This window comes from Pithys albifrons, chromosome 19 (genome assembly GCF_047495875.1).
Source record: "Pithys albifrons albifrons isolate INPA30051 chromosome 19, PitAlb_v1, whole genome shotgun sequence".
NCBI classification, from domain to species: Eukaryota; Metazoa; Chordata; class Aves; order Passeriformes; family Thamnophilidae; genus Pithys; species Pithys albifrons.
In genome coordinates this window covers 2227919-2299033 of record NC_092476.1, presented here as the reverse complement: position 1 = coordinate 2299033, position 71115 = coordinate 2227919, and the positions used below count along the sequence as shown (strand labels likewise).

At 45.7% G+C, this 71115-nt stretch overlaps 2 protein-coding genes across 5 annotated transcripts; both read right to left on the bottom strand.

Annotated features, from left to right (window-relative positions):
• Window positions 1-8137: 8137 nt before the first annotated feature.
• KCNJ2 (potassium inwardly rectifying channel subfamily J member 2) lies at window positions 8138-18453 on the bottom strand. Its single transcript, XM_071573715.1, has 2 exons — window positions 18348-18453; window positions 8138-13394 (listed from the first exon to the last, which is right to left on the bottom strand). Exon 2 carries the CDS (start codon window positions 13176-13178, stop codon window positions 11895-11897), a length of 1284 nt encoding a protein of 427 aa, XP_071429816.1. The 5' UTR covers window positions 13179-13394; window positions 18348-18453; the 3' UTR covers window positions 8138-11894.
• Window positions 18454-31113: 12660 nt separating this feature from the next.
• KCNJ16 (potassium inwardly rectifying channel subfamily J member 16) lies at window positions 31114-62556 on the bottom strand. Of its 4 annotated transcripts, XM_071573759.1 has the most exons (4): window positions 62475-62538; window positions 51856-51923; window positions 50549-50654; window positions 31114-35492 (listed from the first exon to the last, which is right to left on the bottom strand). In XM_071573759.1, the coding sequence occupies exon 4, from the start codon at window positions 35423-35425 to the stop codon at window positions 34136-34138; it is 1290 nt and encodes a 429-aa protein (XP_071429860.1). In that variant the 5' UTR covers window positions 35426-35492; window positions 50549-50654; window positions 51856-51923; window positions 62475-62538; the 3' UTR covers window positions 31114-34135. The 4 variants fall into 4 exon arrangements, with proteins under 4 accessions (XP_071429860.1, XP_071429863.1, XP_071429861.1 ...); XM_071573762.1 differs by lacking the exon at window positions 50549-50654; XM_071573760.1 differs by lacking the exon at window positions 51856-51923 and having other exon boundaries at window positions 62475-62537.
• Between the last annotated feature and the right edge of the window lie 8559 nt (window positions 62557-71115).

The following is a 71115-nucleotide window of genomic DNA, read 5'->3' as shown; positions in this document are numbered from 1 at the left end:
ATGAGTGGAATTATGGCTGTGAGTCCCTCCAGGGGACAGGTACAGTGTATATGAAAGGGTCCCTCTGTCAGGGTTTCCCTGTCTCCCCGAAGGCAGATTTGCAGTGTTCTTTAAGGTATGGAGTGTCCTGGGTTTGCTCCTCTCCCATCTGAGTTCTGCCCACCTGCCCCTGAGCTTGGGTGCCAATGGCATGGCTGTAGAAGCCAATCCAATCTGCTTTCTTAGACCACAGATGTGGAACAAACCTCGTGCTGATGGACATTATTGATGATGCATCCAGGCATTTGAATAACTGCAAATCAACCCAGCACTGAGGAGCTTCACAAAACGAGCTTGGTTTCGGTGTGTTTTCAGTAACCTGGTGCTCCTTTAAACATTAACCAAGCCCTGCTGGCTCCACCAGGGATGCTGAGGGAGCAGAGCACTCCTTGCAGGGCATTCCTTGCCCTCAGTTTTTCACTCAGTATTTTGAAGTGCTCCCAAGTGCTGGGCACTCCTCTCCAGGCAGCAGCTGAGCAGGCCTGTTTATTTATAAGAATCAAGCAGAGCCACACAAAAGGTTATGGCCACAGGCCAAATGTCTTTGACATCATAGCCTGTCATTAATGGCATAAATCCTCTGTGATTTCATTTCCCAGTAAGCTAACCAGCATCTATCACAGATTATTTTAAAGGAAAAAAATGTCTAAACATTTACCTTCAAACCCCAAACAGATCATATCGTTCCATTTTGCCTTCCTAATATTAAATATATTCTCTTGCATATGGCATTTTTATTGCAGGTTGTGACCAGTCACAGAGCTTGCTTCAGAAAGAGATGTGCTCAGAAAAAGAAATTCTCACATTGTTCCCTAAGGGAAAAAGCAAAAAGGACATTTCATTTAACAAAACCTTTCCTAACCACTGTACTTTGCTGTTCTAATGTGTTTTTGTCTGCCAGATCTCTGTCTGGCCATTCGTTTTGAGGGAAAGAAAAATTTAAAAGGTTGTTCTCTGTGCCACAGCCTCTTCTGTGTGAGAATATTTAATGTGGACAGGCTAGAAAAGTTTTCCTTCAGACCATTCTTGTCCTTTTTTCTCCATAAAATGATCATGGTTATGTGGAAAACATTAGGAAATGACACTGAGGATAAAAGGACCACATATACATGTAATACCTGAATATCATAATCTAAAATACCTTGTTGTTTAAAGTCTTCCTAATCACAGTATATTTACTGGTGGACAATGCACTGCTTGATAATAAGCCAGATAAAATATATTTGATAATAATATTAGAGAATATTTGAGCAGTCATTGATGGTTACCTTAGATTGGGCCTAAAATGCCAAAGAAAACTTCTTCAAACCACCCAATAACCCTGCAGGGCTAAATGAGGAATTCTCTTACATTTATATGGAAAAACAGTCAGAGAGTTGGGTTTGATCTCCCTTTTCTGAATATAAACTGAAATTGCTCCAGATTGCAGCATTTGAGATCAAAAGACCCTGACAGGACTTCTGCCTCCAGGAGCAAATGTCCACAAAGTGGTGTGAACTCTCACTTATCAGCTCCCATCTCAAAGCCCCGAGAGGAGAAGTTAATTACACGCAATTAGAGATGAATCCTGAGATCCTGATGAATTCAGAGGAGGCAGCCTTAGGATCAGCCCGAGTCCATGTCAGGGCTGCTGCCCAGAGGATTCCACAGGCAGTTTGCAGCTGGGCAGAGGCAGGAGCAGGAGCCTCCCAGTGCCAGGGGCAGCTCCTGGAGGCTGTGCTGGCTCCATCCCTGGGGCTGTGGGGCATGGGAGGGCACACGGAGCAGCACCGTGCAGGGGGCAGTGCCAAGGGGCAATGCAGCCTGAGGAGATCAGGAAATCACACACAGGAGCTCACAAGTGAGACCATCTGGGCAAACAGTGACTGAGAAGAGAAAGGACAGGGCTGGAGCTGGACTTCACAGCACAATCCCGTAAGTTCCCATCTGGGTCATCACTCCTGCCTTCATCCCACCATAACCCCATACCCAGCAGGCCTCACCACCACCAAAGAATAACAGAAGGACCTCACACATACCTTGGCAAATATAAATGAGACGTTTCCTTTTTCTGAGTGCTCTGGAACCTCAGGAGGCATCCCCAGGCAAACGCTACCCAGACGTGCAGACAGCACGGATGTGTCAGAGCTCTCATGTGAGAGCCAAAGTTAAAATATGCCTGCAAAGCACCAGTAGCTTCATTCTTATGACTAACACATCCCAAAGGTGCCATAACATGCACTGATGCAATGAATTCTGGGGCTCTGGAAGCAGTACAGCGAGAGGAGGAGCTGCAGAGGAGAGTTTCTTAGGAAAGTCAGCAAGTTCTTTTTCCACAATTTATCATACTACTTTTACACTGCGAGCTGGGCTGTTCCTCCAGCTGCAGAGATGAAAAGTCATACAACTCCAGCACGAATTAAGCCAGCCAAGAAAAAGAAAAGCAGCTTTCTCTGCTCCCCAGGGCATATATTATGCCTATTTGTTAAGGTTTTTTGATGTGTGGAGGAGACAAACTTGAAGGAAGGAATGTGGTCATCTCCTATCTGAACCAAGATCTCCCATGCTGGAACGGGCTGAGCGTGTCTCGTTGGCAGATGTGCCAGGGTGGGCAGGGACTGGAGTGCCAATGCTCACAGTTTTCAGAGCAAATCCCACAGTGCAGAGCTGCCCTTGTGAGGAACACTCAGACTATGAACTCTCACAGCACTGCTGGAAACTGTCACAGAATGGGTTGTGTTGGGAGAGACCTTAAAGATCATCTCAATCCACCCCCTGCCATGGGCAGGGACACCTTCCACCAGCCCAGCTTGCTCCAAGCTCTGTCCAACCTGGCCTTGGACACTTCCAGGGATGGGGCAGCCACAGCTACTCTGGGCAACTCGTGACAGTGTGCCACCACCCTCACAGGGAAGAATTTCTTCCTAATATCTCATTTAAATCTGCTCCTTGTCAGTGTGAAGCCATTCCCCCTTTTTCTGTCACTCCAGGCCCTTGTCCAAAGTCCCTCTCTCAGACCCTCCAGGTACTGAAAGGCTTCAATAAGGTAACTTGGAGCCTTCTCTTCTCCAGGTTGAACAATCCCAATTCTTTCAGTCTTTCCTCATAGAAGAGATGCCCCATCCCTCTAATCATCTTTGTGGCCTCAATCCAACAGGTCTATGTCCCTCCCATGCTGGGGACAGAGCAGGAGGAAGGTCAGCAGCAAAAGGCCGATCCTGATCCCTCTGCTGGCAGATGGTCTGAGGGTTTACGTGTCCCATGGATGATGACCTGGGTGTCAGCAAAACTCCTTGAGCCTTTGGAGTAGACAAAGTCACCTGTGAAAATGCTGGGGAGGTTCCTCTTGAACACCCATCAGAAATAACCCCCATCCAAATCAATCTTTCCAGCAACATGAAAACATCCGTGGAAGCAAACCTGCAAGATTTGAAGAGCGTGTCATGAGGCTTTCAAGCAATACATAATTAATCATATCTCAAATAGATGCAAATCATTTACATGTGTAACAAAACCTCCAAGTGTGAAAACCCAGAATGCAACAAGCTGGGACTGTTTAATCATTCTCTGTAACAGTGACATTGTCATGGAAGAGGTGCCACGATATAATTCCTGCAGCCAATGAAAGAGAGGGACAATCCATGCAAATGCTGCTCACATTCCTTTTTCCTGCTCCCTCCCAGTGGTTTAATTTATATCTGATGAGACTACACTTTTAAGGAGAATGGCACATTAGGCTCCCTGGTAATACCACTGGGATGAAAGTGCTCTCATTATTCGCACTGAAGGATCCAGATTTGCTTAAACAAGAACTGTCACAACATGCTGAGGTCCAGGGATTCCTGGGGGAGCTGGGCTGACATTTTTGATTCTGATTTGCATTAATTTATGAATCTTACGCAGTCTGTTTGTCCAAAGGTTCTGAAGATGTTTAGTCAATGCATACCTTGAGTTAATTCAATAGAAAAGCTGTCAGATACCACGCCAAGGGACAATTCTGGCAGCCCCAACTCATTAAATACCAAGCACAGGAGCTGCAGCAGGATTTCATCAAGGAGTTAATGAGCTATAAATATTGAAAATACTAACACGCTCCAACTGCATTAAAATGTTGCAACTGTAAAGGTAAATACCAAACCCACAACGGTCCTTGAGATCAAAGCCTGGTGAAGAGCATCACTGGGAGGAGAGAGGGAAGAAGGGAGGAAGAATGAGAAGGGCAGAAATAAACCTCAGAGACCCTTGGGAGAAAGCTTGGGAGTACTTGAGATATAAGATCTAATAGAGCTCCAGTATTGGCTCTAATTAGGGTAAGTCAGGGCTTCCCTAATTGCTTTTAATCCCTTGGCTTCCTTGCCAACACGAGTGGCCGTGCCCAGGGTGTGGAGGAGAGCCCTGGGGGGATCCACAGCCTCTGTACCCACTGCCTCCCACCGAGCCCAGTTCCCACATGGGATCAGAGCTGGGGCTGGACAGGCACAGAGGGGAGAAGGGGCCAAGGACTGTGGGAGCCCTCAGAGCACCATTCTCCATCAGCACAGCCTGTGTGACATTCAGTGACATTCTGCCTTCCTGCATTGAATGAATTGCTTCCCCTCTCCAGAAGTGTCACTGCAATCACCCCAAATCTGCAGTCAGGTGTCCTTCAGGGCAGCAGTTTTGAAATGCAGAGCTGCTCCATACCTTTATTCACTTTATTTTTTCTTTAAAGCTTTCTTCTTCTTCAGTTAGTTGCTGGGCTTTTTATTAGAGGACTGGTATCTCTTGCCAAACCCTCTTGCAAAAGGAAGGATGGAATTCCCTGTGTTTTCATCACAGATCCTGAGTCACCTGCAGTCAGCCAAAGCTCTCTTGCCTTAGGTGTAAACAGAGAAAAATACCAACTTTTGATCTGCTTCTGCCTTTGCAGCAGAACTGAAGTCAGTGCAAGTATCAACATGGGGAAAAGGAAAAAAAAAAAAAGCAGCTTTTCTGGGTTGTCTTGCATTCTGTGTGTGCATGCAAAGGATCCCACAGGAATCCAGGGGCAAGGATGGAACTGCTTTGGGTAAAGGGGACGTCCAACCTTCCCAGAGCAACAGCCACTGCACTGTTTGAGAGTACTGAAAGACTTCAAAAACCAGAGCTAAAGCAGCATTATTTCTCTGGGCAATCTCTCTGCCCTGGGGTGAGATGCAGCCCTGCTCATAAAGATCCTCTGCTATTAAACTATAGAAATCCATCCCTTCCTGTGGAGAGCCCATGACACATCAATTAAAGTCCAGTAATGAGTTCAGTGGAAGCAGCACCTTGGAGTTTATTCATCTTGGGCAACACCAGCAGCCAGGTCTTTCTCAAAGCCTGATAAGCAAGATATTTCTGAGGTGGTGGCCTCAGAGTGCTCTGGTTTGGTTTGCTCTTTATTTAGAGCTGAGTGTTGGTGTTTCCAGGCTGGAGCAGCAGCTCCAGTGAGCCCCAGGCTGCATCCCTGCTGCTCCTGGATGAGACACAGGCACTGCCAGGAGGCACCTTGCATGCCATGCAATGCTTCATAATTGAGTTGATTTGCATAGCAAATATACTTTGTGCACAGCAGGATATTTTGCCTTTACAAAAATTTAGGAAAATATCAGTCCTGGAAAAGCAAGAAGCCATGGATTCCTACCTGTTCCCAAGGAGCCAACATTCCTCTTGCAGCAGAAGGGAGAAGGGTTTGCCTGGGGAGTCCTTCCTCCCACTTCTGGTAACAAGGAACCACCAGAAAAGGGCCAAGTTAGGGCAAATGAGACCTAAGACTTGGGTTTCACCTTGATTCCTGAGTTATCCTGGAATCTGTTACAGCTGGGAGGTGGGAGGAGGAGGGTATTCAACAAGGGTAGTTGGACTAGGAGATCTCCAGAGGTCCCTTCTCACCCATCCTATGATATGGCCACAGCTTCCCAACCAGAAGGATTCAGCAGGGATTTCACAGTTCAATGAAAATGTCATTTATCTGAGTCTCAACGCAGATTTTTTTAAAATAAAATCTGTGACCAGTACCTGTGGGTTTAAATCCAAGCCAATAAGGAAGGATAAGGCAAGAGCAGAAGTTTTATTTTTAAAGAATAATATAAAATGTATAAACTACTGGAACAGGTGTGTTCATAACCCCTTCCGGTCTTTCCATCCAAAACTATAAAATGCATTGGCTTGTGTGTGACAGCCTGGATTTGCACACTCAAACAAGCTGAAAATATTGGTGCTGGATTACAGACTGTAAATATATTTTTTCAAGACTTGCATTTCATTTTTACATTCTTGACCTTTCTATAACTTTCATTGTTCCCATCTTCTGTCCTGTTGAGTGAGAAAAGAGGGTTCAGTTGGTTCCTCTGACATGCCTTGCTGTGCATGAGCACCAGCAGCAGTGGCAGTGCCTGAGTCCTGCTGCTGCTCCTCCTCTCCTGGGACATTGTGCTCGCCCTGCCTGGATTCAGGCAGCACATTCCCAGAGCCTGCAGTGCATCCTTGGGGCTGGGATTCAGGCAGCACATTCCCAGAGCCTGCAGTGCATCCCTGGTGCTGGGATTCAGGCAGCACATTCCCAGAGCCTGCAGTGCATCCTTGGTGCTGGGATTCAGGCAGCACATTCCCAGAGCCTGCAGTGCATCCCTGGTGCTGGGATTCAGGCAGCACATTCCCAGAGCCTGCAGTGCATCCTTGGTGCTGGGATTCAGGCAGCACATTCCCAGAGCCTGCAGTGCATCCTTGGGGCTGGGATTCAGGCAGCACATTCCCAGAGCCTGCAGTGCATCCTTGGGGCTGGGATTCAGGCAGCACATTCCCAGAGCCTGCAGTGCATCCTTGGTGCTGGCTGGATGCATCCAGCTTGTTTGGGAAGGAGAAGAGATGAGCTATTGCCTTGCAAGGTCCCAAAAGCATCTGTGCTCTGCTGCTGTATTTGTGCTGACTCCCCTCAGCTGGACCAGCACGAGGAGGGAGAGGCACTGACAGGAGAGGGTGCTAATGATTTAGGGAATGGGAACCCAAGCTGAGAGTGGTCCTTGACCACTGTCCCTGCAGGAACATCAGGGCCAGGAGCAGAGCTGTGAGCAGCTCTCTCAGGGGATGCTTTTCAGCACAGAGAATAAGCAGATCCAGGCTATGACAGCTAATCTGTATCTCTAAATCCAGCTCTGTAATTATTATTATAAGCTTTCCAAGAGACCATTAGATTTGAAAAGTAAATTTGAATTTATAAATGGAGTGCTGCTAGCCAGGTCAGGCCTCCATCTCTGGCACCATTTAATGGCCTTACAGCCTGATACAAAGGTTGGAAGATCAGCAGAGAGGTCAGCACTGCCCTGAGATGCTCCCTGGCCACCCCCAGCCCCGGTAGGGCATTTGATTCCCGTTGGATCAGCACTTTGGAGCTGAGTCACAGTTCTGCAGCTTCAATATCTGCCCTGGAAGCCACACACAAACAGGGAAGGAGCTTTCCAAGCCACGCCAATAAGGGCATCATGGCTCTTTTTGGTTCCTCAAGGCCTGTCCCTGCCACACTTCCCTGTCCCATTCCACAAAGCCCCGTGCTGGTGACACTGGGCTCAGGACTCCAGGGAAATGAGGCCTGGAGGGAGATTACAGAGTTTGGAATTGAGCTGAGCTGAGGAACATCATTTCAATAAGGGGATGTTCCAGGCAGACATGAAACACGAGGATTTCAAGATGAGTTTCCTGCTTAATTTTTTAATCCCTTGCCCAATCTTGCACTGTGCTTGCTGATGCTCTGAGCTCTCATTCCCCACCCCCCCTTTCCCTGCTTTGCAGTTTATAGACTTTGAGCATTTTTTCATTTCATGCAACTTGTAGCTGATGACCTGGAGCTCTGCTGTCCCAGGTATGACCTTAAGAAAGTCCCTTGATCTGTCTAGGGAAGATCTTCCCTCAGTACAAGTTGCCTTACACTGTGTTTGTGTTCTCATCTGGGAAGTAACAGTGGTATCACCTTTCCTCCTGCCTTTTGTCAAGGCAGAGAACAATCTGTCTCTTCCTAAAGTGCTTCAGACAATGCCTGTGCTGAGACAACCACAAACCCAGCTCCATAACCCCCTCCAGACCCATATCCCCTCTCTTTTACACACATGCTGCACACACCAGCTCATTCTCAATTTTTTTTTATTTATTTAGAAATAATAAAATAAGACATAATATATAAAAATCTGTACAATCCACAATTTGTGCAGTACATTAGGAAGACTTTGATACAAAAAGGCTGCAAACAGGAAAATAGTCATGGACAACTGTCAGATGCCGAGATTGTTCACCTTGCAACAGCTGCAGGCCAAAAAGTCCTTACAAAATCAGCTTCTTGTTGGCTGTGGAGTGGCAACTATGCAGCACCTTCTCCTTCACAATGGTGGTGAGCAGCCATAATTTAAAGACATTACAGTACTTCTCAGTAATCCATTATGAAAAAGAAGACCTAAGAGAACAAATTAAATATCTGAACCCTTTGTCTTTTTGGAGACGAGCAAGCGCTGAACTGACACCACAGGAGTGTCTCATGGCCAGGAGAGTGTCACCAAAAGAGCTGCTAAGTCAGGATTCCCACCCTTGCTGCTTCCCCAAGGCCAACCCGCACGGAAGAGATGGAGGAAGGAAGAGGAGCATCCCCACCTGCCTCCGGAACGCTTTTGTCACTGTACACAATATTATGGTTTAGACAATGTGTCTCATTCAAGTATTTTCAGGGAAGGGCAGAAATAACATATTCCCCCCCAGCCCCTAAGCGGAATACAGTAAAAACCTTCTGTGCGAGCCAGTCCTGCTCCTGCAAAACCCAGAGCCTGGTGGAGTCTGTGGGCAGAGCTCAGTCAGTTTAGAGGGCCCCAAAGCAGCATCAGCAATGGGGACTGAAGAAATGCTGCCAGTCACTGTCTAGTCCTTAAAAATAATACCGTGTTTTAAAATGACCAACCCAATTTGCTGCTGAAGTGCTACAATAGCCTGACCTACAGCAGGCTGAGAAACACAGAACTGCTGGAGAAGGGGGAAGGGTACCATGGAGTCTACATTGCAGGTCTCTGTCTAGCAGCTTCCCCGAGGGCAGCCCTGCAATGGGAGGTTCAGTCAGCAAAGACAAAGGGTCGTGATAAAAAAGAACAGGGCAGAGAGTCATGGATTACCCCAACACACACCCTCGACAGGAGGAGCACTCAGGAGGTGGGAGCTTTGAGAAATGCCAGTAACTAAAACGTGTTTTCAAATGAAAAGTCCATGCTTGAAAATAAATAAAGAGAAGTTCAGAGCAGTAGAAATCCTATAAGGCTTGCAAGTATTTGCTAAAAATCATGCTAACCTGTAGCATCTAGTACTAGTGAGCCAAGACTGCTGAGCTGAAGTGATACTTTTTGTGGCCTTTTCGTTGTCTTCTCCTTGTCCTCCTTTACAGACTTCTATTTACATTTGGCTTTAAATATGAAAATACTTGATAAACTTTATAAAATGTACATTTTAAAAATATTTCTGAAAAACTGACTTGAAAAACAAAACAAAACAGAAGGAAAAAAGAAAAAAAAAACAACAAACCCAAAACCTCTGCACCAGAAATGTTAAGGGGGAGGGATTTTTTTTTTCTCTCTGAATTTCTTGTGTTTCAAAGAAACAAGACAAATGCTGTATTTCCTATCCCCCAACTCTCATCCCTCCCTCAAATATCTCAAGTATCACTTAGTGGGAGCACTGTGCACCTGGGGGATGCTGACCTGAGAACAGGTCCCCTTTCTCCCACTCTGCCTCCCTTCCCCACGGTGTTTCCATGCACCCTCTGTTTCACTGAATACTCTTTGGTTTAGTGTTTTTCCTTTAACAAGAACATCACAATTAGCAGCACTAGCAGCACCCCATTGACTTCACCACTGTTGACCCAGAAACTCCAATCAAATCACCTTTTTACGTTCACCCTTCTCCTCCTTTTACATCCTCCCACCCCAGTAACAGCCTTAGAACTTGCACCTCATCATCTGCCCTCTCCAGTAGCCAAATCCATGTTCACAATGTTGAATTTCCACAGTTCTGAACCCACACACTGCAGATACCATCTTATCAGAAACCATTTCATTGCAGGCATTTCTTTCAGGCAGGGCTGGAAGGGGCCAGAGGCCTTCACAGATATCCATTTGCAGAAGACATCAGACCTAGAACAAGCTGTTTTTTAATGGCATACAGTGATCCAATACTGCAAGAGTTGACTGGGAGTCTTGTCCCCACCACGCCCCTCTGCGCCCGCTCCCCAAGGAGCAGGTGCCAAGCACAGCTTTGCTGTCTCCTTGATCTTAGAGGCACAGAGAATTTAAAGCCTTCTGGGTGAAGCAGCCAAAATACCACTAGAGCCAGAGCTTGGCTGAAGGTGACAATATCAGCTCAGAGCTGAGTGACTTGTCTCATCCACTGACCACTCGGTGTTTGCCAGGGACAGGAGGCAGGGGATGGAACTCCCTTTGCAGCCTCATCCTCCCCAAATAATCCCTCTCTCCATGAAATGGAAACACACTTTTTTGACACCCTTGCCCTGCCAAAGAGAAGCATTTTGTACAAAATGCTGCAATCCCTCCTCCCTTCCCAACTGCTGTGCTGTCAAAGCTGTTTTCTCCTCTTCCTTCCTCCTCAGAAACCTCTCCCTGGGGCTTTCTCCTGCTTGGCTCATCCATGCCCAAACACCTGCCCCAGCAGCCTCAGCCCATGGCATCGAGCAGCAGCTCCACACCATGGCACAGTTTCCTGCTCAGAGCTGAGGAGCTCGAGGTCCAGCTCCAGGCTGCTGAGTTTCTTCTCCCAAGAAAAGAGGGAATTTTTTCCCCCATCGAAGAGGAGGAGGAAAGAGAGGAGCCCCAGCTCACTTTAGATCCAAGTCTTAAGTTTTTAGAATAAGGTGCAAAATAAAGGTCTTAGGAAAAAAAGAAAAAAAAGAAAAAGAAAAAAGTCAAAACCAAAAAAAGTGTCTGAGGTTTGAAATTCTTTTGTTTAAAGCAGCCTGTTCCTTTTTTTTTCTTTTTTTTTTTAAATAAACTCCACTGTGCAAAACTGTGCATTTTCTTTGGTATCCATTTAGGTAGTTTTCACTTAATACTTTTTCCTATGTGTATGTATGTTTTGTTTCATTTTTCCTTTAGACAGAGAATGAAATTCTCCCCCCAAAAATCATAATTTTGCTGGAGGCTACTGATTGGCCTGATATTACATAATGCCCCTTATGTAATTGGAAAGAGAGAAATTGATTCTAGCTATCAAACTACTGGCCTCAAAAGGAGTTTAGACTTTCTGGCAACATCGGCCTCTCTGAACTGATCACGAGCTTTTCAACCCAAAAAGTTCAACACTGACTTTTTTTTCTTTTTTTTTTTTTAAATTACACAAGAGAAAATAAAAACTACACTGCAACAAAAATAACCATTTGTGTTCATGTAGTTAGCAGCAGCTTTTTAAAAAATAATTATAATAATAATAATAAGGCAGATCCTTGCCTTTGTTATGCCATTAAAAACATTCTTGTTCCCTAGAGAGAAGCATTCTGGAAAAAGTTGAAAAAAAAATAATAATAACCCAACCAAAGCTTGCCTGCAAGTTCAAGTTTTGTAAAAAAATATATACATAATTTATTCTACAACATATGTGCCTTCTGTTCATACTTAGACATGTTTAGTGCTTTGTGTTTAGAGTTCATTTTCTGTCATCCCTCCTCTGAGGACAGCCCTAAAACCAGCCTGGGTTTCTCAGGTCTGCTGCCTTCACACCACTCTTCAACAGTACCGTTGTCTGCAAACTATTCTGGGCCAACTTCTCAGGTCAACGTGCCTTTGACCGATAGATGTGGTTTTTTTAACTTTCAACCAAAAGAGAGAGGCAGAGTCTGTCAGTCATATTTCCGACTCCCTCCGGAGCGGCCGTGGCTCTAGAGGCACCCCTGCCTGGTTGTGGTGGTCCATGTCAGGGTGGGTGTCTGTGCTCATGCTCTCAGGCACCCCCGTGTCAATCTCGTCCTCCTCTTTGCTGGTGAGGGCGACTTCGTTCTCGTAGCAAAAGGAGTTTGCGTTCGAGAGGATGTATTTCTTTTCTGCTAAGTCTCTGGCACTACAGATGGGTGTGTTGGGCACTTCGTATGTTTTGTGGAACCTCGAGTAGTCCACTTTGTAGTAGTTTTTCTCTTCAAAGAGCACAGGCTCGTAGCGGTGGCCCCAGAGGATTTCGTTTGCCAGGTAGGAGCTACGGCACTGGGTTGTCATGGCGGTGGCTTCCACCATGCCCTCTAATATTACTACAATTTCAAAGTCAGCATTGTCCATGTCCTGTTTGCTCAAGTCATACAAAGGACTGTCCTCATCTATTTCATGGACTATGGTGATTGGGGAGACCAGGAATATGCGGTCTATGCCGCTGTCGAACCCTACGTTGATGTCTATTTGATCCAAGGGGATGTACTCCCCTTCTGACGTGATCCTGGATTTGAGGAGCTGTGCTCGCACGTGTGCCTCCACCAAGTGGCTTTTCCTCAGGTTCCCAACACGCCACATCAGGCACAGCTTTCCATCTCTCATGGCCACCACAGCGTTGTGGCTGAAGACTAGAGTTTCATTTCTCTTTTTCGGCTTAGCCATCTTTGCCATGACGGCACCAATGATGAAGGCATCAATGATGCAGCCTACTATAGACTGGAAAACCACCATGAACACTGCGATGGGGCACTCGTCTGTGACACACCTGAAGCCATAGCCAATCGTGGTCTGGGTCTCGATGGAGAACAGAAAGGCTGCAGTGAAGCTGCTCACTTGAGAGACACAAGGTTTGCTGTTCTCTTGATTCTCCAGATCCCCATGCAACAGCGCAATCAACCAAAACACACAGCCAAAAAAAAGCCAGGAGAGGATGAAAGTCAGGCAGAAGATAACTAGCATCCACCTCCAGCGGATGTCCACGCAAGTGGTGAAGATATCTGCCAGGTATCGCTGTCCCTTCTCCCCCACGTTAATAAACTGGACATTGCAGTGGCCATCTTTCTTGACAAAGCGGCTCCTGCACTGCTGCCTGGTGTGTACCTTACTCTTCCCGTTGCCAAAGCCGTTGGCCACGGCCATGGTGGACAGCTTCATGCCGTCCTCCTCCGAAGACACGATGCTGTAGCGGTTGGTTCGCACGCTGCCCATCACTACTGCTGTGGACTGAGGTGCTTCTGCTTTAGAAAACAGTCTGAGTTTCTGCAAAACCCTTTGGAGAAACAGTTTTGAAAGTTCTAGAGGAACACACACACACAGAAAAACCGAGGAGAGGCCGGAGTCCCCAAAAGCCCCTGGATCAACCAAGGACAGTCTTCTGGCATGCAGAGTTAGCTCAGCAAGCAACCGTCATAGACAGGGCATGGTCTGCAAGAGAAAGAGAAACACCGTATTAGATCCTGGAGGAACAGGATAAGGAATCAAACCTGAAAGTGTCAAGGAAAATTACTCCTGCAGACCTGCAGGAAGCTTCCTTTTTCTCCACAACCCTTTCAGCAATGCTCAGTGTTCACAATAGTGTCTGAACAGGAGGGACACCATCACTGCAAGGAAGGCATTGCTCTTCCCGAGGGAAAGCGAGGAAGTGATCCTGTCACACAAGTCTCTGAGCAATATTCTCTTTAAAGCTGGATGTGCAAAGAATTTCCCTGCTATTTACAACGGGCCTTTCTGTGTATTTTGAAACAAACAACTCACTGTAACATCCATCTGTTCAAACACAAATACAGAAGCTCTTTGCAGTGACACACAACGTCTCCTGGACTGTTTGTCCAGGACAAACCAGGGAGTGTGCAAAAGGGAAGGTGGAGTGTGTGGGGAAAAGCAATAAACTTGGAAAGTGCAAATGGCAGTGATTTCCATGAAATTATATCACGTGTAATTTTTTTAATTAAGCTGAAAGAATGAGTTGTGTACTCTCTGCAAATGGCAGGAATAAGGGCAGCATTAATTCCTCTTTAACTCCAGAAATACATCAGGATCTCCACGGTTTATACACTCACATTAGGCATAAGTTGTATGAAGCAAATTAAACCTTGTAATGATCCTCATCTGTTCCTTACATTACAACTACCAACAGACTACAGTGGAGTAGAACCAGCTGAGTGTGTTCATAACACCTTTAGCAGCAAGAACCAGCACCTTCCCCCCAGGAGCCCGAGGCAGCCAATTCCATCTCCAACAGGTAACGGCTCTGAGTGTCCCGTGGGTCTTTAACATCACCAATTAAGACTCAGCTGAGAGGCTACAAAACCTTCTTCCTGAGGGTAGAAGCCACCAAACTTGTTTCAGGGAGGTCTGGCTTTGGCCCAGGTTTAGCTTTTAAGGAGTGCGTCATCCATTAAGTCATGTTCTGTGTATCAGGAAATGGAATTGAAATGCTGCAGAGGAGATGCATTAATGCCACTGCTCCATCCACACATGCCCCATGGAGGACACAAAGCTAAACTCCAGCGGTGGGGAATGTCTGCCGTCCCTTTGTCATGGGAGAGGAGACTTCAGAACTGTTTACCATAACAGAGGATTAAATCACAATGCTCTTCCTAAATTAATGCCATCAAAACTCCTCTGACTTTGTCCAAATCCCAAGAGAACTGCAGCCACTGTGCTGCACAACCCCTGCCCACCAGGACCTCTGCCCACCAGCGGCTTCAGTGCTGTCTCTTCCTCTGACTCGGATCTGAAAACAGCTGTAGACAAGCCACCTTCTCCTTTCCCAGCAGCAGCCCCTAAAGCCCTGCAGAGGTGTTCCAAAAACTTCAGTGATTTCAAACAGTTCCTCAGCCTTCCCACATCCTTCAACCACATTACAAAGGCTTTAGCTCAGCAAACACTTGTTAGGAAAAGAGCAGGTGACAACCAGCAACATCATCGTGCTCACAGTTGCGTGCAGGCTGCTTTTCCCTCCAGGGTCTCTTTAGGCTTCACTTTTACCTCCTCTTTTTCCCCTCACTCCTGTTTGTTGTGCAAGAATGCATCCCGATGCCTACTTGCCAAGATTAGTCATCTGTGACTTCAGCTCCTACAAGACATTTTGGCAGCTTTCAATAGGTTCAGTAATGCCCAGTTTGAGTGCAGCTTTCAGCAGGAGAGCTTATGGTGTAGCTGCCCTATTATTCTGTACATTCACTCTTACTTATACAACAGTCTTGCCTACACTGTCTAAGGATCCACTTTTTTCTCCCCTCACACTTTTTCTTCATGAGGTTTCTCATTACCATCAGGTTATCATTCTCAAAAATACAAAAGAATTCTTTTAATGCTCCCTTAAATGATTTTTGTTTTGGCTGAAAAATGCTTTTATTAGAAACGTGAACACAGAGGGGAAGGGAAATTACTGTTAATACATTACACAAATTAAAAAAAACTTCTTGAAAAGCCATTGCATTGGTCTGCAAATCGATCACTTTTATAAACCACATCCTATAATCATAGTCATGTTCGACTTCCACGGTCAAAGTCTGTTTTGTTCCAAGTTGATGGAAACACACAGCCTAGGAAACATAATTATTTTGAAGTCTGGGGTTTTTTTCCCCTGCATTGTCTCCTGGATTTTAGAGGAAAACTTGTGCCAGAGGGAAAGATAAGCTGTAAAGTCTCAAGTGACTGAATATGCAGCTTCCCCCACAAAAGTCTTGACCTGAGGACATTTGTTTGAATTCCACAAATCACTGGAATCCTAATGGAGCTTCCTATGGTGAGGTGGCTGCATTTAGAAGTTTGGGACCCAAATTAGGTATCATACATTGTCACATTCCTCTCCTGAAGGGCTGAGCACCTTCTGCCTCCTGCACCTTGCACAGCATTTCTCCTCCCTGGCTGCTCTGTGGGTGCTGCACCCGTGGGAGTGGACCTGCACCCATTTGGCTCTAAGGGGTCCTAAATTCAGGGGTGTGCCTGAGGACACCTCTGCAGACTGCTAGAAGTTTATCTCTCACAAGATCTGGCATGTTCCAGCTCAGCATAGCTGTCAACTTGCTCTCCAGCACAAATTGCCTCTCATCCTTGCAAGTGCATGGAATGAGGAGGATGCTGGGATGGGTGGGATTGGAGCAGGACTGGCCCCATGCACAGGGACCAGCCAGTGGCTCTGAGCTCACTCCTGCTCATGGCAGCATGAGAGCTCCTGAGAAATACCCCGTGAATTCACTGGCTGTCCCACCACACACTTGACCAGTGTTCACCCTGACCTTCACAAGTGGTTTCACCAGAGGTCCCCCTGAAAATCCCAGAAGCAAATTTGCATGAAAATCTAATGGTACTTCTCATTTTGCTAATCCACCTGCTGCTCCAAGGCAGAACAAGTCTGCTGACCCCACCCCATCAGCTGCTGGTGGCACCAAAAATGTCAGGCTGGTGTGGGACCAGCCCTGCAAACCTCTCTGGACAGAAAGAGCCAACCCAGTACCCACCAACCCACCCCAGTACCTGTAAAAATGGGCCCTGTGCAGCGCAGCCAGACACACACGCAGCTGTAAATTCAATCATCACTAGGTGTATTATTATTATTATTATTATTATTATTATTATTATTATTATTACTAATTCAGGTTACTTTTCCTCCTGAAGGGAGTACAAGCCATACAGCTTGTAATTACCAGCACTGGCACTGACAGCATTACTGGGAAGGGATGAGATGGGAGGGGATGGGAGAGCCCTGACTTGCTGTGCTGCGAGGGGATGCTTGGAGGAACAGGGAAAACGGGGCTGTGCTGCATCTGCAGCGTTTCTGAGCCAGGATTTGGGGAAATGCCACGATGAGGAGCCCAAACCCTTGCTTTGCCCTCAGCAAGCATCCCATATCCCCCTGCAGACCTTTCCTGGGCAAAGAGCTCACACTGCATGTCTAAACTCTGCAACGAGCAGCTCAAAGAGAATTTCTGCAGATGGGTAAAGACCGAGAGAAAACTCTGAAGTGCACGGAAAGCAGGGGGTGGGTAGAGAGGAGCACTAACGAGCGCTTGGAGCGCTTATTCCCAGGCTGACGCCACACAGCCCTGAGGAGCGAGCCGGGCACATGTTGCCAAGAGAGCACCAGCACCATCTCAGCCAAGCGCCTTCCCTGCTGCCCTCGAAAAACAGAACAAAGGAGCTTCTCGCCCCAGAGAAGCCTGTTGGCACATTCCTGCTCCCTCGCTGCTGGGCACGGCCATCCCTGTAACCTTTCTCCTTAAAAGTCATTCCCCAGGGCTTCTCCGCTGCCTTGGGCAGGACTCAAGTTACACGGAGTGGCGAGATGCCTTCAGGCGAAGGGTTTGTCCTTCACGGACAGGCAGCGGGGGGAAAAAAAATTAAAAAAAAAATTTAAAGATCAGATTATGTAGGGAAATTGGTGCGAAGAAATAGAAGAAAGAGGACAAGTGGCGATTGCATCTGCTGTCCTGCAAAGGAGAGGGGCTCGGGGTATTTGTAACCGATGACAAAATAACTACGAGTGGAACAGCCATCACCAGGGGGTGTACGCGGTGCACCGGCTGCGAGAATGGAAAAGCAAACAAGTGTAAAGGTAAGGCTCAGACACGGAGACAAGTGCGGGTAGCCCGCAGGGCGGGGAGGTGGCGAGGGCAGAGCCGCGGGTTCGACTCAGCCCGGACACCTGCGGGTCCCCACCTGCCCCTGGCCCGGGCACCGAACCCCAAATCCATCTGCCTTTGTTTATCAGTATTTTTTCCTGTCATGAGCGAAGCTGAAACAATACGGCTCTTCAGAGGCGGCATTTTTTATCCCCTTCTTCCTATTTTGTTTTAGCAGGATGATCAAAAATAAAGAATCCCCGCCGTTTCCATAATGCCAATGAATGAAGCCACAGGTTCGTTTCATACCCTTCTAAACCATTCCGGACACCCAAACCCACGCAACTGAGCGCTGAGACTCGCTGCTTCTGACCTCTCTCTTGTGCAGGGACAACAGGCGAGACGAAGGGAAAGGGATGGAGCGGTGCGCCTTGCGCGACACGGAGTTGTCATGCGAACTTCCAGCCCTTCCCAGGATAAAATATCCCGGGGAGGGTGGAGGGGAGCAGCTGGTGCATGGAAAGTTATGAGCATAAACAGATGCTGGAAGCAGATGCTCGAGCGCTCCAGCCATACCTATCGAATTATTCTAAGCGCTGAGAATAGCTCGTGGATGGGGCGCGAGAAATGCAGGAGTTCCCCGCTCCAAACCGCGGACGCAGCCACTGGCAAGGGGAGCTTTATCCCGGGGGTGTCGCGACACGGCGCGCGCACCCACATCAGCCGCGCATCTTCTCCCCTTGGAGGGGGCTGCGCTCCAGGGGGTGCCGGGTGGGCGTCTCGAAGGGATGGAGAAGGCGCTTCTTACCTGCCGCGGCCGCGAGGGAGGTGCCTGTGGAGCGCAGCGGTGTAAGATCCAGCAGCTGCGGGACGCAGAAGCCAGCCCGGTGCCCGCCGCCCGCTCTGCGCTCCCGCCCGCCCGCGGCCCCTTTTTGCGGGCGGCCATGGGATGTTTAATAGCGGCCCCCGCGGGCACGCCCCGCTCGCCACAGGGGCCAATGGTAGCCCGAGGGCGTGGCCGGGGGGGCGGGACCGGGAGGGAACCGGGGAGCGGGATGCGAGACCGGGAGCGGCGCGAGCGGAGCGGGGATGCTCCACTGGAGCGGGGAGACCCCGGGTTCCCGGTGCGGAGGGTACCGGGAGAAGGCAGAGAGATGCCAGAGCTCCGGGGTCCCGGTTCCAAGGGTCCCGGGAGAAAGTCGCCGGTCTCGTGGTCCCCATGTCTCCGGTGCGGAGGGTCCCGGGAGAAGGTGGCCCGTCTCCTGGTCCTCGGGTCTCCGGTGCAGAGGGTCCCGGGAGAAGGCAGCGAGACCTCTGCAACCCGGTGCGGATGGCCCCGGGAGAAGACAGCCCGTCTCCTGCTCCTCGGGTCTCCGGTGCGGAGAATCCCCGTGTCCTGGTCCCCTGGCTCCCGGTACGGAGGGTCCCGGGAGAAGGCGGCCGGTGTCCTGGTCCCGGGGAGGCAGCGCTGGTGCGCCTTTCCCCGGCACCGGGACGCTCCGAGTGCGCCCGCGGGCACCCAGCACCTGCCGCGGGTACCCCCACACCCTCCCTCCGCCGCGGTAGAGGTTTTTCAGGACTCCACAGGCAACTTGGGAAGGTCCCGTGTGGGATCTGCGTGCCTGCTTTCTCCCGTTCCCGTGTCTCAGGTTGGTGTCCGAGGCCCCGTGTAGTGAGAAAAAAATACTGGAGACAGAATAGTTTCGTCCCTTGGTTCCTTTCTTTATTTTAGCGAAGGGAAATGCGGAGATACAAGGTGTCCCATCCCAAACTCCTGACCCTAACAGGCACGCGAAGCCAGGCAAGAACAGCACAGCCTCTAAGCTGAAAATCCTTCTCTTTAACTCAAATCAAACGTCCCTTCCAAAACAAGAGCTTTGATGTCTGAGCTAAGAGCTTTTGGAGCACGGCTGGAAGCAAGAGCAGTTTTAGCCTGACTGCAGTGCGTGAGATCCATGTCTTTGTTCCCTGGATCACCTGTGGCAGCTCAGTCAGGCTGTCCAGGCTTGAAATACGTAGAAATCGAGATGATTTTTAATAGCTTGTCCTCCCGACAGTGAACGTGGCCTAAGACAAAGAAAAATAAGGATGAAATGTCTGGCTGGGAGCCTTGCAGGAACAAAACCAGCCTTGTAAGCACAGCCTGAAGTTTGCCAAGCTCTGATGGACAGTGCAGGGGTGTTAGTTTCCGAGGCAGGTGTCCACTGCAGAGCACTCCTGCTGCCCCCGGAATGCCGAGTTCCCAAGTGCCAACAGCTGAAATCCAGCGGGGAGCCCTGTCATGTGCTGGGAAACTCAGAGCCAAGGTGACTGCTGAGTGCACAGGGGGCAGAGCACTCAAGGCTTTAGACATTGGCACAAACACCTTGATTTGCACCCAGGGCTGCGACGGCAGCCTCTGCAACACCCAGAAAACGGGTGCTGGGGATGCTTCTGGGACAAGGCAGTGGGAATCAGCAGGGAGGTCTGCCTGGAGATGCTGAGGGATGAACGGGTCCAAGTGGGTTGGCCACTCTCCTCCGAGGAGCTTCTTACAATGTCCAGAACAGGCTGTAAATATGATTCCTTACTTTCCACAGCAATGCTGGTGCCTGCAGTCGCTCCTCATTGCTTAAACTCTCCTCCTCCTCCTCCTCTTCCTCCTCCTCCTCCTCCTTCTGCTCCTCCTCCTCCTCCTCACTTGTTTCCTAAGCTTACAGCTCTGACATGAGCTGTCTCTAAGCACTCAGTGGTTGTGCTCTGCCCAAACGCTCTCTCCTGGCGCAGAGCTTTGGAGAACACGCTCCCCGTGCAGCTGAGCCGTCCCCCCAAGCGCAGGTCCCGGCACTGACAGGTTTTGCGAGTTCCCCTCGCCCCGAATGAGGAAGTGCCGCGTCGTTGCCGCAATAAACACAATGGCCAAGAGCAGCTGCCTCCGAAGTGCCCCGAGTGTGTGCTCGGGATGCGCAAACTTTGCGCGAAAGGGAGGGGGAAGGAGAGACAAGTGTTTCTGTGTATTGAGCAATCTGGCACGTTGGGCAATCATACTGTTTATTAGTTGTTCTTGGGTGGTTCTGTTCATTTTGAAGTGGAAGTCCTGCAACAGTCTTTTGAATGATGAAACTGAGAAAAAAATCTATAAGAGGCAATGAATGCAATTATCTTGTTCATTCAGTAAAGCAAAGATCATTTAATCCACTGGTTTTGAAAGACAGGCACAAACACTGCACTGCTTGTGTACCTATATCAGAGAAAAACACATCCCTTGTTACTCTGAGTATTTGTGTGCTTCCTCAGAACAGCTAAACTAGTGACAATTTGACCCACCTTGAAGAAGAATGTGCCTATCTATATGGAAATGAAATAAAGTAGAGCTGCAATCCACTCTTGGGAAGAGATGCTCTGCTGAGAACTCACACTGTGAGCCGGGGAGTGAGTCCAGCAATTCTCTGTACAATACCCACAAGATATTTACAGATTGCAGCCTGACTTGGTCGACTCTTACTCAGCCTTTACTCATGCAAACTGAGTGATAAAGAGGACAGATGTGCTGCTCCCAGACATCCCAGCCCCACTGCTGTGAGTTAAGGCTTATTCACTGCCATTCAGCATTTCACACCGAAGAAGGGCAGAGCATACACATCACCACTGTTTTACATCTTTCTCAAAGGCAGAGCAGCTCTGCCCAGAAAGCCCTTCTTAGAATGAAATATCGATTCTAATCTATTATACAGCCAGTGAAAACCAGAACAGAACCACCTGCATGGACTTCAGCAAGAGAAGTCCTTCCAAACACCCAAACAGGGAAGTTCAAGTTGCAAGAAAAGTCTAAAAAACCCTTTCCTGTTGCAACAAGGCAGGACAAAGAGGGTGAGAGGCAGCTGAAAACTTAACCCTCAAGACTGTGTGAGGGTTTGTTTTCCTTCTCTCGATGACTGGTTTTCTAATTTGATGTAGCCCTGCCTCAGAAATCTCTCGCTGCCTCCTGACTGAAACGTTAGAAGAGCAACATGAAATAGTCATGGGCTGAGGAGTTTTCAAGACAAGACTCTCTGTGTGCAGAAGAAATGGTAGAAAGGGATAGGAAGGGCTCTGAGAAGGCAGAACATTCCTTTTCATACCAGTGTAGGAGGTGTAAGAAAAGGATGCTTTCCATAGAGAGATTCCAGGCTGTATCAGTGAAAGAAGGGGCTTTTTCTGGCCTGGTTCTCTCCTCAGTTCTCAGCACAGCAGAGATCTGCAGATGCCCTGTGGAAGCAAACTGGGAGTTGTGTTGCAGGCACAGCCCCTGCCAGCTGGGACCAGAGGCTTTAGCCCCTGTCTCGCTCCACAGGAGATGTTATTAAATTGCTTTTTCTGTCTTGGCGGTGAAATGGCCTAATTATCAGATTGCATTAGTCTTCATCTCTTAAAGTGGCCAGATCTGCTTTGGTTCTCAAGGATTTTATTGCCAGCTGAAAATAGCTTAATTGTATTGTACTTGCAAAGAAAACATGGTCTGGTGGAATCAAAGCAGTCGGTTTCCACAAGATGAGAAGAAATGCCATAAATAACACGTTGGGCTCTTTCTTCTGGTCTCACCATTTCCATGCATGTAAACTGGCATAAGTTTGCCTTTCTTCTCTAACCATTAAGTCAACTGGAAAATATTCCTCAGGAAAAGGTGGTTTCCCCATTCACAGCAAACCCCTGGGGTTTGGACATTAACTGGGTCTTTATAGGTCTAATGCTGGGATCTCCAAGGAGAAATGAACCACACTGGTAAGAGAAGGAACGGGTAAATCCTGTGAAAATTCCACAGAGAGACGGTTACATGTTTGATAAGGCTTCAGAGAGCAAATAAATATATTTTGTACTTTTCAAGCAAATGGGATATACAGATGTGCAGCCAGTGAGACAGTTATATTGGATAAAAATATGTTTGTTCATAGGAGGGATGAAATATGACTTAGGAAATTGAATTGCTTTATATATCTGAGAAGAGTGGAACTCACACCCCGTTCACATTATTTTTTTTAACCATATATTTTGTGTCCAAAATCTCTGCTTAAGATTTCAGACTGTCTCATTTGGTCTTATTCTAAGGACAAGTCACTGGGCAGTGGCTGCATTTGAAAAAAAAACTCCAAAAAAGAATATACTTTAAGTCTTTGCTACTGCAGATGGGGGATGTGGGAAGGAAGGTGAGGAAATCTTGAAATACTGAATTGCAAACAGTAATCCAGTGCTAGCAGGAACTGTATCTAACTATGAATCCAACAGCAACCCAAAGAGTTCTGCCAAAGAAAACCTCTTTCCAACACTATATTCCATGTGGCTCAATTCTCAACAAATTAAGGTGCCTAATTTAAAGGATCTTTAATTTCCCCCTAAACTTTCAGACCCAATAAAATATGATAGAGACCTGTTGGTAATAAAATTGAGTTCTCAGCTCTCAACACCTGCAGGGTCTAAGGCCTAAAAATGATTAAGAAATGTTAATCTGATATTTAATGTACAACTTGCCCATTCCGTGTTTTCTCGAAGCTTTGCTGTATCCAGACAATTCCAGGACCATTTAGTAATGGTTTTCACAGTTGAGGATTGTGAACAGTCTTCCAGAAATGCAATAAATGTCAGGGACATCTGGCATTGTTTGTGACATGGCAATATTCTATATTTTGCCTTGTCCAGCCAGCAATCAGCTGTGGCAATTTGTCCTCAGAGGCAGAGGTGGGGAATGTATATTTGGATTAATGATTTTAATGGAAGTGATAAAACTGACCAAGCAATTACATATTCATAAAGTTAATGCTTTTCTATTAATCTCAAAGTTATCTAAAGAACTTCCAGAGCTCCCATTCTTTGAATATCTCAGGGGAAAGGGAGTTAATGGTTAATACAACTTGCCAGAGTGGTGAGAACATGCTCATGGAGCTGACATAGGGAGCCTGACAATTCCTGGAAGGAAAAGGGTTAAGAGCCAGCAGCTTCCACACACAAAACTGTGTGACTGCACTTTATTCTCCTCCTCACAGCTTCAGTTCTGTGTGATTGGCAGAGTTTGGGGAGTTGATGCCTATAAGGGTTTGTTCAAGGTGTGAGAGTGGGGAGAGCTGCAAGGGGGAAAGGCTTCTCTGTCCCTTCAGGGTCCTGCCACCAACCTCCCTGGCACAACAACACCTGGTTAGCAAGAACAGGTGGTAACTGCCCTCAGGAGTTCTGTGCAGCAGGAGGAAAGGGGAATGGGCACTGGCTTGTGTTTCCTCTGCTCTGTGGCTGTAAGAGGAAGGAGAAAGCAGAGACCTGTGTGTGCCACCATGGCAGAAACATGGAAAGTTTCCAGTGGGAAAGGGAGTGGTGAGAAAGAATAAAATGTCAGCTGCAACAGAAAGAGCTACAAAGCTTTTGTCTTTTCCAAGCAAAACTATGGCATGTCTTCTCTGCATCTCTCCTACTGACCTGTTTGTGTTCACAACTTGGTTCACCAAAGGGATTCAAGCTGGGCAGATTCAGTTTCTCGGATGTTGTTTGGTAGTTCCTGGGAGAGAGAGATGATGTGGAAAATGTGGGTACACAGTGAAACCTCCTTCCAACAGCAGAACACCACCCAGCAGGGACTCAGAGGGCCCCTGTTAAACCCCTGCCTGCTTTTCCTGCATTGCAGTGAGCATCTTGCATTTCTGCTGCTGATCATTTGTTATCACTGCAATTTATTACCCATCAGTGTATCCACTCCAGTGAAAACTGCATTTATAAACTTGAAAGCATCTGATTTGTGTTAACATCACATAAATGGCTGCTCTCCTCATTTTCTCACACTTTTGATTTTACTCTGTTAGCTGAGATCAAATGTCCTCAGTGTTTTCTATCAGCTCATACCAGACCCTCAGAATTTGCCTGGAGTCTGTGGCCACAGCGTAAATGACAATATCAGAGTTTATTTTCTCTCCTGGAAAGCAAATAAACTGTGCTAAAAACAGAGAGTTAGATCATTGGCCATTGTGGAAGGAAAACCACAGCAGAAAACAAGCTGGAGTTTCCTGAGGAGCCAGTGCTGGGCCTGTTTACATCCAATGGGAACTTCCATGCCGATGACAGTGGAGGAGACCCCTCCCTGAGAGGGGCTCGGTGTGTGTGTTTGTGTGTGTTTGTGTTGGATCCTTCAAAGCTTGATCAACATTGAATTCCTGTGTTGGGTGCACCAGGTGCACCAGGGAGGGTGTCCTGGAGCTGCTGGAGCAGTCCCTGGAGTTGGTTCTGAGCAGTCTTTGGGAGAGCCTTGAGACATTCCAGAGCCACCACAGCATCTCTCCTGCCCTGTGCCCACCCTTGGCCGGTCAGGAAGCCAAGCTGAGCAAGGAGAGCTTGGCCAGGAGACATGGAGCAGGTCTTGGCTGCACAGCCCTGCATGGAACTCCTGCATGGCTGGGCAGGAGGGACATAAATTACATTAGCTGGCACCTTCCTAAATGTCCCTCCAAACTAAAATTGAACAGATGAGTAAAACCAAACCAAACTCAAAATTGTTGGTTAAACTTCCTGATATTGTTTGGGGCTGATTATTTGGACCAGCCCTCCAAGGCCCACCCGCTAAAACACCCCTGTCACTTGAAAAATCTGTCGTCGGAGGGGAAATAATCTTCAGCAAGTAAATGCCACAGCTTCCTTTCTTTGGCTATCACGATCTTGTACTGCTTATTTGCTTTTCTGGTACTATTTTGTGCCTCCAGACTAAACCCTGCCTTTCATTTGCACACGGGGGAAGATTCCTCACCCACCCTTGGGCATCCTGCATGGAAATTATGGCCCAACTGTACGTCCTGTGCTCTGGTTCAGCCCCACGAAGATGCCAAAAGGGAAAGGATGGCTGCAGAAGGAGGCTCTCCCTGTTTTGTGCTAGGAAATGATGCACCTCAGCATGGGCTGTGCCTTTCCCTGTAATCTCCCTAATACTCCAGAAGTTGGCTTTGATCCCCTGATATTATTTGAGCTAATGCCCAAACCTTATTAAGCCACCTTGTGACAGGGCCTGGAGGGGAAAAGATTGTGTTATTTCCCATCAAGTACTAAAAAAAAAAAAAATCAGTGTGGAAAGTCACTAAATGTCAAAGTTGCTGAAGCCCTTGGTGGCTGTGAGACCTGGTGACATCGGGGTCTTATGGTGGCCTCACAAGTGCCAGGGTGTCAGTGAGGGGCTGTGCTTGCCCCCCACACGTGTGGTGGGTTCTGCAGGGACCAGGTCCCTGTCGCAGACTGGGCTGGCACCAGGCAGCATTTTCAGCAGATGGGCACAAACACACCATGAGTCCGTGGCTCAGGAAGAAGACAGACTGACTCTAAGAAGTCCACACTCCTCAGAGGCCTCAGAGCAGAAAACCTCAATTCAGAGCCTCACTTTGATATATATTTCATTTTAATCCAAGCACATCCTTAACTTGGGAGCCTTACACCTCCCGAGGCCATTGGTAACAGGCAGAGGGAACACTCAGCACCCAGGCTGTGACTATCTTGATGTGACAAAGGGCAGAGATCACATGCAGAGACAATCAGTGGCAAAGGGGAGAGAGGGAGAGAGGCAGCAGGAGAGACAAAGAGAGAAAGAGAATGAACAGGGCTCGTCATGTCGCCTGTGACAGTACTGGAAGGTGCTTGTGCTCTCTGACAGCAAAGGTGGCACAAAAAACCCTCTGCAGAACACACCAGAGCAGAGCACAACGGGCTGCCTTTGTTCCTCTCTCCTGATGGGGTGACTCCAGAGCTTGGGATCAAGTGCCAGCAGTGCCAATCAGTTCTGGCTGTTTTGTTTAAAAAAATCCCAAATCAACACTCCGGGTTTACTGAAGTCAGAAATCACCAGTCAGAGGATTTAATGCCCACCTGCTGCTGTTCCCCAGGACCTCTGAAGAAGGCAGGATGGGTGCACAGTGCAGGAGAGCACCCTTGAAAGCACAAGTGAATGCTGCAGAGAGCTGTTTGCTTTGCATTATTCACACTCTTCAAGCCCTGGCAAATTGCTTTTCCTCTGACCATACTTCACTGTAATTTTTTCAAGCTGAACTGGCTTGGAGAGAATAAGTGTCTGTTCTGAATCTTCATCTGAAATGTCAATTGACTTTGAATCTTTTTGGAAGGCCCAGAAAGAAATAAAAGACTTCCAAGCATCTTTGTGCTTTTGGTGCCTGGAAGTGGCTTCTCTCACAGGAGAGCAAAGAGAAGAAGCAGATCTATGGGAGTAATTTAATGTGCATAAGGTAATTTACTGCAAGGCAACACTTCAGTGCTCGGTGCTTTTGGTTCCCAGCACACAACTATCCTTGACCTTACTCTTCTCTAACCTCAGTTGTGTGTCAGATAACTCTGGTAAGCAGAAGCCTCCCTGAGAAGCAAATCTAGAAGTCAAAGTCATGACTTGCTTTGCTCAAAAAAGGCCCCAGAAGGCGGGTCAGTGATGGGTCCCCCCTTTATATGGTGAGGCTGTTTCAGCACTTTCATCAGCTCTGGTAAAATTAGCAGTACACTAATTACCCCCGACCAAATATACAGCTGGGGAAAGTGCACATATTTCAGGGGGATGAAACTCGAGCTGGAATTGGCAGGCACTGGCCCCTTTTATTAACAGAAGGAAAGGGGTGGGAGCTATTTCAGTCCCACATCCACATGTGCAGATGCTGATTCACATGCGACGCTTCCACTCCACTGTGATTTTCCCTGCTAGAGATTCCCACCCAAAATCCTGAGCTTTGCTACCCCCAGCGTGAGGTTCTCCAAACCATCCTCCCAAATCTTTGGTCTGTATCAAAGGAAATCCGTGGATCTGGGTCTCCTGTACTATCAGCCATAGGTTTTCTGGAGGGTGTTGGGAAATGGCTTGTGGTGTGTAAAGGTGTGTGTGACTGTAAAGAACTATATGTGACTGCTTTACTTGGTACTTCTCCAAAAAGAAGGATAAAATGGGAGGGAAGAGGAAAAAGACCCTCTAACAGAGTGGAAAAAGTGATCACTGAGGAGAAGAGGGTTTAATCAGTGTATAGAGTGAGTAATTCCAGGAACTGCAATAAATACTTACCAAATTTGGTTTCCCACTTCACATCCTACCACAGGTCACTCTGGAAGCCACCCCATTGAAATTGGTGGGGCCACCATGAGTAAGGCCCTTGACCTGGGTGGGCAAGGAAGGTTTTTTCTCATGTGCACCCACCAGGTTCTTTTTCATTTCCACTTGGAGATCTGAAAACAGACCTACCCATCAATGAATAATTACTATTTTTCATGCCCCACTCAGGGCATGGCTGTTACAATGAGGCATTTATCAGTCAAAATTTGTGCTAGAGACACCCAAACCACATTTCACTGAGCTGCAGTGCAGGGCAGTGTCACTGGGGAGGCTTTGGGACTGCCTCCTCCCTACTGCTGCTTTACACAGTGGCCACATAAAGGCCAGCAGCTCATTTTGGCACCTGGGCCAAGCTGGAATTGTGCTGCATGAACATCAGACCGAAAATAGTCCCTCCCCTGTCAGGCAAGTCTGAGAGACTTGTGATCAAAGATGGGGAAACACGAGGAACAAATGCACTGCCCAGTAGTCGCAGCAGAGCAGCTGCCTGGCAGTTGTGAAGCTCCTGCAGCCGCTGCCTGGAGAAGGGCTGTGGAGGAGGAGGACGATCTGCTGGTGCAGCAGATGTTTTACTGGAGCTACTCCCGTGCGTGAGAGAACGCACAAAGCTGTTCAATGGAAAATGTGCATTCAGAAGTGGACATGGCACTGGAGATGAGATAATTATTAAGGCATTTCTGTTTTGGAGCCCTTATGTATTAGCTTTACATAATAAATGTTAGCATTGCCTTTGCTACATGCACACATGTTCCCTGGTCCACACAAACAAGCAGCTCTTTGCCTCTTGTCGCTGATACCTCCCCCAAGTCAGTCCCTTTGGCCACAAATAGCTCATTGCCCTATTTGAAAGGTTCCTGGTGGAGTGCAGCCAGGTTGGCATGGCTATATATACCTAAGCTGGCAAATCGAGTCACCTCTCAGCTTTTGCTTCTATATATAAAGGGGAGTGATACAGAATAATTCAGCTGGACGGAGCACACGTCAAATCAATTTTATAACAAAATAATGCCCTTTCTGAGTTGATTTATTGTATTGATTTATTGCCCTGAGAGGGCACTACAGAAATTTGCCGAGGGTGTTCAGGCAATACTGGGAATTCACTGACTACACGTTTCCTGGTTATTAAAAGCTTTTTCTGGGGGTACCGTTTCCAAAAGGCGAGGGGTCCAGCAGCAGGAAAACACGTTGTGATGGCTAAGCAGCACTGCAGAACTGACCCTGAGGGGGTGTTGGAGCAGAGAAAGGGAAGCGGGAGGCTGAGGGTGGGGATTCGTCGAAGCTGATTTCGCCAGTGTCGCCGATGTCGCCGATAACGCCGCGGATACTTCGGGCAGCGCTCCGCGCCCGCCGCAGTTCTCCCAATGGCCGCCAGGTGGCGGCCGCGTGCCCGCGGCGGCGCTGTCGGATCAGGATCGGGACCGGGATCGGGATCGGGACCGGGATCGGGATCGGGATCGGGATCGGGATCGGGATCGGGATCGGGATCGGGATCGTCCTGGGTGGGGGACACGGGGATGGACGTGCGGGGATGGGTCAGTGATGGGCACAGGGCGCTGGAGCATCGCTGCGGTGTGGACAGACTGAGCTGGGGGCTCCCAGGAAACCTTAGACCCAAAGGGGGCTGATAGAAAAGAGGGAGAGACTCTTTATGAGGGCAGACAGTGATAGGGCAAAAGAAAATGGTTTAAAATTAAACCAGGGAGATTTAGGTTAGGCTTTTGGAAGAAACTCTTCTCTGTGAGAGGGTAAGGGCCTGGCACAGGGTGCCCAGGGAAGCTGTGGCTGCCCCATCCCTGGAAGTGTCCAAGGCCAGGTTGGACAGGGCTTGGAGCAACCTGGGCTGGTGGGAAATTCTTGTGTGTTTTTGGCAGTCCAGGGTAACTTTGTGTTGTTTTGCTTGAAGAAAACATTGACTGACAGGTGTCAATTTGACAGTTTCAAGAATTCCTGGCTTTCTAGGGAACGAGAGCCCAAAACAGAACTACCCAACATCATACCAGTTTAGCCTGATGTTCATCCAATTCCCACCAATATCTCATCAGCCACCAGCCAGGCCTGACCCCACAAAAAGCTTTATTTACATTGTGGAAGTAGCTCCTGTGTTGTGATTTTAAGCCTTGTAAAAACATCAATCCACACCTCTCAGCCCAGATGAAAACAGTAACTTCTCCTTGTGTTCTTCTGGTTCCATTTCTGTCACACTTCCTCTTGTCTGCCTGGAAGTGACTCTGGTATCGGATGCTTCTTCCTTCCCTCCTTTGGGCCTCTTCTGCCCACCACAGACACCAACACTTTCTGTTTGCAGGTTCCCAGCTCAAACCAACAAAGATTTAAGAGCTAAAAAAAAGCTCACAAGCAATTTTTTTCTTCCTGCACAAACACTTCTCATGCCCTGAAAGGTACCTCTTATTTCCTTAAGTGAGTTCAGACCTCCTGCGCAGTGTGTAAGAAACAAGGGATAAACAAGGGGATAAATATTATGTCCCACATCTGAAAACCAACTTCACAAAAAATATGCACTAAATGATACATGATAATGGGGAAGGAGTTGCCAGCTGCCTTAATGAATGGTGGTAAGCAAGGCTGGAAAAATAAATTATATAATAATCTCTTATTATATTCCCTTTGACATAAATTAATCTTGACCCGGAACAATAGTGCTCCTTTCCAAGGAAAAATAATCCAGATGCAGTTTATAATCATGAGTCAGGAGTCCAATGCAAAGTGGTTTATGTTTTCTCTTTGTTGTCAAAATTTTGCTTCATCTGGTAAATTTTGTGGAAAAGATGGGAACAGGGAGAGCAACTTCCAGGCAGAAATGCCAGTTCCTGCCTCTTGGTGGCTGGGAAGAAGCTGCTGAACTTCAACCCAAGGAATTGGCTGTTTGAAGTCTCCAGGAGCACATGAAACACTGTGGAAGAGTGGGAGAATCCTGGTGTTTCACCACTGCTCCCAACTCACTGAACAGCTCTGAATGCACCTGGATGCTTAAATTTGGACTGGAGAGAACTTCCAGCCAGTTCCTTGGGATGACTCAAGGGTTAGGTCTGTGTTTCTGCTGTGAGGATGCTTCTGTTATTACCTTTGTGGGGTTTCTGGGAGGCTTGTTTGCTTTTGTATTGCTCAGCCCTGCAATGAGGATGAAAAAATCCTCAGGAAAGAGCAGATGGGTGAGGAAGTGTCTCCCTCCTATTTATTCTGTTTCTCACTGTGCATCAGTGTCCTGCAAAGATCTTCCCTGGGTCCTTTCCTAGGCAAGGAGGATGTAAGAACGGGCTCTAACAAGAATAGAGTCAGGGCCCACCTAAGTACAGCCTGGGAGAACTTAGAGCCCCTTCCAATGCCTAAAAGGGTTCCAGGAGAGCTGGAGAGGGGCTTTGGATAAGAGATGGAAGGACAGGATAAGGGGAAGTGGCTTCAAACTGCCAGAGGGCAGGGTTAGATGGGATATTGGAGCTCTTTATTTCAGTGTCTTTATTCACAAAAACTCAATGCATGCTTCACTATACACCAGTGTACATAGTTTTAATACTTTGATAAATGAAATTAAAATCCCAAAACAGAGAAAGCCAGAAAAAGCCAGACTGGTTGAGACCAGTGGTTCCCCCAGTCTCCTGTCTCCAGCAATGGCTGGTATCAGATGCTGTAGATAAAAGTAGAAGGAACTGTAGAGAATTGGAATTCTGTTGTGAATTAACATGCCCAGGAGAGGAGTTTCTTCCTGATCCTCATCAGTCAGTGGTTGCCCTACATGCCAACACACACATTGCCAGACATGCTCACGCATTTTGATCTGTCTGTGCCAGGAAACACAAGACAAACCCCTCAATCAGCCTCCTGGTACTTTCATTCAAAGCAAAGTCATTCCGAGGAAGGAGTTTTTTCTCTGTAAGAGGCTCACATGGGACAGAGCTGGGAGAGGGAAAGGCAGCTGAGCTTCACAGCTCACCAGGGAGAATTGCTTTCACACACAGCACCTGGAATGTGCACCTCTGCAAGGGATTTGGGGGAGTTTGATCAGATGTCTCAGTGGTACCTCATCTCTGTCAGTATCTTTACTATGTGATCAAGCAAACATATGTGTGTAAGTACTTGTAAAGTGACCAGTGAAGCAGATTTCATGTTAGACACCCCCTGTTTGTGAAAATCAGTGTTGGAAAGTTCCAGGCTGACCATTCTGTCTCAGTCCTGACAGGGTTTTCTCCATCAGGCTCCTGAGAGCCACCACAGAGATCACACCCCCTGGAGCTCTGGCCCTGCTCCCCCTTCTTGATGAATTTCCTAATAAACTTCAATCCTCTTGCCTTCAGTTTAATTCCATATTTTCCTGTCCTACCCAGCACGTACCAGCACCAGACTGTCCCTCTCTCAAATTGCAGAGTTTGTGTTTTAGAACTGTGTGCTTCCCACCTCCTTTTAGGACTGAAACACCTTCAGCCATTTCCCTGCTTCCTTAATAATGTATTTTCTACATCTTCAGATTCTCTTCAAATTGCTCCATGTCTTTCCCAAAAATGTGGTGCCCAACATGGAACAAAGTAACCCAGCCAAGATCAGAGGAGTGTAGAAGAATTATTTCCCATGTCTTGGAGTTTATATCCTGTTTTATACAACCCGGATGATGTTCTTTTCCAACACCACATAAGTACTGAGACCCTTATATATTTTCCTACATTCCTTCCCATATTTTTTTAGACTATTTCCCCAAAGTCTGCCAGTGCTTAAATCCAGGATACAAAAAGATGTGTTCTGGTGCTGTTATAGATGGATGCTGCTGATGAAACAGCAGAAGAAATGGGCTAATTAATGATCTTTGGAATAACCAACCCCACCCCAGGCTTCAGTTTTGCCCAAAGGGATCATGTGCCAGCAAGAGAGAAATTCAAGATACATTAAAATAATACACCAGTGCTACTACATGGAGTGTCAGGAAAAAACTCAGCATGCTATTTTTTCTTCATTAAACGTGATGAGGTTATAAAAACCCAATTAATTAGTCAGAATGATGTGAATGACTCGTCAGACCTAATTTTAGCAGCCTAAGCTTAGCCAGTATTTCCACGACAGTCATCTCATATCCTTCAGCAACAAATGGAGGGGGATGAACATTTCCAGGACAAATGGAAATGCCTTCAGCTCCCTAAAAAGACAGAGTAAGGTGGGATGGACTTCCTGGTGAAGACAGAAGAGCTCCAGTAACCACAGGGAGCCTCAATCAGCAGGAAAACACTTAATTTCTTTGCAGCTGAGGTCAGGTGAGATAAAGCCCACCAACTCAGGTGTAATTATTTTACATTAGCATGATAATTAAACACAATGCAAATTAACTGTAATCATCAGGAGGAAAAAGCATGATGAGATATTGCTATTAAATAATTACAAAGATGTGCAGAGCATGGACTTCTGTGTCACAGTCAGCTTCAAAGCATCACCACTTTCCTTTTTTCCAAATTGAGCTGACAGATATCTGAGTGTGTTGAATTTCTCTGTGAAGGATCATTTTTACACAGCAATTTGAGATAAACATATTTCAGTTTGACAAAGCCACCCTGTTTGTTCTCCAGATTGATTTTTGCCTTTCTCAAGAAGAACAATCCACTAAAAAGAAAAGCGAAATGAAATGAAAGACACTTTGATATAAAATATTGCACAGCTCACTCTAAACACGTGATCCTCTCCTTGAGGCTCAACCTGATTTTGCTGGTTTCCAAACTGGAGGTCTTGCTTTGATTTCTGACCAGTGCACATGGGGCAGTTTGGCCAAACCTCTGAGCCACCAGAGCCACATCCCAAATGCTCCCCACAGCCCCAGGCCAGCTGACATCCCTCATGGCTTAAGGGCTGAGGGACAGGCACTTCTGGGAATGGCTCATGACTAGGGAATGTGAAAAGAGCTCCAGCATCCCACTGTGGATCCCACAGGATTAGGCAGGGTGTAGGCAGGGTGTAAGCAGGTTTCCAAAGCTACCCAATAATGCTGGGGTCAGTTATCACCAGTTCACTCTCTGCTACAAAGAATAGCCCCAGAGATTCCCCCCCAGAACCCTGGGATGAAGGTTTCTCCTAAATTGCTGGAGAGAAATCCTTTGTTGGGTGGTGGAGTTTCAGAGCCTTCTAGAGAGACTGGGAACTGGCTTTCCAAATAAATTAGGCAGCTTTGAAAAATCTGACCTAGAGGGCACAGTGCATTGTTTGTTGTTCCCTGCCGAGATCATTATCTGTCTCTGGGTATGTCCAACACGGTCCCTGCAGGGTAATAAAGTCAACAATGAGTTTGCTCAAGTGCAGTAGCTCTCGAAAAACCCAAATGGGGGCTGTTGTCTCATGCCAGAATCAATCTGTCACTGATGCCCACACAAACCAGTGTGATGCTCCTCCTTGCAGCTCAGCAATGTGTTACACTGTGGGCACGCTGTCAGCGAGGTCTGCAACATAAAGCCTTGTGCATGTGAGTTCATTGTTCATGTTCTAAGAGCTACAACGGGAGAATCTGCTGGGAGCAAATTTAACTGCAGTCAAAGCTAGATTTGGGACTCTATGGAGAGCCTGCTTAGGGTCACGGCTGCTTTCCGGTAAGAAACCTCTCCAGAAGGGTGAGTGTCGGTTTTCACTGTGTCTTCTGGCTCTTCACAACTGGTGACAAGGGCAACTGCACTAAAGGACTTTTGGTTGGTGTTAAATGTCTTGATCTCCAGTGCTGATGACTCCGCTTCTTTCTCCTGTGTCTTCTCGACTCGGGTCCACTCCTGCTCCTTCCGATCCAGCTGCATGGCACTGCAGTGAGGGGCATAGACCTCTGTGGTCTCTTCAAACTGCAAGCAATCCACCTTGTAGTATTTCTTCTTCACATGCAAGACATCGTTAAACCTGTGGCCCCAGAGAATCTCTCTGGGGATGTATGAGCTCCTCGACTGGTGTGACGTTCCCGTGGAATCGCCCGTGTAGACGAACGTCACCAAGATCTCAAAGTTGTCCTTGGCCAGAGCTCTGCGGTCCAGACCGTACAAGGGGCTCTCGCTATCGATTTTGTGGACGACGGTCACTGGTGTGACGAGTATGATGTGGTCATTCAGCAGCTTCAAGTCCCTGTACTCCATGGCCATCCTGCCCTCCTTGTCCTCCTTGTAGCGCAGGAGCTGCGCCCTCACAGAGCCCTCCACCATGTGGTTGGGCCGGAAATCGCCGATGCGCCACATGAGGCAGAACTTGCCGTCCCTCAAGCCCACCACGGCGTAGTAGCTGAAGCGGATGGTCTGAGCTCGCTTCCGAGCTGTGGCCATCTTGGCCAAGGCTGCCCCGATGATGAAGGTGTCGATGATGCAGCTCAGCACCGACTGCAGGATGACCATGAGGATGGCCAGCGAGCACTCCTCGGTCACGCAGCGGTACCCGTAACCGATGGTCGTCTGCGTCTCCAGGGAGAACAGGAACGCCCCCGTGAAGCTGTGCACATTCGCAACACAGGGGGTTGTCTCCTCATCGTTGAATATGTCTCCATGGTGGATGGCTATCAGCCAGAAGACCAGTCCAAAGAACAGCCAGGAGAGCACGTAGGACAAGGAGAATATCACAAACATGTGACGCCACTTGATGTCCACCAGCGTGGTAAATATGTCCACGACGTAGCTCTCCCATTCCCCAAAGATGTGCTTGAAGTAGACATTGCAGCTGCCGTCCTTGTGGAGGAACCTCTTCTGCAACCTCTTTGTCCCCTTTTCAGGCCTCTCCTGGCAAGTGCCTCGGTAGCTCACCTTGTTTCCCTGGATGCTCACGGGCCTGTAGGAACAGCTCTGGTCCGTCATCTTCCTCATCTCTGCCCCCAGGCATCAATTTACAGAACACACTGGAGGTTATTTGGTTTCTCTTTTCATTGGAAATCTATGAAATAAAAGAGAAAATTTATTTTTGCTTTAGTTTCCTGTAGCAGAACTGTTTTACTCCAAATCCAAACACATTCACTCTGTGGCCATCACAAGCACAGTTTTAAAGAGTACAGACTCAGCCATTCATTATACAACACCACTCAAAACCAGACCTGGAAATAAGAGGCAGCAAGAAGTTCAACTGGTTAGAAATGTCCTTATGAATCCCAAAATTTTAGTATGTAGATGAAAAGAGAAATCAAAAACCATTGTGGTGACCCCACTGTGAGTACCTCTTCTAATGATCTCATGAAGCAACATTCAAATCAGGATGGGCTCTCCTGAAATATCCCAGGAATGGCACAAACCCTCTTAAAGTTGGCCAAATATTTGAGGTAGTTAATTGTTTGTTGCAGTTCTGCTTGTTTTCCTCCATTAAAAGAAATGCCTAAGAAGAAAACCCCTCATTTAGACTTCAGTAACATGGACCAGCATGTTCAGTGCTAAGGTGTTTTAGCAGAAAAATCATCAAACACAAAATCATTCATCATTATTTGTGTTTCATTATTGCCCAGAAAAACCTGGTCATGGACATGAACTTTACTGGGCTGATGCTACAGCAACAGGTTTGTTCAATTTTTAGGAAATGATTTACATCTTAAATGAAAAAGAAACCTCTCTGAGGTCCTGGAAACCCTTTCAAATCCTTCCTTACAGCAAACCAAACAATATGCTGCTGCCAAAAAAGTTTAAATTTTGATTAATGAGTCTGCAACAAGCCTTCAGTCTGTTAATAAAAGCTGGGGCTGACACAAATTTCTGAAGTGATGGGAATAAGGAGATCCCTCTGTCGGAGCAGAGGAGAAATGGATGTTGTTGCAGAGTGCAAGCACATGACCTGGAGCAGGATGAGTTCTGGGCCACATCTTTAGGGACTGACACCAAAAAGTTATGTTAGGAATTGAGATCTCATCACCTGGAATCCAATAAGAAAGGAAAGATTTAGCTGACATAAGCAGTTACAGGATGTTTATGAATTACTTGTAGGATACAGCACTGAGAAAGGCAAGTCCTTTTCCTGCGGGTCTCCAGCTCTTCCCACCACATCCCAATCCAAGCACCAACCACTCAGAAGTGATGGGGACAGAGCAGAACAACTCAGTTTCTTTTCGCCAAGTTTTGTCTTCCTAACTGATATTTCTGAAGGAAAAAACCCCAAACCTGTCATTATTCTTTCAAAAATTGCAAGTTTTGGATGGAAAAATGACAACTACTTTTCCCATTGTTGAGCTGGTTTGGGAGGTCAGAGATGTAGGTTTCAATGAAATCAGAATATTCATGGAAAATGAATTTAAGAAAAACCAACTTTCCTAGTGGTAGTTTTTTTTTCCCTCAGGTCTTCACTCATTTTGCTGAGTATAAATGACTGTACACACTTCTAGGCAGAGCAGAGTCAGGCCCATGGAGTGTAATATAGATTGGATGGACTAGATTAGCAGACCAAGAACTCTCCTCTCATCCAAGGAACAATGACAAGCATGCAGAGACACCAGTCCAAAAACACTTAAAAGCCAAACATAGTTTCCATTTCTTTTTTTCTTTTCTTTTTCTCTCTCTTTTTTTTTCCAGTACAGAAATGAATGTGACATATGGTGTCGTAGCCTCAGAATGTGGCCTTCATTAAAAAACACAACATTAATGTTTCCAAAAATACTTTTTGGAATACAGTCTTTGGAAACATTCATATGACTTGCTTTACTCATAGCTTTAAACAAACAGTGGAGCCTGGTCTAGTGAAGATGCTTGACCTAACAATTTCTAAGTCATATTTAACAACAAACAACAACTGGAAACTGTTGAGTTGTTTTGGGCCTTTATGTAAGGACCTCATAATGAGAGGTGTGAAAATGAAGCAAATTGTAATCAGGAGCCAATATAATCTTAAATAAAAACCATGCATAGGATTCCTCATGAAGGGGAGTGGAGGGGCAGCTCCAGTCTCTGCTCTCTGTGTCCAAAGTTGGATTGCTCAGAGCCATTTGGCACTGCACAATGCCCCAGGTGACTTAAAATCCCAAATGTGCTCCAAAGATTTTGGAAATAACCTCCACAGCCACACAAAAACACTGAAAAATTATTGCCCAGTATTTTGGGGGTGTTTAAAGGTAAATTAAGCCATGACTTTTCCAGGTTTCCTCCTAAATAGTCTCAAGTGCAATAATAATCATGCATCATAATTAATAGCTAAATTGCATTGCCTGATGTTGTTCAGAACACTGAAGCCTAAACAACCACCCTTCAATGTTCCTGAGTTATGGAAGTCCCTGTTCTGGTCTGTGCTTCATTCACGGGGACACCATTCAACAGGCACGTGATTTCCTGTTCCAGAGCACAGGCAGATGTTCCTCTCTCACTCTGCTGAGACTCACTGACTTCTGCAAACCAGTCTGAACACTGTTATTATTCCCAAATTATTACCAAAGGCCACAGGCTCACAACCAGACTTCTGAATTTCACCCTTAGAGCCATTTCAAACCCCTTAGTTTTCAAAATGGAAATATTTGACACGTCTCTAAGAAAGCCACACAATTACATTAAAGGTCTGACTACCTGGTAAAGATTAACAAAGGGGGTGGGGGAGGATTTAAAAACATTTTCTACTCACTAAAGCTCCTGGATCAGTTGCTGCAAATGATTCTCAGATGTTGCCAAGAAGCATTTTCACCTTCCTCTAACAGTGACACATAAACCCTCCCCTTGTTTTGTCTTGCTTTTACTTTCTGTGAGTTTTTTCTTTTGTTTCTGGGCATGTTTATACACATCATGAGCCTCCCCTTGCATTTCAGCACTGTTGAAATTTGCAGTACTTTTGCTAACCATTCTTATACATGTAATTCCCCCCTCCAAATAAAATCTTATTGGAGACAAAAATGGAGCAGTGAAGCCAGGCTGGGTAGCAGGGAGACAGAAACTGAGAAATCTCAAAGATTTCTTTGGGGTAAATGGCAGAGAGGGTTCAGAAGTTCTGTTAATATATATATATATCAAACTCAGAGTTGAGAAAAGCAACTTATATTCTTAATTATCTAAGCCAAGGTCAGGATCTTGCTGTGCTGGATACTGAAATGTGTTCAGGCAGACCTGTGTTCATGGGCTCTGCATATTCAGCCCAAACTGGTATTCTCTAAAATTCCACCCCATTAGAACTGGGAGGAAGGGAAGGAAATTCCTGTGTTTTGAAGGTCATAAAGCAGCACAGTGGCAGAAACAGGAACAAACCCAACACCTCCTTATACCCAGTGAAGAGCTGCCACAAAGCAAACAGCAGCAGGAGCAGCATTTTTATCATATTAATGTTTCCTTCTAGTTCCTCTTGAATAGAACAGCTGTACCAGCACAACTTGAACTCTTGGTTGTCAACTCGCTCAGAACAGTAATTTAAAAGCCTTAAGCATCAAGTTTAGCCTTTCAAAGACTTTCACTAAATGCAATTGTCAATTTAATCTTGACATTTTGAGTTTAGGGCTCAGTGTTTTGTGCTGATAATCCCTATTGCACCTTAACCTAATACCTAACAAGTTGCTGCTACACCCCTGTTATGACTCTATTTTCCCATTATGTAAACAATAGGAGTGAATTCTTGTTCAGTGACAACTTCAGTCAACAGCTTGTTTGTAAAACATTAAGCAAAACAATGTGAAGATCTTGGTTCCAAAATAATTCTGTTCTGAGATTAAATCAAAAAGAAAACAGCTCAAAACCTCCAGAAGAAATTGGGTGCTCACTGTAACCCCACACACGTGGAAGTGGATGTGTCTCCATCTCATGTTGGTTTAACACTCACCTCAAGTTCCTGCTTCGTTTTGGAAATGGTCTGAAAGCTTTCCAGTTTTAGTCATTGTTGTGTAACCCTGGAAGACTTTCAGCTCAGAGACCAGAAATGTGACAAGTCAAAACCTTCTGAGCTGCTTTGGAACTGACTCAAATTCTTGTTCCTTTAAAACAAACCCATCACCCACAAAATCTAAATAAATCTATTGTAGGGCAACAAACTCTTCCTTCTTTCTTTCCTTCCTTCCTTCCTCTCCCTTGCAAAGGGACATAATTTTTTCTAATACTTGCAGCCAGTCTTTCTGCTTCTGCTCTGCACTGCCCAGGGCAGGGCTGGCACACATCCTGAGTCCCCATTTGGCATCTCCTATTTAACCACCCCACGGAGGTGTTTGTTCACAGGGATGTTCCAGGACACAGAAAACCTGCCTGTAAACCTCCTGCCTGCTTGGCTTGTGAGTCTGAGCACACTTAGCCCACAAGATCTTGTCTCTGTGATGACAAAGCTTTCACTTGCCTCATCTGGCCAAACAGAAAAGAGCCCTGATGTTCACAGTGTCAGGAAGGGTCTGGTATTATTTGTCTCTAACAGGTCAGGTCTGAGAGCCTGATAAGAATTTTATGTTACAAGTGAATTTTTTTTTTATAGAATCCTACATAGTTTGGCTTGGAAGGGACCTTAAATCTCATCTCATTCCACCCCCTGCCATGGGCAGGGACACCTTCCACTGTCCTGGGTTGCTCCAAGCCCCATCCAGCCTGGCCTTGGAACTTCAGCCTACAGAGTCACAGAAACATTCCTTGAGGAACTTTACCACTGGATGTTGTTGGCAAGGAACAGGAGAACAGTTTGTTGCAGCTCTTAATAGACATGATGTAATGTAATAATGAATTCAACAGTGGGTAAGTGGCAGGTCCTGAACAATGACAGAATCTGATTAGATAATGCTGAGCACTTTCATCTAACAGAGCCAACACCCTCAGCTCTGTTACTTGCTGTTATATCTCTTCCCAAAACACAACAGGTTATTAATAATGTAGGAACTCAGGAGCAGGCAAGAGCTGATATTCCAAAAGGGTTCTTCCAGTCTCAGGGACAGTTTCCTTTACGTCACTTTGTGCAACTGCTTCCTGAGGTAGGGACTGTACTCCTGTTTTTCCTGTTTTCTGGAGCACACTGTAAACCAAATACTGAGGGAAGGGCACTGTGAGATAAAGACATGGAGACTCTGTGTGTCCAGGTGTGTTCTGTGGGATAGGACAGGTACAGGCTCTGGATTTGGCTCCTGCAGTGCCCCCTGGTCCTGCACACACCTGAGAGAGGGACAGGTCCTGCTGTGCCTTTGGCCAAAGGGTGTGTGAAGAACAGAGAAGCTCTGAAATTCCCAGTGCAGGTTTTAGTCCTGCCCATTGCAAAGGCTGCAGCTCCCACAATGGAAAGCCTTGGGCTGTTGGAGTTTGGAGCAGATGCCTTGGCTCTTGTATTTCATGTAAGGAAGAGAATAAAAGAGAATCCAAGTTAAGGAGCGAGCTCAGTTCGACAGAAAACAGAAGGAAGGTGTGAGGAGGAAGCCTGAGGGTCTCTGATTCTTATTTTTCTGTCCCCAACCCTTGTAGAAAGTGCCCTAAGGTGGAGCCTGACACCAGTTATTAACTTCTGCTATCCAGGACAGACAGGAATACTTTCAAGTTACTACTGATTTCAACTTTAGGGTACTAACCCCAGCAAGAATTCCAATACAATACTCAGAAACTGTCTCAACCCACCTAATAAAACTCCCCAAATCCAAATTAAATCACTAAAGGCTTCACATTTTCAAAACTAACACACTGGGTCTAACAGCAAAAATATCATTTTGTGTTGCTTCTTTGAGGAAATGGAAGGGAGAAGTAAAAATAAAATAAAATAAATGTAAATAAAATTAATCACATCTACTATGATCTAATTTTTTAGGAAATACCACAAAAAAAGCTGCTGACTGAGATTTCTAAACTGATCCCCAAATTAAAGAGAGCTTGAGATAAGGATTAGCTACATGTCAAGTCAAACAATCTATCAGTCATTTTTTTTTATTTAGGAAAAGCACCAGAAAATTCTGTGCCTGACCTTCAGATAACTCAGACAATCAAACACTGCACTTCAGAAATTTATCAATTAGGACGGGGATCAGGAACCACTATTTGCTTTTCTGAGCAGCTTTACGTGACCTTCCTCTCATTTGTGAATATGGATGCAGCAGAAATCCTTCTCTGATACACGAAAATCTGATTTTCCCTTGCTCTGCCCGAGGATGTTTTGCAGCAGGAGCTGCTCAGCCACGGCCCAGAGTCCTGCACAGATCCCGAGTTTCCAGCCCTCCATCCAAACCTACACACGTTTGCTCCCACATTTGCTGGGCTATCCATGTCACCACTTCCTCAAAGAGCCTGTGGAACATCCGAGGTGGTTTCGGGGCTCAGAGGGCTGATCCAACCCCGCTGGAGGCGGCGCAGGGGCCGTCTCTGGTTCCCTGTTTGGAGCAGACTCTGCCCTTGGGTTCTCAGTATCTCCCCGGGCAGGAGCCGGCGCTGCTCTCGCGTTTGGCTGCACTTGTGGAATTACAGCAACACTTTCTAAGAAACAAGGGCTTTGTTAAACACTTTTTTTTTTCTTGGTTCACAGATTTGGCAGAATGTTGAGTTTCCATATTGTTATTAACTCCAATGAGTTCTTTAGGAAATTTGGGAGTGGGATGGTTCTCTCAGAGATGTCTTTCAGCACCTTGTGGAGCAGAGGGTTGGACTCCTGTGCTTCCATCCTCCTCCTCTGCCTCAGCACAGCTCCACGTGGCTTGGAAAGGGAGGTTACTGAATTATTTCCTCAGAACTCACACTCAGCATGGTGCTGACCACGCCTGGTTCCAGCTGTCACTCCCTCTCCAAGTTCAGCACTCTAATTTACAGTATCTTGGTGTTTTGCAAGTCAGATCATTAAAATGACATGGAAGTGGAAAATCACAAGTATTTGTGTGTGTTTGGGACCTCTACTTGAGAGGGTTGCATAACTTTGTGTCTGGCCTTCTGATGCTGTTCCACAGCTTATTCCTGAGCACCTGGGGGAGTTTCTGGACACATCAATTAGATTTTAAGAAATATGAAGATAGTTAGAATCTCCTTTTAAACCTTTTCTCTTCTCCCCCACCTTTAAAACATCATTAGATAAGTTATTCATTCCTCTAAAGATGGGAACATTAATCCTAAATCAAAGCTGACTTTCATTTCTGCCAGTGCTGCTCTTTAATTGTGGCCCACATCAAATATTTATTCACCATCTATGACTCCATTTACAAAGTTTTCCCTCTACTCCACCCCAAATCAGACAGATTTAGTGCTTCATTCTCCATATATTTTTCAATATTTTCACCAATACTTTGACACTCTGATGAGTCATTACCAATACCCCTTTCTTTTGGATTAACCCATCACCTCTCTATCAGCATTTCTCACCTCTAATCCTACTTTTACCAACTCTTCTCAAAGTTCTCCTTCTTAGAATTGTCTTTTGTGCATATTCTGAGTTCTCAGAGGTTATTAAGTGAAGTTATCTGTTTTTCTTGCTGTGTTCTTGCTTTCCTCTGTGTGTGCCATTCATTGCAGAGGCTGGAAATGACTTTCACAACCTGTCCCCACAGTTTAAAAAGAGACTTGTCATGATACTGAAAGCCCTTAAATCTTGCCCTTTGTTTCACTTGTGTTGACCACTACTAATGTTTTTAATGCAATTTCCTATTTTCTGTATTTTTCTATCCATGTTTCCACCTCTCTATATCAAACCTGCACTTGCCAAAGTGGTTTATCAGTAAATCCCACACTTGGAATGGGCCCTTCAATCACAGGCAGTTTTTCAGCTTCTGAAGGGCTTGAGAGAGGAATCCCAGGCCATGAATGTGGGATAAGGAGATTCTAAGAGTTAAGATATTGGGTTTAAATCTAAGAAAAACACTCATGCACATGTTTAACTACAAGCATGTAACAAGAATGAATGTAAAACTCCTGCAAACTCTGGAGCCAGAGTGGAAAAATACTTGTTGAAGGCTGTACCATGAACCACTGGAGGAATTCAACTGGTTTCTCAGTCCCATCACAAGGAATTTATCAGCTGATCCCCCAGCTGGCTCAGTCAAGGTTAATAGGTCATTGTTTGTTCAAAATATCAATGTATTTCCAGAAATGGCAGCACTTATTTAAAAATAAATAAATATATATATTTACATAAGTATATACAAATATATAAAAATATATATATAAATGTATACATAAATATATATGTTGTTTTTAATTTAAAAAATTGAATTTAGGGATTTTTGAGACAGGATTTTTGCCTTCCTGTAACCTACACAGAGGGTAACTCTGTTTCCCTCACTCTCCATGATCTGGGTCTCTGTGGTTGCCCTTTGTGTGGAGTATTTTCACTCAGCACTGCTGAGTGCAGGAGCTGCTTCGGGAGGTTCAGCTCCCTCCAAGATGTTTGTCAAGAACCTGCTCAGCCAGAGCCGTGTTTTTCCTGTTTTACTTCTCGAAGGCAAACACTGTGAACAAGCAGCAGATCTTATCGAGACCCTGTTAACAAAAATATATCAAATAAAAATCTGCTACATTACAAATGTCAACACTCCAGAGAAGAGATATCTGAACTGCAGTTGGGTTGATTTTATTGCCAGAGCAATTCCCGTGTTTTCAGAAACAACTTTTCTGTTTTCCCTCGCAGGTGTGATGGATCTGTGAAACAAATGTCTCATTTATTGCACATTAACTGCTCAGGGTTCTGTCATCACAAACAAGGGCACGACTAAAGAGAATTTCCTCTGCTTTGAAATCCCTTCCACTGTCCCCTGACCCACCCCAAATTAGCTGGGAGTTGTATAAATGATTGGTCAATAAAATTAAAATGAAATTCAAAAAGTGATATAAGCAGACTAAGTGGGAGATGTTTTATCCTATATTTTATCTTTTTTTTTTTTTTTTTACTCCTTTTTTCACTGAGTAAAACTGAGTTAAAGCATCACTTGCTGCTGCCACCAAGCCAGAGTTGTCCAAAAGTCAAAGGGGATTAATTAAAGCTGACGAGCCCCGAATCACGAGCTCGGATGGGTGGCATTCCTCCTCAGGAACATTCTGTATGCTGCTAAGCTGTGCTCCCTTCATGAGGAAAAGATCCTCAGGAAATGAACTCTGTGAAAAACATAAAGTGCTGTTTCCCACAGAAAAGGAGACAAACAAGCCCCACACTTGGGTGCCTCGGTTTGGGAGCAACAGCAGCGCTGATTCCACTCAGGAGAGAAAGAGGGGATTAAGGAGACTAAAAAGCAACCTGCAAGGTCCTGGCAGGGAGACAGAGGTGCTGCAGCAGAGGGAGAGCAATCCCAGCATGGGAATGTCCTGAACACCCCATGGAGAGACACGAGGATGGGTCTGAACCTGCAGGGATGGTGCAGGGATGGAGTTACCTCCAGCACAGCATCCCAGCCAGGGCCTGGCAGCTGCCCAGGGACCAGGGGGCTGTGCTTGTGTGAGGGCAGGAGCTGGGAGTGAGGTCCAGCAATGCTGTGACGTGCATTGGTCATTATGATGCTGTGCCATCAATTCGCTCTTGGGGTGTTTTTCACATCAGGGCCCAAGATCTCTTTGTTCTCCCGTGTAAAACTCAGCTTTGAGGTCACTCTTTGCCTTACACACCCTTGGCTGTTTATGAACGTCCTCACAAAACTCAGAGCCCATTTCCCATTGAGGAAGGCAAGAAACAGGTTGTCTCATTGTCTGGCTTGATTGTTCTCCATAACTAATTGCAAGGAGAGGAACCCTTACGAGCCTGGAGCTGCATTGTAGCAACAATGAAAGGATGTGCAGGGTACCAGCCACGTGACTGAGAGAAATCTGCTTTTCATATTAAAAGAAAATGAGTGAGAGTGACCTCCATGACAGGAAAATTGGTAAAAGGTTCACAGAGCACCCACCTGTAATGAGTGTTAAGGGCCATTCCTGCTGTTGGGTCACCAGAGTAGGTGACTCTGGGTCTCTATGTGTGACAGAGGTCCCTGGTGACATCCCAAAGGATGCCAAGCTTTGGCTTCAGGGTAGAGGAGCAGATTTTGGTGCTCTAAATTGTCATGTTCTTAAAGCTGCAGGCAACATCCTCCTGTCCTGGTCCTGTGCCTCGAGCTGTGGCTGCACTTTCTGAGCTCAGACAGCACTCTGGGATCGTTCAGAATAAAAGGATTGTTATTGCAGGAGTTGGAAAAATGTCAGCAGAAGGGATGAAATATTGCCCCATGCCCCTGCCATACCGAACAGGGAATCTTTTCTTCCAGTGTTGGTTTAGGACTTAATCCTGCAAGGTCTTGTCTGTCAGCAAATACAATCAGGTTTAAGAGCATGAATAACCATCCTGGAAATCACTGGAAACTATTTTGTTAGTATAAAATTAAGCAAGTGAGGAAGTTCTCCAGTGGACTCGGACCAGTGCACTCAGCACCCTGCAGAAACAAGCCTTGAGTTCTTAGAACCATTTACAGTGTCCAGAACAGCCAATCATTAGGGCTTTGTGCAGAGAGGTTGGATTTCACTCACTTGGAAGATATTCCTTCTAACCCCCTGAGACACACAGACTCTGGTTGATTTGGAAAACAAAATGATTAATGGCACTTTACAAGTTTTTCCACTAAACAGATTTCAGTCGGAGTCTGTCACAAGCTGAAGAATTTGCAGGAATAGTGTCAATCTGATGTCACAGTGGCAATAAATCCTATTGTACTGGATTACACTTTTACCCATTAAAATGCTCTGACCTATTGTCATCCAAGTGGAACCACATTCCACTGGCTGCTCAAAAGGTTCTGATTTCACTCTCGATTGTTGCCAGGGCAACTGCACCTCAATCCAAAACTCTGCTGCACCAATCACTTCACTCCATTTGAACAGACTCCTGTAGATAAAGCAAAGCACTAATTACTTTTTCCCATTGAAAATCAAATTTTTCTGAGACCTGAATAACAGAAGCTGTTTGAGGGTTAGTTGGTTTTTTGTTGTTTTTTTTTTTTTTTGCATAAGGCACCAATTGCCTCATTTCTTTGCAGAATAACTGGTTGTGGTAACAAAATACCATGAAAAGATTAATATTCTTAGTGCATCCAGAGTAAGTGTGCATTAGAAATCTCACCACAGGCCACCCCTGGAAAGAGTTCTCACTCAGTTGTGGAAAACTGAAAGGATTTTCATTAATAGTCAAAAGCTGGATAAGGCTTGTGAGTGGAAACAGAAATGCTTGAATTTCCCCACTGAGATTTCTAGTGGAAAGTAGCCTGTGCTTTACTACATCTACTTTTATTAAGTGAACATCTTCTCCATTGTTCAGATTTGTCTTATTCTGAGATATCTTTGAGTGGGACAAAGCCAGTGGGGAAATGTGCAGCTTCTCCCACAGCTGCTCAGGATCAGCATTTCTTGGAGAGCCAAATGGGCCCCTTGGCCCTGGCAGAAATCAGGTGGGTGAAGTCAGCTCAGGTGTGACCAGGCTGGAGACAAAGCAAAGACAACCAGGTCATGCTGGCACTGCCACATAGAATCAGTGCCCTGACATCGATGTGCACAAAATTAGGTGCCAATTTGAAACCAGTTTGAGAGATAACAGTTTAAAAACAGCTGGAGGTGTTTTGTGTTCGAAGCTCTTTCAGGAATGGAGGTGCCTTTACTTACACTTGGAAATTTTCCAGCCAGTTTTACTCTTTTATCTTCATTTCACTTTGCTCAGTGAACCCATCTTTGTTTTCCCTTGAGGTGCAGGAAAACTTGTCTGGAAAATGGTTTTTCACTGAAATTGCCTCTTTTCAGTTTATATCCCAGACTTGATTTTTATCAAATGTCAATTTTTTAGATCTTCTCAGGAAAGTATCGACCTTTTCTACCCTACCACGACAGCAAAGAGAACCCCACAATTCAATGGCTCCTGAGCTGAATCTTTCCACAGGAAATGAAGGGCTGAAACACTCTCCACTCTTCCAATTCTCCAACCCAGTGTGTCACCACAAATAACACTCGAGTAGCTGAAGATTATTCTACCCTGTCTGCACTCTCAAAACAGAAATTTAACTGCTTTAAAAAGAGGAACCAGACAAAAATGAACAGTTTTTTTTGCAAAATGCAGCACTGACTTCTTGAGTTACAGCATGTGCAGACAGGATGGACAACCACTCTGCTTATACATGGATGAAAAGATGAAGAATTAAATTAAGCTCTCAACCCAACTTGAAAAGCAAGCAGAAATCTGATGTTGTGTTTGTTTGTTTTGCTCATTTGCATTTATCTTATGGCTGTTGAATTACACAACAGATTCCTGGAAAAGGATGTTCTGTGAGCAAACGTTTCACCAAAAACTTGTGGTGAGAATATTGGGCAAGAAAAGTGACTAATAAAAGAAAGAGGGCAAATCAGAGAATCATAGAATCAACTGGGTTGGAAGAGACCTCCAAGATCATCAAGTCCAACCCTTGCTTCATCCAGTCCAGAGAACCTTCATCTCCAGAGGATACTGAGCAAAGTGAATTAGCAGTGCCCTATTGAAAGGCAGAAACTTTCTGAGTGCAAAGTGTTTTCCAACTGAACTTTCCAAGAGCTATTCAGAACCTCTTCTGGCAAAAGAGCTTCTCAGATTTTAACCTTTTTGTCTGGTAACACATCCTTTGCAAAAGTTTATCTCTTTAGAAACAGTTTCCTGGACAAATGATCAATAGATCAATCCCTGCTCTTGCTGCCTCCAGAGTGACAGATAGAGAGATCTTGGTGACAGCTTGTATTTCTGACATTCCTTCCCTCCTGTTGCAGCAGAGCTGTTACAGCCACACTAATGAAACCCATCTAAGATATGGATTGCCTGGACATTGCCTGAATTCAGGGAGTTTGCAGCTGGTTAACTCGGATTGATCAGCTGCCACCTGCTAAGCAGTGCCAGCCCATCCATCAGCGTGTGCTGTGATTTGTGTTTGACAGGACAGACACCGAGTGCCCCAGCTCTGGGCAGCCTGGGCAGGCTGAACTCACAGCCCCAACCTCCTTATGGCACTTCAGTCACACCCTTTCCAAAGCTGCAAGGAAGCAAATGCATCAGAACGTCTGCCCCTGCTTCAAGATGCCCATCAGCACTGCAGAGTGTGCCAGGGAGGTGCCCCAAACCTTCTTTGCACTGCTTTAAATCATGGGAAAGAAAGGGAGAGGGAAAGGAGAGAAGGGGAGGCAAAGAGAAGGCAAAAAGATGCAGAAGTGCTGGAAAGTCAGTGAAGTCTTTGCAGGCCAAGAAAGTTAAAGGATTTTTCTCCTTTCCTTCACTCAGTGACTGATTTCTGTTACTGTAAGCAGGAGTGGGAAGGTTTTCTGTTACTGTAAGCAGGAGTGGGAAGTTTTATCCCCACCAAAACTTCCTTTTCTTCACCTCCTGCATTCACTTGGGAAAGCACTTCCCTCTCCACTTTGGCTGTAGCAGGAAGCTCATAGCAATGCTACAAACCCCACTATCTGTAAAAGAGCTTTTTTTGGGTGTTAGGGCTTACAGTCTCACTCTGCATCACCACCCCCACGGGGAGTGACTCAGGGGTCATAAGGAACACCAGCTCAACGTTCCCAGAAGAACACAGTCCCAAAAGAGAGTGATGGAACACCAGAACTCTGCAAACCTTTGTATTTGGACAGACCACCTCACAGCCCACCCCTCTCTGGTGTGGATCCCCTCTGCCTCCGTGCCAGGCTCACAGCTCTGTGGTGGCCTCATGGGAGGAGAGTTTTGATCCACGGGCACGAGTGCTTGAGGAAGTTTGACAACCAGGAGGATGCAGAACCAGGATTGTGTAACCAAACCCCTGCCAACACATTCCAGCCCATTCAGTGAGCAACATGACAACTGTATTGTCCTCCTCTGCCATCCTTCAACTTGTCTGGCAGGTGATTCTCAGCAGGAACACCTTGGCTGTGGGAGCCAAAACCCCAAATATACCACAAGGAAAGGAAATCCTGTTCCCCACTCTGCCTCCTGCATGACCCTCCCAGAGCCTCGGCCTCCTCAAGAAGGAATTACAAAGTTTTCAGTGCAGCTTACAGTGTTTGCTCAGGATTTAGAAATATAGAAATGGCTATTTCTAAGGTGGATGAACAGGATTCTTCCTTTGTTTGGGGATTTTCATGGCACACTAAGGGTCAGACTCTCTCAGCAGGCTCCTTGCACAGATACCTTTGTGCACACTCACACAGCTCATTGTGCAGACACTCAGATCTAACAAAATTGTATTTTGCCCTTTTTTTCCCATTTTGTCTTTCAGGCCTTCACTTCCAGGCCTTCTCTTAGCTCAGTTGGTTAAAACTTGGTTGTAATAATGCCAAGGTCATGGGTTCAATCCCCTGTGTGGGCCATTGACTTGAGAGTTGGACTTGATGATCCTTGTGGGTCCCTTCCAGCTCAGAATAGTCTGTGATTCTGAGGGTTAGGGTTAGGGTTAGGGTAATCATTCCAACAAATTGGTTGCCCAGACCAGGCTCCCAAGGCAAGCTCTGGGGCACAGTGATTCTTCTGACTCACTCTCATTTCAGCCAGAGTTTCTCACAGTCTGTAACCCTCAATTTCCTTGGTATGAGCTCCAAGTGCAGCTCTGCCCTCCTGACTCAAGAATTCTTGTCGGCAGATTTGCTTCACCTTGGCTTTGTACCTCCCCTGGCCGGGACAAGTTGCTAAAACCCCACTAGAAACACAGAGAAAGGAATGGAGGAACTGCCAGACTGGGTCAGACCCACAGTCTGTGTGGTCTCCTGTCCCATCTCCACCAGTGGTGACAACAAATGCTCCAGGAGAAGGTGTGAGAGCTGCAATTGGCAGCTTTGCCTCTAACAAGTCCTTACCCTGATCTGCAGTAATTAGAGGCTTCAGCCCTGGAATCACACAGCTTAATATCCTCCCCAGACAAGCACCAAAGCTCTGCCTCTTTTTAATATTCAAATGAACACAAACTCTCCTGCTGAGTTTCAGACACAGAAACTGTGTTTCCAAACAACAACTAACAAGCTGCCAGGTTACATGCAAAACACCCTTCCAGTTAAACCAGCTAAGCAGTTTATTCCCATCCAGGCTGGTTGGTTAGTTTAAAGCTCTCTAAGGTAACAGAATTTCTGTTTACATGTCCAAACACAGAGAAAAGCACAATTAAGGAAGTGAGAAATGGGTTTTACCTCAATGTCTGCTGAGATTGGAAAGAATCTCTGCTTCACTCCCTCCTTTCTTTTTCTCTGTCTCTCTCCCTCTCTCTTGCATGGCTGGACTGACAGGTTGGCAGAGCTGAGAACGACAGGTTGGGTTTGTTTTTTTAGGCACAACTCCTCCCCCTCTCAAAGAGAAGGGAAAAAAAAAATAAAACAAGACTGATTGGGAAAAGTTTACAGAAAATCCCATCCTTTCAGCACATCAGAACTGGTGAGAAATATGCTACTTTGGGGAGCCCAGCAGCTTTCCAACTGTTTTTCTCAAAAAGGCTCAAGGTCTAGTTTGCAGTAAGTGTGAAGCAACCAAGGGATTTACACCAGGAACTAACTTGACCCTGAACTTTTCCCATTTCCTTGATAACTGATCCAACAGCCCCTTTAAGGCAGCCTTGAAATAAGGATTTTTGTGAAAGTGGAAAGGGCTTCTTGCATGCAGCATAAATGTCTTTGGCCCTTGGGCTTCACCCTTGCATCCCACCAGCCCTGTGTGTGATAAAAGTCACCAGGAGATGTTTGAAGTCCTCAATTTTCCCCCAGAGCCCTCAGGTGCTGCCAACCTGCACTCACAGCTGAAAGTGGGTTATTGTAAACCCCTGTTTTACTCCATCCTCTGAACTGCTTGCACAGAGAGCAACTCACCTTCTGTCCCTGTCACCTGAGGTGTGAGAGCAATCCCAGGGCCAGGGGAGGTTTTTAGCAGAGCCCAGTGGCCACAGAGCTGAGGTCAGAGTAAGGAGAGGTGGATTCAGCACAGAGCACACCAGCAGTGGGTGCCTCCACTCCCACAGCCTTCCCAGGGCTTCTGGGCTTATCCAAGAGGGTCTTCAGTTAGGGCTGTGTCAAATGAACTTTTCCTGCTGCTAATTCTGCTGCTTGTGCCTGTGTCCTCCTGGCCAAGGAGCTTTGCTTCTGGGGACAAGGAATTGTTGATAAATGCCAAGAAAGAGGAGCCAAGAGGTTGGTGGCCAGTGCTGAAATATCTTCTACCCTCCCACTTTCCTGCAAGCTACCAAAAGAATCGACAGGCAAGTCTTTCATTCTCTAATGCTTTTCTTAATTTGGCAGTTTGGGCACAAATCTGCAATTTCCACGTTCTCTGCAGAGGAGCTGCCTCTTCCTCACCTGCTGTTTCAAGCAAACATAAATACAAACATACAGTAAACTAATGACTGTCATCTGCTTAAATTTGCATCCCAGACTCCTTGAATGGAATCCTGTCTCCTCCGGGTCAGATTTGCAGCTGGGCTAAACAATGAAGGTTCAGAGACTTGGTTTGCCTGTGTCACAGGGCTGGAGTTCCAGCACTCCCTGCAGCAGCTCCTCAAAGCCAAAAGTGTTCCAAAGCCTTTGGAAAAAAAAAAACCAGCCAGTTTAAATTAAAACTATAGTGAGCTGGATTGGAGGTGAGTTCAGTGGGTATCACACAAAGTCAGTATGACATCATATCCGAAAATGTCTGGTTCTGCCTCCTTCAGGCTCACTTTATATCCCGTACCAGGGGAGGGCCACGTCCATCTATCCCAGGACTGATTCCCATTCCCTGTCTCCTGCAGAATGCATTTGCTTGCTGCCTCTTTTATCAGGCAACTGTTCTCAATTGTGTTCAGCTCCCTCCTTAAGATCTCCAGAGAGATAACACGAATGCTCAGGGATCTTTCCTGCCAGCAGAACAAGTTCCCTCAATCCAGACAAAACTGGCCAAGGCTGTTCCGAAGTTCAGTGATAGATAACCAGTCCTGGCTGCAGCACCAGGGCCTCTGAAGTGAGAAACTCTGCTTGGGGTTACAGCCTGCTGCAAGACTTCAGGTTTCTGCCTTAATTTCCAATGCAGGTGGGATGGGGATGAGAATGTAGAGCATTAAGACACACCAGTCTCAGCCTTACCCTATGAAAGGGAGATTTGCTCTTGGAGAGACATCCAGAGCAGCTGACTTTGGCACTGGTTCATCACAGTCTTCTCAGTCCACCCTCCTCAGAATTATGAAGCTGGACATCCACATTTGCAGAATCTTTAAGATTTTTTAGACCCAAATGAGTTTATTCACTTTATTGACTCATGTTACCTACCCCAGCACCAAAAAACAGCAACACCCAAAAAACAGCAACACCAAAAACATGCCCAGGGTGATGTTCTTGCTTTAGCTCTGGCATGTTCCACCTTTTGTGGGGTCCTGGGGAGGGAGAGAAGCTGAGGAACATGGTCATGAGGGACAATGTGCCATCTCCAGCTTTAGATTGCTGCCCAGTCCCAGTCCCACCCCGACCTTGGAGTGTGAGGTGTTTGGGTGTCAAGGCTTTGTCTACCCCAGGAGCTGAAAGTGCATCAAACCAAGAGCTCAGTTCTCTGCAAGCACAGCTGCTGTAAGAGCTTAAAGCCAGTCAATAAAGGCACTTCAATTAAACACCCAGCGAGGTCAGATTTCTTGTTTTTCCTGTTTAACCAGCGAGTTTCAAGACAGCCTAATAATGAACCCTTGGAGCAGAGCTCATTACACCACCAGAAAGGTTGCAAAATTGCATACAGCTCTGGTTTATTCTGCTCAATTAGTTACACTCCCTAAAACTAAAAAAAAAAAAAAAAAGACAAGAAAAGAGGAAGGAACACATCTCATAATGTCAGGACTTAACCCACAATGTCTTGATGCCAATGACAAGATTAATAAACCACACCAGTGTTTCCCACTGATTTGCAAGTGGGTCTGTGGGTCCTGATTCCCTGGCCTGCCCTGAAATGCTCTCCCTCAATGCACACAAACATCCCTTGTCACCACAAGTTTCTCAGGCATGTCCAGCTGGGCAGGTCCCACTCACACCGGAGCCATCTATGAATTGCAAAGGGAGAAAGGGAGACCAACTCCACATTTCAGATCCCAGCTTTTGGCCTTTGGGAATGTGGATCCCTCCAGCCACCCTGCAGAGGCCACTGATCCACACCCATCACCTCAAACCCAGAACCACGTGCACAGCCCAGGCTCCATTTTTCAAACTGGCTGAGTCTGTTGCTCTAAATTTCCACCCATTCAAAGTTCAAACTGGTTTTCATTACCTATAAAATGCAGGTGCTGAATGTTTGATAGGGCAGGGAGAAGGTCCCTGCAGAGAAGAGAAGCAACTGGGGCAACGTGTGGGATCTTCAGTGCTTTTACAGACTGGTGGTCCTACAAAATCAGCACAAAAGTTCCTTTTTGGGGGCACAGATAAACTATGTGGGTGTCACAGACCCTCTGACACCTCTGAAAGGTCCTTCAGACCATTGGGAGCAACAGGACTCCAGCCCTTTTCCATGTGCTGTTGCACAGGGAGAGTAGTTCAGTCTGAGGACTGAATAATTCACCAAGAAATCAGCTGGCCAGTGTGGAAATAATTTTAAATGAACTGAGCCCTTAGGTATTACATTAACTGGATCTCTAGGGGAGGATGGGGATTATTGCAGCTGAATAGAGCCCTTATTTATCAGATGGAAAAGGTTAATGTCATTTCCTTTCCTCCATGGTTTTTCCTACCACATCCCCATTTATGGATAGCAGGAGGTGCAGACAGTGTAGGAACATGTGCTTGATTGTTTAAATGACCAGAGCTGTTACTTTAGGCAGGGAGGGGGGTAAGAAATTAAGATTTCTGCTGGTTTCCTGGGGAGAATTACAGAGCTAGGAAACATAAAACACTGAGGAAAGGAAATGGATTGTGGAGCACCTGGTCTTTGATTTGACATCCAAGAGGATTGAACTGAAGGAGGAAATTTTTGCATTCTCATCTACTCTTAGTGCATAATAAGAACCAGGATCAAACTAATCTAATATTCTTATTTCATACTTTATAAAGCAAGACTGCATTAAGAAAGATCATTTTTTTTACTCCTCAATGAAGTTTAAATACAGTTAAATTAAGGTCTACTAATAAAGAGTCTATGCTTTTTTTCCTAATTTGCCTCTGGAACCTCAAGAGCTGTTGACTTAAAGATAAATATCAGAGCAGTTCAGCCATTTATTATGTGGTTTGCTAATGATGTCAATGAGTTAATTCTAATGCCAGTTAAGGAGAAAATTTCCATGTCAGGAAGACTAAGAGCAGTGAAAGCTTGGATTAAGAGACAAAAGCTCTTTTTGTGGTAAAAAACCTCAAGACACCCAAGTATTTTTCCCTGATTCTAACACAGAATTGCCTTAGATAAGCCAGGTAGGGATTTCCTTCTCCTGTACCAAGCAAGATGGACCTAAACAACTATTGACAGAGTTCAAAGAAGGACAATGACTTATGACCATGTGGGAATTTAAGGATGCCAGAACTTGGCTCCCTGTGTGTCAGCCAGGAAGGGTGAGCATGCCATTGGTGTTGGGCTTCTGATCCCAGCTCCTCCTTCCTCCTTCCTACAGGAGCTCAGAGCACTCAACATCAGTGTCATGCAGATTTCTCCTTGCCTTGCCATTAATCACAGATGTTTTTTGTTCCTCACCACCCTCCTGTTTCCAAAACTATCAGCAGAATTTAAATCTGTGCCAGGCCCCATAAGAAGACACCTGAATGGGGCTGTTGGTCTCTGACTGCACAGAACTAGAAGATGTGAAGTTCTTTGGGGTCCAACTGAATTCCTTCTCCTGACTCCAATTCCATGCTGGAGTAGAACTCAGGCATGCACCTTTCCATGGAAAGAAATGCAGACTGAAGGGTCAGACTTCTGTGTGCTTGCTGGGTGACTCTGAGGTCACCTTTCTGCCCCAGCTTTCCATCTGTGAACTGAGTCAGTAGCATGACCTTACCTTGCAGAGGTGTCTTGAGGACAAGAAATTAATATTTAGGGACACTGCAGCAGGGATAGCTAATTCCAGCTCTGAATTAAATGGGGACAAAGATGCCCATTGACTTATGTGGGATTTAGAATGAGCCCTTATTCATTTTGCATTGGCCCCTGAACAGCCATCTGAGGATAGCAGTGACTAACCATTAATGCTTGTGGGGTTAAACAATCAGCAGCAAAGTTATAATGGAGTAAATTAATGGGTGTAGCCAAGACAACCACAATGTGACTACTGAGTTGGCTTTGTGGAGTATTTGCAGGGGATGGAAAGGGCTCAGTGCATCTGTTCTTTTTTTTTTTTTTCTTTTCCTTGCCCATAAAGCAACAGCTTTCCTGGACAACCAAGCAGGAAGATACTACAGCAAACAGTCTCTCCCATAAATCCAACCTTGGCTTTGTTATAATTGCTATGTAAATATAATCCCACTCATCAATTAAATGCTGCTCTCCAAGGCTGGAACATTATACATGTTCATCGAGATGGAATCCCTCTTAGTTCAGTTTGCTGCCTCAGGATTCATGTGCATTAGCCTTGGAAAAGAGAATGTGATTGCTTGAATAAATTCAGCCACTGCCTCCTGCATCCCTGGCTCAGTTGACAGCGTCAGTCTGACTGTAATATGGGCTCAGAAATATGTTACCATGGAAATTCTAAATATTCAGTCCTTGGAAGGGAATTCAAATGGGATATTGGATAAATAGAAATAGCCCAGCCCTTGTTAACCACACAGCTGACTCCTTGGCCTTAAAGTGTTACTGAGAATCAGAAAGTTTGGGCTTTTCTGAGGTATTTGAAGAAAACAAAAAATCTGAATTGTGTCTATCGTTTGCACTTCCAGGTTCTGGATTCCTCAGTGAGTTAAGAAATCTCTCCCAGAACCTCCCATTGATACGTGCAGTCTCTCCAGTGGGGTTACATTATTTTTGAGCTGTCTGGAGCCAGCCAGTTCCACAGGCCAGAGGGTAATTGTTAATGGTCTCTGCCCACTCAGGTATTGCTGCTCCTGCCTCAGGGTGACCTGTGCTTTCTGTCCCCACACCCCCCATGGGGCCAACCAGCACCTGACCCCTTGTTTTATGGTTATTGTTCTGTGTGACTGAACATTCCTCCTAACCCAGCACAGTTCTCTGGCTTTGCTGTTCCCTCAGCATAGCTGCAAACTTTACAACCCAAAATACAACCCATAAAGAGATTTCCCTCTTGGGCAGAATCCAGCAGCTGTTCAACAACACCCAACACCCCCCTGCAGCAGTTTGGCACCACAGGTAATGTGTGTCCTACCTCATTAAGCTCCAGGCACTTCAGGCTGGAGACCAACTCTCTGCCCTGTGTTGGTGAAGCAGCACAGCAACCCATGGCTGGGGGCATTAAGCACTGGTGTTGTATTTAAAATCTCAGTGTTTATCACAAGGGAGGAGAAAATAAGTTCTAGGGAGCATAGTGGGCATTGTCCGTAGACAACGAGGTACTGGAGTGGGTCCAAAGAAGAGCAATGGAAGGGTCTGGAACACAAGTCTCATGAGATGTGGCTGAGGGAGCTGAGGGGGCTCAGCCTGGAGAAAAGGAGGCTCAGGAGAGACCTCCTGACTCTCTACAAGTGTCTAACAGGAGAGCTCAGAGAGGTGGAGATCCATCTTTTCTCCCAAGTAACAAGTGATGAGACAAAAGGAAACAGCCCCAAGTTGTCCAGAGGACGTTTAGGTTGGATATTAGGAAGAATTTCTTCCCCAGAAACATTTTCCAGCCCTGGCACAGGCCGCCCAGGGCAGTGGTGAAGTTCCCATCCCTGGAGGGATTTAAAAGCCATGCAGATGTGGCACTTGGGGACACGTGGTGGTGGCCTTGGCAATGCTGAGTTCATGGTTGGACTCCATGACCTTCAAGGACTTTTCCAAGCTTAACGATTCGGTGACTCTATATTAAAACAAGGCAGGAAGAGTGTTTTGAAGAATTTTTTCTTCCAGGAATTGCTGTAGGAGCACTCGGACATCCCTTCCCTGCGTGTGAAGCGCCTGGAAAGCCGCGGCGGGGCCGGCGCTGTCCCTTCAGCACCACGGCGGCTCCTGGAAGGGAAAGCACCGACAGCCCCCGCACCGACGGGATGAGCTCAATCTGCCGCCGTGGGCAGGGAAGAAAGGGAAAAAAACCCAAACAACCCTTTCTAAAGGTTTAGGTTTCGTTTGGGTTTGTGCTGGAAAACAAATTAACCTAAGAGGATTTTCGGAATTGGAGCTGGGAACAAAAGACAAGGTGAAAGTGTCTGAAATTTGAAAACATGCCCAAGGCCCTGACTGGCAAATCCTTCCCCAAATGCTCTTACTAAGCCCTTTCATAGCACTAAAAGAATACAGAAAAGGTGCTTTTTTCATTTGAGTTAACAGAAAAGATTATCTAAAAGCTGTTTTCAGTAAAATTTTGTGCTTTCTCTCTAAAAAATGTCTCCGTTCATAGAATTACATCAGAAGGAAATTCAACAGCCATAAAATCTGTGGATCTGATCTGGCAGCTTGGATAAAACCATTGTTTGAGTTAATGAGGGTTAGAACTTCATTTGTTCAAGTTGTAAATCTCAGTTTCTTGACATTAACAATTGGAATTTTGGCTGAGATTGTTTCATTGAATGATAGAATCCCAGAATGGTTTGGGTTGGGAGAGACCTCAAAGATCACCCCATTCCACCCCCTGCCATGGGCAGGGTCACCTTTCACCAGCCCAGGTTGCTCCAAGCCCTGTCCAACCTGGCCTTGGACAATTCCAGGGATGGAGAGTCCAAAACCTCTCTGGGAAAACTCCACATTCCACTATTGCAAAATCATCTGCCATCAAATAAATAAGTGGAGTTCATTTCTTGCTTCAAGTTGGGCCTGGAGGGAGGAAACAGCTGTCTCCCAAACTAAGCCAATACCTGGGAATTTAACAGCCCCCTATGACACCAAAAATACTCAGTACATTTATTTTCAGGCAGGAATTTTTCCATCAAAGATTTTTGAGTTTCTGTTCAGAATTCGGACATGCATCGTGTCCAGTTTTCTGTGTTACACATTTAAAACTTATTTAATTCACAGCTGGCCAGAAGAAACACTGAACAGAAATGTTTCTGCTTCTATTGAGAGAGGAAATTGCTACACACTGGTGGAAAAGGTTATTTAAAGGACTGGATTTCTCTTCCTCCAATGCAGTTTGTCATGTACATTTGGCAACTTTTGAGCCTTTGTGCTGAACAAAGCAAAGAATTGTCCAGAGCAGATTAAGAATTAATAAAAGTCTTCATCAAGAGGGGCTGTGAAACAGGAGCAGGAAAATACCCTTGTCAGAGAAGTCACTCCCACATCTTGTACACAACAAGCTCCACATTTCAGGGAAATTCACCTCATCTGCCTGCATTTACAGAGCTTCCTTTTTAAGATCTATAACATGTGATATTGCAGAGCATGGATCAGTGTTATATATTCTGTATATTGCAGTGGCTTTCAGAAGCATGTGAAATAATCTCACCTTCAGCACTGCCTTGTGTGTTATTTATTTGATCCTTGTGGGTCCCTTCCCCATCCCCATATTCTGGGATTTTGTGTCTCAAAATATAAGAATAACTTAATGCTTTGTTGGCTTAGTGGTGGGGGCTGATTTGGGTTATCAAATGAAATATTGTAAAAGTCTAAGGTGCCCTCCCTGAATGCTCCCTGTGTCTGAACACAATCCCTGTGCTCTTGGTCAGGTGTTCCCACTCCCAGTCTGCCAGTAATAGCAAACAGACACTGCAGGATCTGCCTGTCCTTCCATAACAGCCATTAATTTTCCTGCTTTCCACCACCCCTGAGTTTTCTTGGGTGCCTCATCCTTGGACTCAGATGTGGAATGGTCCTCACTATGTGGTCTCTCAGCAACTTCTTTTGCAGAGAATCCTGTGCAGCTCTGACAGCCCAGCAAGGATGGAATTACCAGCAGAGGGGGAGTCAGAGAGACATTGTGATTCCTTGCAACATCCTCTGATCTCAGTGGGAATGTTCCCACTGACCACCTCAATGAAAATAAGGAAAAACCTTCCACTGGAGTTGTCGGTGTGATATTTTTTCTTCAATTCACATTTTCTACGTCCTGTCCATAATGCCAGTTTTCTTTGCTGGTTTTTTATAAAGTGTTTATCACTTATTTTGTGTAACAAAAGAGCCCTCTGAAAAATGCAAGGCCACACATGGCCTCAAGAATCCTGATTCAGATGAAAAAACCTCCTCCTGGAGCAGGAGGGAAAGGCAGTGAGCAGCTTTAAGCAGAGCCTGCCAAGTGCCAGCCCCTCATGCCCCCCTAAATCTGTGTTTGATCGTGATCTCTAAGTCCTTAAGCACATTGTAGGAATGGGGCAAATCCTCTTTTGGAATTTACTGACTGAAAAAAAAAAAGGAAAAGCAACATAATTCCATTTATTTTAACATCATTAGATCTGGAAAAAAAAAAACCAAACCCTGATCTTATCATGGTTATGGAGACCACGGGACAGTGTTATGGTTATTTTTTATGGTTATTGCCAGTGCATTTTGACACTTGGTGCTGCACATGTTTGGGAGCCAATCAAGCCTTTTGCTGAGGAGTTGTGCAGGAGTTGAGGAGCTGGAATGAGGCATAAAAAGCAGTTATTACTTTGCACTTTTTTCCCAGTAAAATCTAATCTATTTATTGTTATGATAATGGCACAGAGCCTGGATGAGGCCACAGTGCTGGAAAATGAGATTTTCTGCTCTCTGTTCGTACATCTATGAAGCACAATAAGGTGAAATCCAATGTATTCCATCCTTTAGCACCACAAAGTGGTTTAGGAACTGGCTTCTAGAATTGCACTAAAAAAACCAACAACCAAAAACCCAACAAACAAATAAACAAATCACTCAAAAAATCTCAACTAAAACACAACCAACTAATAAACCAAAAACTCTTCAGGGCTCCTGGTCCTGTTGGACCTGGATTCCTTCTGCTGACTGTCACACCAGCAGAGCCAGAAGTTCCCTCAGGTACAAGGAGCTTGTCTGCTTTTAACTCAGGCAAATAGAACTGAGCCACTTCTCCTTTCCCACCTTCTCCCCTGGAAGATCCCTCTGGTAAGTTCCTTTTCCACTTTTCCCCTTAATCACTTCAGTTGTGAAGCTGAGTTGAGGCAGCTTGGCTGGAGTAGCCAGAAAAAAGCTCTGAGCACCTGCCCTGGTCCCTTCCTGCTGTGTGTTTGCTTTCACCAACAGGCAGAGTGTCCTCTGCTGAGAATTCCAGCTCTCACTGCTCCAGTGGCTCCTTGGCTCCCTGACAAGTTCTTCAAAGCACTCCTTCCCTTTTGATGCCATCATCTCTATTTGCATTTTGCAGCACCCAGAACAAGGCAGGCAAATATGTTTAAAGTCCAATATATGCTTTGTACAATTGCCAGGTTGAAAAAAAGTGCTCAGGAAATGGAGAAATCTGTGGGCTCTCAACAAACAATAAACTCCTGATAAACAGAGATGGCCAATTCATCCTCTGCTGACCTGGGTGGTTTTGAACAGGCAGCAGCTTCTTTATCAAGTTGCCAATTCTCCCATTCTTTTAGAGAACAGGTTTGTGGTTTGTTTCGTTTTCTTTGTTTATCTCTTCACCTTTGAGTAAATTGCAGCATCTGCATTTGGCCGTTGTAGCAACAGGTTCAAAGCTTCCCATCGACTGCCCACTTAGTTCCTAACCAAGATTTCCATTGCTTAGAATTATGCAACTCCTCTGTTGCTTTTTCTACTTTTTAGATTTCCACAGTGACTTGGACCTGTGTTGACATTCTCCCAACACATCCCAATTTATTCCACCAACTCCCATCCATGTCAGGATTCTTCAGTGAGAGTACAGTGACAGAATCTCTCCATATGTGGTAGAATTTTGGAAATAGCTGTTACCCACATTATCACCCTAATCCATGATCCTTTGGGCTGGACCTGAGCAGAACACAGAACATCAGGGGACTCCTCCCAGGGCAGCAAAGAGGCAGAAATACAGAGAGGAGGAGACACCTGGGTCTCCTCAAAGAATGCAGCAGGACTGAGAGGTTTTCTGCTTAGATGGAGGTCACTCCTGTCCTACAGAATTCACTCATGGAGCAAAATGGAATTCGGAGCAGCTGGAAGGAGGAATTATCTGGTTCTTCTTTTACAGAAGTTTGGAAAACCCAATTTTATTAAAATGTTATTGTTTCCAAAAATGTGCAATATTTATCTGATTTGTAGTTACACAACACAATGAACAGCCATTTAAAGTCATTTTTGAATGACTTTAAATGCTTATTTTAACCTCCATTCTCAATCTTCACTCAAATTTCCTTTGATGCAATACTTTGGCTGATCTTCAATTATACAGTTTTCCACATCAATGTATGTCCCAGAAAATAAAAAAGAGGTTTGAGCAAGTGAATCCTTCTCTCTGCAAACCAATTTTGAGCCACCACATAGCACACACATAGAACATTATTTTAAAACAAATATTCAGAGAGTATTGACTTAATAACCAGAACAGCTGAGAGACAAGTGTCCCTGTTCCTTCTGCACTGTGTTGGTGGCACCTGCCTCACCAAAAGTTTTCTTCTAGAAATCACTTTATCCAAGAGGAAAAGAAAGGGAAAAAAAAGCAAAGGGTGCAGGAGGAGTGGAAGACAAATGGTACAGCTGAGCTGTGTGAACTCAGGAAAGGACTGATGGAAACACGAATCTTCCCAAGGCAGTCGTGGCTCTGCATGGGGAGAAGATGACACAGACCTTTACAGACTTGGGCAATACAGAAAAACTACTAGGAGGGGAAAATTAGCAACAGAGTAAAGGCTGGTGGTGTGGAGAAAAAGCAGCGTGTGTGTGTTGGTGAGTGTGTGGATGTCTGGCACAAACACACTCCCTGGGCACACCCTGGCACTGTGGGCACACACACCTCTCCAGCTGAGCCAAATTAGGCTGAATTAGCTGCATGCATCTCATGGTTTAATTTAATAAGACACAGTGAAACATGGCTGGCTGTTGGCAGGTCATTCTGTCTGACAGACAGAAAGGCAGAAATGAGCCCCTGCTCTCCCCTGCACAGGTATGGAAAGGATACAAAAGGGACTTTACCTTTGCTTGTGCCGCCACGAGGAAGTTCCCTCAAGGGTCCTTTGTTTCTCGTGTCCAGCAGCTGTGCAACTGTAAAGAAAAACAGGGGCTGGGTTAATAATCAAGAAAGGAACAAGCTGTAAACTCCAAAGACTCCAGTTAAACATTTACTCCAGTTTGTTCTTGTGAGCAAACTCCGAGGGTCTGCTCAGCAAAGTGCTGGAATCTCGAGGAGCAGGGAAAAGTGCAGCTCCCCAGCCCCTTCCCTGCCTGCAGCCCAGACCTGGAGTCCCCTGGGCACATCCAGGTCAGGATCTGAAACACCAGAAGCAGGAAATTCTCCCAGGTAATAAAAGCCCTTCATAATTTAAATGGTACTTCAAATATTTACACACAGGCTCAAATTTGGAATTACCCACTGATAGACAACTTTAGAATAAACAGGTTCAAGTTCATACTTACATTCTGTTTTATTTATTCAGATTTTTTTTTCCTACAGGAAGCCTTTTGTTCCTGGATTGGCATGAGGTTAAGATAAAGACTTCCAGCCAACACAAGAAGTGCAATCTCCTTTTCCACTGAAGTCACAGAGAAGGCAGAATTGTGCCTCAGTTCCTGCCAGGCAGATACCTGGAAAAAGGGGAGGGTGAATTCAGCCTTCATCCCCACACAGAAGCTCTGAGGGCTGTGACCTTTCAGAAAGTGTCTTACCTGCCCCTTTTCACTCTTCACATGAAGCTCAGGCTGTTTATTTAGGCACTTAGAGATGAATCAAAGCCATTGGAGTTTCAAGGTATGGCTCTTCCCCAGGGTGGCTCAGGAGCAGAGCAGAAGGCAACTCTGCACAGAGGTTTTCTGAACCTTGTGTGGGAAATGACCTGTAGCAGAAACCCAAACCAGCAGCACATAGAAAGAAGTCACCAGAGGAGTGAGTTGGTGCAAGGTGGTGTGAGGTTCCTCCAGCTCCCACAGACACCTGTCAATGGAATCACTTACTTAAATCACTTTAATCTTGGTTTTCCTGAATCTCTCTGGCCCTACCTGGTGTTTCCACACCAGAAAGCAGGTTCCCCTCTTTCAGTACCATCTGTACTCTCCAGAAGTGCCCTGCAGCAGCTGAGGGATCAGGCTGTGCCTCAGGAGAGAGGAGAACAAGTCCTGCAGCCCCAGAGTGCAGGGCAGGATGCCCTCTGTGCCTGCTGTGCTCTCAACCAGGCTCTCCGAGGTGAGGGCAGCTCTGCCTGGGTGTTTGCACTCCCCTCACACAATGGAAATCCAGTCTCACTTTGCTACTTCTGTAATACAAATTAATAACAATAACTGGACTTGACTGCTTGACAAAAAGCAAATAGTTTGGAAAAAGCTGTCTTAAATCTTTCTCTCCCACTTCCCCAGACCAAAAAAAATCTACAAATGTTATTTCTCTTGGCAGCTGAAACCTAATCCTACCTTGGTTAGCATAACACAGAGAACAGGAAGCACTGCAAAGGAATTTTTAATTCCCTTGGACGCCTTTGATCCCCCTCCCCTCCCTTTTCCTATCAGGTAATTTTCAAATCTCGACGTTTCCAGTCAGTCTACGTATCTTCTTGTTTTGTCTACCTCGCTCAAGTGTTACTTAACTTCTATTTCATGGATGAAAAACTGGTCTGCATTTAGACTTTGCTGTTGTGTAAGCTGGAACCTGAGATCTCCAGAATCCAGAAGGGAATAGAGCTAAAATTCACAGCCCTGGCTGGTGGAAAACCAATCATTCCTCTGCTTTAACACAGACAAGGGGCACTCATATGTTACATAAATGCTAAACAAATCCTTTAATCATTTTCTCTTGCAGCCACCACTTTTTGTCCCTTAATGTCTTACTTTGACTTCCCAACATATGGAGGAAATTTTTCCCCATTATACATCTCGATTTATGCCCATCTAAAATGTGCAAAGCTCAAACCAAATTAATGTCAGTTGAATATTTGGGGTTCTGAAGGAAGGTGTTGACCCTTTCTCCAGTCCCACACGGAATGCAGGGCTGCATCTCACGTGGGCAAGATTTGACAATAAAACAAGGAATAATTAAAACATGCATGACCCTCAGAGGATTTAATTAGCACACACTGCTCAGTGCAGGCTCGTGCTTGCAGCAAGGACAAGGCTGGAGCTCCACAAAGCAGGAGGTGACAACACACATGAGATAAAATGAAAACAAGATCATCCTGGAGCAGATGATACAATATTCCCTTTGCCTGCAGATGAATAAAAGACACTTTCAAAATAATGAAATGCCTCTGTGGAAGTGAAAATATTTATTCATATTTACACTTCTACTGTTATATCCTGAGTTATCCCACAGATCACTATGAGATACAATTTATAGGATCAGTGAAAAATAGATCTAAAAAGGGATCTAGGAGAGAAATTATTGCAAACTGCAGGTAAATATCAGGACTGGATCCTTTGCAAACAGTCAGTGATGGACATTCCCTCAGTTCAGAAAGGATATTGAGGTGCTGGAGCGGGTCCAGAGAAGAGCAACAAGGCTGGAGAAGGGACTGGAGCACAAGTGCTGTGGGGAGAGGCTGAGGGAGCTGGGGATGTTCAGCCTGGAGAAGAGGAGGCTCAGAGGTGACCTCAGCACTGTCTGGAACTGCCTGAAGGGAAGTTCTGGCCAGGTGGGGGTTGGTCTCTTCTCCCAGGCACTCAGCAATAGGACAAGGGGGCACGATGGGCTCAAGCTCTGCCAGGGGAAATTTAAGTTTGATATCAGAAAAAAATTCTTTCCAGAGAGAGTGCTCAGAGATTGGAATGGGCTGCCCAGAGAGGGGGTGGATTCCTCATCCCTAGAGATTTTTAAACTGAGCTTGGCCGTGGCACTGAGTGCCATGATCTGGTAAAGGGACTGGAGTTGGACCAAGGGTTGGACTCGATGATCTTGGAGGTCTTTTCCAACCCAATCCATTCTATGATTCCAAAGCCAAACTACACATCATTATATCCATTTTATTGAGAAAGCTTTTCCTGATAATTATACTGAGTTCATTTCTTTGTAATTTAAACCAATTACTTCTTCTCAAATATTTTCTTCTCCTGAATATTTCCATCACTTCTTGCAGCTGCTCCAGGTCAAAGACAGAGCAGGGCAGTGCCAGTTTGACCTGCAGCAGGGATGGAGCATCTGGCCTGAGTCTGGTGCAAAATGTCACCTGCCATCCACCTCAATGCTCAAGAAATTCCTGTTTCTCAGCAATAACACACCATGTTTTTATTATGATAATTTTTCAATACATAACAATTTAATACGTAATAATTATTAACACTAATAATAATAATTACCAACAGTAATAATGAAGTCCTTGGTAATAATGAAGAAATATCACTTACACTGGCAAATAGTGCTTGATGATCAACAATGTTTCTGCCATTAATTTCTTTATTCCTTTATTGCAGTCTATAACTGAAAGCCACTGGAACAGAGCAAGACTTGCTTACATGATTATTATTACTGATTGAAGTTAAACTCATGTCTTTTGTGTCCTTCTTTTTTCACTCTAATTTTCCCTCTTTACCCAGAGATGACCAATATTTTTCCTTCCTCCTCTTCTCTGAGCAAAGTTCCAATAAAAGCCACAAAGAGCGACTGGAAGGCAGAGCAGATGTATAATTTCCCTCCTCTTTATGGCTTTAACTTGTGAAAATCCAGGAATGCTTTTATTATTCTTCTGTGCTCTAATAACGTGCACATGATGGAGGTGGATTCTGGGCCATTATTGCCTTCAGTGGGGCTGAAACGAGGCCATTGCTCAGAGCTGCCTTTCCAAATGGGCTCTGCACTGTTCTGCTCTCTTGCTCCCAGCTATTTATCACTCCTGGCTGGAGCAAACAGCTGGGGAACGACTCAGGGCCTCAATGGCACCCCCAGGACTCGATGGCAGCAGCTTTGCTGTTCCATTTTCCCCTTTGCAAATGGAATTCCTTTCAGCATTAGCAGGAGGTTGGTTTGTCACCACCCTGTGGTTCAGAGGCTGGGCAGGGTCGTGGCCCACGTGGGATGGTGCCTGGACAAGGATGGGCACTGGCTGGGCACCAACCCTGCAGTGTGCAATGGGCTGTGCCAGGCCATGATCCACCTCCTTCCATGTGGTGGGACCTGTGGAGGTTGGAACAGCTCAGGGTGTTTTGGGGGTGATTTGTGCCTCGACTTGTGCAACAGCCAAGGACACGTTGGGTTCCTCCACTTCTCCAGGAGGAGAAATCAGGAACCTCACCTGCCATTGCTGCAGGATGTGACAAAGGGAGGATGAGCTCACCTTGCTGCAAACAGAGGGCACTAAATGGAGATAAATGCTTTCCTTAATTATTTTAATTATTTAATATTAAAGACTTGGTCTACCATCATCTTTCAAAGATTTTCTCCCATTCTCCACAGATCTCTCCTTGGGCTTTTAAGGATGTGAGAGAAAGGGAGGAGGCCAGAAAGAGATGTAGCAGCTTTTTATTATTTTTAAGGGAAATAATAATAATTTTGGGAAATGATCCTTCAGTTCCTTTGCTTCCCAGCATTTCCAGGATGAGAAGGCAGCCCCTTCTGGCACACAGCACCACTGGCTGCAGCTCCCAGTGTTTCCTGGGGGTTTGCACATACTGTCCTGTGTTTCTGGGGTTTCAAAGACTACAACTAACAGAAAAAAGAATTTAATAAGGTCGTTGGGAAAAAAAAAAAACCAACCAACCAAAGAAACAAAACATTGGCGTTAATGTACAGATAATAAGAATTAATGATTTTTTTTATTTCCAATTTAAACTTTGTGCTTTCTTATGGAAACAGTCTATTTTGGGGTGATAGCTCTTCATTAAAAATAAAATTAAAAAAAGAACAATTAATGGAATGGAACTGGAATGACAAACTGTGCTGCATTGGCAGATGCTTTTATGAAACTTTTTTCAGCAACTTCCCTGAGCTGTGGGCATGTGTTTTCTTGCCTGTGTGCCTGCCTGGCTTCCCAAGTGCCAGGAGAGGAATTGTTACTTTGAAAAGCAACACAATAAAGTTTTATTAGACAGAACAGGCTGGTGGTGTCCTGGTGTGGCCCAATGGCAGTGCTGGGAGGAGGAAGCCAAGCACAATAAGGACTGAAGCTCTGGAATGTGACATTGGTATTTGTCTCTGATTGATTCCTCACCTTGGAGGAAAGATTTCACTTCACAGGAAGCTCTTTCTTCTTGCTGATTGACAACTGTGGAATAACAGAATTGTTCATCAAAGGGTTGTTTAAAAGACAAAAATAGCTCTGAGCCCACCCCAAAAGCCCCTTGGCAGCCCCAGGAAACCCTCCTTGTTGGTCCATCAGCTCCTCTGCCACACCAGGACCATTCCCTGCAGATCCTGCTGCTTTGGTCAAGCTCATTTCAAAGTTCTGAGAGATGTGGCCTCTGTCACTTCTCTTTGCAGACTAAGAAACAGCAGTTGTGGAAAGTTTCCCTTGCTAAATAACAAATACTCTCATCTCTTTACAAACAGTCATTGAAATGTTTTCTTTTCCTTCACCTGCCTTCTTTTAGCTCATTTTTCTAACTCTTTGGCATATCTAGTGGATGGAAAATGTTATATATTAGTAAATTCCTTTCCTGTGCAGAGCAACGTTTGAGTGGAGCTTGGGGTCAGTTCCAGGTTTCACATGATTTGGCCAACTTGGTGCTCACCTACATATAAAAATGCAAATTATATTTACCTGCTTTAAAGAGGCAACATTTAGTAGCCAAATTCATTTTTATAAGTAGTCATAACTGCTGTGTACATAACACATCAGGGTAATTAGATTTTTCAGTTGTGGCTGTAATGAGATCTTGTAAATGGGCTGAGATCTAAAGGTTTATTTTTATTAAACAAGTGAATAGCACAGCCCAGTAACTTTCCTCTGGCAGACAGGTGGCTGGAGGACAGCACAGCACTGAGGCCACACTGCCACCCCTTCCCAGGCTTTGTTGTTATTCCGAGTCCCCTTTTGGAGCCTTTCTCTGTAGGGAATTCCAGGCTCTGTGCAAGGACTTGAGACCCTTCTCCCAGGCCTGAAAATTGCAGTAGGTGAGGACAATAGAACCAGGTTTGCCAGGGATACCTGACACAGTATTTCTACAGGCCAGGCTTGATAGCCAAATGTTTTACATAAAGGATGTATTAGAACTTGTACAGACCTTTATGTGGAGGATACAAACCCCCAAATGTGTCATTGAATGAGTGTGCAAGAATTTCTTGAAGCTGTTTCCTAAATATGGCATCAATTTAGTCACTGCATGGCTAATAAAGGGAATTAAAACCAACACAAAATACTGCCTGCAAGAGCTCCTTCATAACATATCATTTGTACTAACTGCTGCTTTAGTAGAAGTCATGGCTGACAAGCTAGAAAAGTCCTCAGTTTAATTTTTCTTTGCACTAAATATTTGTCTTGGCAACCATAATCCAACTGTTTTTCTTATCAAAACAAAGCACACCTACAGAGTTGTAAAACTCAGTGGCAAAAAAAAACATGAAATGTGGGTGGGAAAAACGGTTTTCTTGGGAACTGGAGAGGATTATTCACCTGTATGATGGGAATGGGTGTGACCTGAACCTCCTCATGGACAATGAACCTGCTCCTGTGCCCCTCGAGTGCATGTTTGGGAGATGGAGGAGAGACCTGAAGGCTCTTGCCCAGGGATGTCATTTCTGATTAAAGACTGGGTTAGACCAAAACCACAGATCCCTAAAACCACTTAAACTTTCCCAAAATAAAACTCCTAATGTGAATTTAACATCTGTCTCTATAATGAGCTGAACCAAAGCTTGACCTCCACCATGAATGAACTTTGGAAAGGTTCCGTTTCCTGTTTGAAGCTGAGTTTCCTCCCTCCAGATGAGCTATCCCAGGAAATCACTTGGTGCACTGATAAATCCACAAATAATACCTCTAGGTGTTCTCTAGCCAGGCTATTTGGTGCCAAAATGTTCCATTCAGCTACCTCCAGATGATATCTATTTAGTGAGCAGACATGTGCGAGACCTCGGACACCTCAAAGAATTAATAGCAGTGGAAACTATTTGAAGAATTGCAGGTGAGGCATTTGATTGTGCCCAGGGGGATTTCTGACCTGGTTTTAATAATGAAGATGGTGTTTTCACAAGGTCACTACCAGCAAGTAAACCTGTCCCAAGAAATGCAGCTCACAAAGGGCTGGGATGGAGGAAAGAAACGTTGGAGACAATATTGCTGAGCCACTCACAGTGTGGATTGAGCACAGGTCCTGTGAGGAGAGGCTGAGGGAGATGGGGAAGTTCAGCCTGGGGAAGAGGAGGCTCAAAGGAGACCTTATCACTCTCTACAACTACCTGAGGGGAGGTTGTAGCCAGGTGGGGATTGGTCTCTTCTCTCAGGCAACCAACAGTAGAACAAGAGGGCACGAGCTCGAGCTCTGCCAGGGGAGGTTTAGGTTGGATATCGAAGAAATTCTTTGCAGAGAGAGTGCTCAGGCATTGGAATGGGCTGCCCAGGGAGGGGGTGGATTCTCCATCCCTGGAGGTGTTTAAGATGAGACTGGACGTGGCACTGAGTGCCATGATCTGGTAATCAAAGTGGGGTTGGATCAAGGGTTGGACTTGATGATCTCAGAGGTCTCTTCCAACCCAGATGATTCTTTGATTCTAGGACTCTAAAGCAGTCTGGCTCTCCAAATGCAAACATCCCAGGGTTGGCTGAGCATCACAGGGATGCTGCATCCCCAGGAGATACAAAACCTTTCTCTCAGGAGGATGAGGTGTTTCACAGTCAGGGTGGGAAAGTTCTCCAGAAAAATTCCTCTCTGTCATGCAGAATGTCTCTATGACATTGGAAGTGTTTGCAGGCAGAAAGCCTGGGCTGCTCAGCATCCTTCCTGAGCCTCCTGCAACACGCAGAGATCAATGCCCTGCAGGCAAGGAAAATGTTTGTTTAGCAACCACCTATGAGGGAATAAATAAAATAAGATGAAACAAGCCAGTATGTTCCTCTGTTGGCAAGTCAATTAGTAAGTACAAAGATTTAAATCTACCATATGTCACAGACAGCACTGAATAGAAAAACAATGTACAGTGTAACCTCTTTGAGCCCTGCAATAGGAATTCTTTGTGCCACTAATTAACTGCATAAATACCCTGAGGTGGGTGAAATGACTAACTCATTATCCAGGAATCAGGGAATCAGCTTTACCAGCTCCATTATTTACTACCCTGTAGTTAAACTCTTGTTAAACCCAGGGAGGGGGTGCTGCATCCCAAGGGAGCAGCAGGAATGGGATGGAGAGCATCCTGCTGGCAGCTCCAGAGGCACCTGGTGCTCCCTGACTCAATGATCCTGCTGTACCTGCATTAATGACACACAGCAAATAATCCACAGTCAGACATGCACTGCAATTTCCATCCCATAATTGCACAATAAGACACACCAGGCCCTGCATTTCCAGGGGATTATTACACTCCACTGAAATCTGAAGTCGCTTGGCCTTTGGCCTCCAAGAACCACCCAAAGCTCTCAATAATCTCCAGGGCTCTGCTCCCTGTTGTGTCTTTCTCAGACAAATGGAAAACACATTTTCACTTCAAACTAATCCCCATTAAGCAGCACTGAAACCATGCAAAACCTTGAGCTGATTCTAATAA

What these genes read in the sequence shown, in the direction of transcription:
- KCNJ16 (XM_071573758.1), bottom strand. Translation starts at nt 35,425, where the DNA reads ATGAGGAAGATGACGGACCAGAGCTGTTCCTACAGGCCCGTGAGCATC.
- KCNJ2 (XM_071573715.1), bottom strand. Translation starts at nt 13,178, where the DNA reads ATGGGCAGCGTGCGAACCAACCGCTACAGCATCGTGTCTTCGGAGGAG.